Raw genomic sequence first — 72,089 nt, forward strand, 5'->3', positions numbered from 1 at the left:
CTCAGAAACATTTTGGACGCACCCGATGGTACTCCTACGTGACGAGGCTCAAGTGGAAGCTCGATTCGGCCCGTTTGGTCCTGACGCTAGCTTGGTGCATGTTTTGCGCAGAACGTACCATAGGCTTGGATGTTATTTTGGACGCACCCAATGGAACTCCTGGGCGACGTGGGCCATGTGGAATCTCCTTTCTGTCTGTTTGGAGACGGTGTTAGTGTTGGTGCAAGATAGGTGCACGGTTTGCGCCAAACGTAACATAGGCTTAGATATCATTTTGGACGCACCCGATGGTACTGTAGCTGACGTGGGTCATGTGGAAGCTCGATTTGGTCCGTTTGGAGATAGTGCTAATCTTGATGCAAGATAGTTGCTTGGTTTGCGTCGGCCGTACCATAGGGTCGCAAATCGTTTTGGACGCACCGAATGGATCTCCTAGGTGACGTGGGTCATGTGGAATCTCGTTTTAGTCCATTTGGAGACAGTGTTAGTGTCGGTGCAAGATAGGTGCACGGTTTGCACCAAATGTACCATAGGCTCAGAAATCATTTTGGACACACCCGATGGTACTCCTTGGTGACGACGCTCAAGTGCGAACTCGATTCAGTCCGTTTGGAAATTTTGCTAATCCTGACGCAAGATAGGTGCACGTTTTGTGCAGAACGTACAATAGGCTCGGATGTCATTTTGGACACACCCGATGGAACTCCTAGGTGACGTGGGCCATGTGGAATCTCATTTCAGTCCGTTTGGAGGCTGTGTTAGTGTCGGTGCAAGATAGGAGCACGGTTTGTGCCAAACGTACATAGGCTTAGAAATTGTTTTGGACGCACCCGATGGTACTACAGGTGACGGGGCTCAAGTGGAAGCTCGATTTGGTCCATTTTGAGATATTGCTAATCTTGACGCAAGATAGGTGCATGGTTTGTCCAGAACGTACAATAGGCTCGGATGTTGTTTTGGACACACCCGATGGAACTCCTAGGTTACATGGGCCATGTGGAATCTTATTTCAGTCCATTTGGAGACGGTGTTAGTGTTGGTGCAAGATAGGTGCATGGTTTGAGCCAAACATACCATAAGCTCAGAATTCATTTTGGATGCACCCGATGGTACACCATGGTGACGAGGCTCAAGTGGAAGCTTGATTCGATCTGCTTGGAGATAGTGCTAATCTTGGGGCAAGATAGATGCATGGTTTGTGCTGAACGTACCATAGGCTTGGAAATCGTTTTGGACGCACCCAATGGAACTCCTAGGTGATGTGGGTCATGTGGAGTCTCATTTCGGTCCGGTTGGGGATAGTGTTAGTGTCAGTGCAAGACAGGTGCACTATTGGCGCCAAACGTACCATAGGCTTAGAAATTGTTTTCGACGCTACCAATGGTACTCCTAGGTGACGGGGCTCAAGTGGAATCTCGATTTGGTCTGTTTGGAGATAGTGCTAATCTTGATGCAAGATAGGTGCACGGTTTGCGTCGAACGTACCATAGGGTCGCAAATCGTTTTGGATACACCGGATGGATCTCCTAGGTGACGTGGGTCATGTGGAATCTCGTTTCATTCTAGTTGGAGGCAATGTTAGTGTCGGTGCAATGTCACCGAGCACCGAACATACCATATGCTTGGAAGTCGTTTTGGGCACACCCGATAGAACTCCTCGGTGATGTGGGTTATGTGGAATCTCACTTTGGTCTGTTTGGAGACAGTATTAGTGTTGATGTATGATAGGTGCTCGGTTTTGTGTCAAATGTACCATAGGCTTAGAAATCGTATTGGACGCACCCGATGGTACTCCTAGGTGACAAGGCTCAAGTGGATGCTCATTTTAGTCTGTTTCGAGATAGTGCTAATTTTGACGCAAGATAGGTGCACGGTTTGCGCCGAACATACCACAGGCTCGAAAATCATTTTGGACTCACCCGATAGAACTCCTAGGTGACGTGGGTCATGTGGAATCTGATTTCGGTCCGTTTGGAGACTAGGTCAGATAGGTGCACGGTTTGCGCCAAACATACCATAGGCTCAGAAAATCGCCTTGGACGCACCCGATGGTACTCCTAGGTGACGAGGCTCAAGTGGAAGCTCGATTCGGTCCGTTTGGAGAGAGTGCTAATCTTGACGCAAGATAGGTGTACCGTTTGCGTTGAATGTACCATAGGCATGGAAATCATTTTGGACACACCCGATGGATCTCCTAGGTGACGTTGGTCATGTGGAATCTCATTTCAGTCCGTTTGGAGATAGTGTTAGTGTCGATGCAAGATAGGTGCTTGGTTTCACGTCAAACGTACCATAGGCTCAGAAATTGTTTTAGACACACCCGATGGTACTCCTAGGTGACGATGCTCAAGTGGAAGCTCGATTTGGTCCATTTGGAGATAGTGCTAGTCCTAATGCAAGATACGCCGAACGTACCATATGCTTGGAGGTCATTTTGGACACACCCGAAAGAACTCCTAGGTGACGTGGGTCATGTGGCATCTCACTTTGGTCCGTTTGGAAACAATTTTAGTGTCGATGCAAGATAGGCGCACGGTTTGCACCAAACGTACCATTAGCTCAGGAATCATTTTGGACACACCTGATGGTACTCCTAGGTGATGAGGCTCAAGTGGATGCTTGTTTTAGTCTGTTTGGCGATAGTGCTAATGTTGACGCAAGATAGGTGCACGGTTTGCGCCGAACATACCACATGCTCAAAAATTGTTTTGGACTCACCCGATAGAACTCCTAGGTGACATGGATCATATTGAATCTCATTCGGTCTGTTTGGAGACAATGTTAGATAGGTGTACGGTTTGCGCCAAACATACCATAGTCTCAGAAATCATCTTGGACGCAACCGATGGTACTCCTAGGCGATGAGGCTCAAGTGAAAGCTCGATTCGGTCCATTTGGAGAGAGTGCTAATCTTGACACAAGATAGGTGCACCATTTGCGTTGAATGTACCATAGGCTTGGAAATCGTTTTGGACGCACCTGATGGATCTCCAACGTGACGTTGGTCATGTGAAATCTCTTTTCTGTCCATTTGGAGACAGTGTTAGTGTCGAATGCAAGATAGGTCCTTAGTTTCGCGTCAAATGTACCATAGGCTCAGCAATGGATTTAAATGCACCCGATGGTACTCCTAGGTAACGAGGCTCAGGTGGAAGCTCGATTTGGTCCATTTGGAGATAGTGCTAATCCTGACGCAAGATAGGTGCATGGTGTACGCCGAACCTACCATATGCTTGGAAGTCATTTTGGACACACCCAAGACGTGGGTCATGTGGAATCTCATTTCGGTCCGTTTGGAGACAGGGTTAGATAGGTGCACAGTTTGCGCCAAACATACCATAGGCTTAGAAAATCATCTTGGACGCACCCGATGGTACTCCTAGGTGATGAGGCTCAAGGGGAAGCTCGATTTGGTCCATTTTGAGAGAGTACTAATCTTGACGCAAGATAGGTGCACAGTTTGCGTTGAATGTACCATAGGCTTGGAAATCATTTTGGATGCACCCGATGGATGTCCTAGGTGACGTTGGTCATGTGGAATATTATTTCAGTCCATTTGGAGACAGTGTTAGTGTCGATGCAAGATCGGTGATCGGTTTCGCGTCAAACGTACCATAGGCTAAGAAATCGTTTTAGACACACCCGATGGTACACCTAGGTGATGATGCTCAAGTGGAAGCTCGATTTGGTCCATTTGAAGATAGTGCTAATCCTGACGCAAGACAGGTGCTCGGTTTACACCGAACGTACCATATGCTTGGAAGTCGTTTTGGACACACCCGATAGAACTCCTAGGTGACGTGGGTCATGTGGAATCTCACTTTGGTCTGTTTGGAGACAGTATTAGTGTTGATGTATGATAGGTGCTCGGTTTTGCGTCAAACGTACCATAGGCTTAGAAATCGTATTGGACGCACCCGATGGTACTCCTAGGTGACAAGGCTCAAGTGGATGCTCGTTTCAGTCTGTTTCGAGATAGTGCTAATTTTGACGTAAGATAGGTGCACGGTTTGCGCCGAACATACCACAGGCTCGAAAATCGTTTTGGACTCACCCGATAGAACTCCTAGGTGACATGGGTCATGTGGAATCTGATTTCGGTCCGTTTGGAGACTGGGTCAGATAGGTGCACGGTTTGCGCCAAACATACCATAGGCTCAGAAAATCGTCTTGGACGCACCCGATGGTACTCCTAGGTGACGAGGCTCAAGTGGAAGCTCGATTCGGTCCGTTTGGAGAGAGTGCTAATCTTGATGCAAGATAGGTGTACCGTTTGCGTTGAATGTACCATAGGCATGGAAATCATTTTGGACGCACCCGATGGATCTCCTAGGTGACGTTGGTTATGTGGAATCTCATTTTAGTCCGTTTGGAGACAGTGTTAGTGTCGATGCAAGATAGGTGCTTGGTTTCACGTCAAACGTACCATAGGCTCAAAAAATTGTTTTAGACACACCCGATGGTACTCCTAGGTGACGATGCTCAAGTGGAAGCTCGATTTGGTACTTTTGGAGATAGTGCTAATCTTGACGCAAGATAGGTGCATGGTTTGCGTCGAGCATACCTTAGGGTCGCAAATCATTTTGGACGCACCGAATGGATCTCCTAGGTGATGTGGGTCATGTGGAATCTCGTTTCAGTCTAGTTGGAGGCAGTGTTAGTGTCGATGCAAGATTGGTGCACGGTTTACGCCAAATGTACCATAGGCTCATAAACGTTTTGGACGCACCCGATGGTACTCCTACGTGACGAGGCTCAAGTGGAAGCTCGATTCGGTCTGTTTGGAGATATAGCTAATCCTAACGCTAGCTAGGTGCACGGTTTGCGTAGAACGTACCATAGGCTCGGTTGTCGTTCTGGACACACCCAATGGAACTCCTAGGTGACGTGGGCCATGTGGAATCTCCTTTCTATCTGTTTGGAGACGATGTTAGTGTCGGTGCAAGAGAGGTGCACGGTTTGCACCAAACATACCATAAGCTCAGAATTCATTTTGGACGCACTCGATGGTACTCCTAGGTGACGAGGCTCAAATGGAAGCTCCTTTCGGTCTGCTTGGTGATAGTGCTAATCTTGGGGCAAGATAGGTGCATGGTTGGCGCCAAACGTACCATAGGCATGGAAATCATTTTGGATGCACCCAATGGAACTCCTAGGTGACCTGGGTAATGTGGAATCTCGTTTTGGTCCATTTGGAGACAGTGTTAGTGTCGGTGCAAGATAGGTGCACGGTTTGCGCCAAACGTACCATAGGCTCATAAAATCATTTTGGACGCACCCGATGGTACTCCTATGTGACAGGGCTCAAGTGGAAGCTCGATTTGGTCTGTTTGGAGATAGTGCTAATCTTGACGTAACATAGGTGCATGGTTTGCATCGAACATACCAAAGGGTCACAAAATCATTTTGGACACACCCGATGGAACTCCTAGGTGAGGTGGGCCATGTGGAATCTCGTTTCAGTCCATTTGGAGGTAGTGTTAGTGTCGGAGAAACATAGGTGCACGGTTTGCGCCTAACGTACCATAGGCTCAGAAATGTTTTGAACGCACCTGATGGTACTCCTTGGTGACGAGGCTCAAGTGGAAGCTTGATTCGGTCTGTTTGGAGATATTGCTAATCCTGACGCAAGATAGGTGTACGGTTTGCGCAGAATGTACAATAGGCTCGGATGTCATTTTGGAGACACCCGATGGAACTCCAAGGTGATGTGGGCCATGTGGAATCTCATTTCAATCCGTTTGGAGACGGTCTTAGTTTCGGTGCAAGATAGGTGCACGGTTTGCGCCAAACGTACCACAAGCTCAGAATTCATTTTGGATGCACCCGATGGTACTCTTAGGTGACGAGGCTCAATTGGAAGCTTGATTCGGTCTGCTTGGAGATAGTGCTAATCTTGGGGCAAGATAGATGCATGGTTTGCGCTGAACATACCATAGGCTTGGAAATCGTTTTGGACGCAGCTAATAGAACTCCTAGGTGATGTGGGTCATGTGGAGTCTCGTTTCGGTCTGGTTGTAGACAATGTTAGTGTCGGTGCAAGGCTGGTGCACTATTGGCGCCAAATGTACCACGGGCTCAGAAATCATTTTGGACGCACCCGATGGTACTCCTAGGTGACGGGGCTCAAGTGGAAGCTCGATTTGGTCCTTTTGGAGATAGTGCTAATCTTGACGCAAGATAGGTGCACGGTTTGCGTCGAACGTACCTTAGGGTCGCAAATCATTTTGGACGCACCGAATGGATCTCCTAGGTGATGTGGGTCATGTGGAATCTCGTTTCAGTCTAGTTGGAGGCAGTGTTAGTGTCGTTGCAAGATTGGTGCACGGTTTACGCCAAATGTACCATAGGCTCAGAAATGTTTTGGACACAACCGATGGTACTCCTACGTGACGAGGCTCAAGTGGAAGCTCGATTCGGTCTGTTTGGAGATATTGCTAATCCTAATGCTAGCTAGGTGCACGGTTTGCGTAGAACGTACCATAGGCTCGGTTGTCGTTCTGGACACACCCAATGGAACTCCTAGGTGACGTGGGCCATGTGGAATCTCCTTTCTATCCGTTTGGAGACGGTGTTAGTGTCGGTGCAAGATAGGTGCACGGTTTGCACCAAACGTACCATAAGCTCAGAATTCATTTTGGACGCACCCGATGGTACTCCTAGGTGATGAGGCTCAAGTGGAAGCTCCATTCGGTCTGCTTGGTGATAGTGCTAATCTTGGGGCAAGATAGGTGCACGGTTGGCGCCAAACGTACCATAGGCATGGAAATCATTTTGGATGCACCCAATGGAACTCCTAGGTGACCTGGGTAATGTGGAATCTCGTTTTGGTCCATTTGGAGATAGTGTTAGTGTCGGTGCAAGATAGGTGCACGGTTTGCGCCAAACGTACCATAGGCTCATAAAATCATTTTGGACGCACCCAATGGTTCTCCTATGTGACAGGGCTCAAGTGGAAGCTTGATTTGGTCTGTTTGGAGATAGTGCTAATCTTGACGTAACATAGGTGCATGGTTTGCATCGAACATACCAAAGGGTCACAAAATCGTTTTGGACACACCCGATGGAACTCCTAGGTGAGGTGGGCCATGTGGAATCTCGTTTCAGTCCATTTGGAGGTAGTGTTAGTGTCGGAGCAACATAGGTGCACGGTTTGCGCCTAACGTACCATAGGCTCAGAAATGTTTTGAACGCACCTGATGGTACTCCTTGGTGACGAGGCTCAAGTGGAAGCTTGATTCGGTCTGTTTGGAGATATTGCTAATCCTGACGCAAGATAGGTGTACGGTTTGCGTAGAATGTACAATAGGCTCGGATGTCGTTTTGGAGACACCCGATGGAACTCCAAGGTGATGTGGGCCATGTGGAATCTCATTTCAATCCGTTTGGAGACGGTCTTAGTTTCAGTGCAAGATAGGTGCACGGTTTGCGCCAAACGTACCATAAGCTCAGAATTCATTTTGGATGCACCTGATGGTACTCCTAGGTGACGAGGCTCAATTGGAAGATTGATTCGGTCTGCTTGGAGATAGTGCTAATCTTGGGGCAAGATAGATGCATGGTTTGCGCTGAACATACCATAGGCTTGGAAATCATTTTGGACGCAGCTAATAGAACTCCTAGGTGACTGTGGGTCATGTGGAGTCTCATTTCGGTCTGGTTGTAGACAATGTTAGTGTCGGTGCAAGGCTGGTGCACTATTGGCGCCAAATGTACCACGGGCTCAGAAATCATTTTGGACGCACCCGATGGTACTCCTAGGTGACGGGGCTCAAGTGGAAGCTCGATTTGGTCCTTTTGGAGATAGTGCTAATCTTGACGCAAGATAGGTGCACGGTTTGCGTCGAACGTACCTTAGGGTCGCAAATCATTTTGGACGCACCGAATGGATCTCCTAGGTGATGTGGGTCATGTGGAATCTCGTTTCAGTCTAGTTGGAGGCAGTGTTAGTGTCGTTGCAAGATTGGTGCACGGTTTACGCCAAATGTACCATAGGCTCAGAAATGTTTTGGACACAACCGATGGTACTCCTACGTGACGAGGCTCAAGTGGAAGCTCGACTCGGTCTGTTTGGAGATATTGCTAATCCTAATGCTAGCTAGGTGCACGGTTTGCGTAGAACGTACCATAGGCTCGGTTGTCGTTCTGGACACACCCAATGGAACTGCTAGGTGACGTGGGCCATGTGGAATCTCCTTTCTATCCGTTTAGAGACGGTGTTAGTGTCGGTGCAAGATAGGTGCACTGGTTTGCACCAAACGTACCATAAGCTCAGAATTCATTTTGGACGCACCCGATGGTACTCCTAGGTGATGAGGCTCAAGTGGAAGCTCCATTCGGTCTGCTTGGTGATAGTGCTAATCTTGGCGCAAGATAGGTGCACGGTTGGCGCCAAACGTACCATAGGCATGGAAATCATTTTGGATGCACCCAATGGAACTCCTAGGTGACCTGGGTAATGTGGAATCTCGTTTTGGTCCATTTGGATACAGTGTTAGTGTCGGTGCAAGATAGGTGCACGGTTTGTGCCAAACGTACCATAGGCCCAGAAAATCATTTTGGACGCACGCGATGGTACTCCTATGTGACAGGGCTCAAGTGGAAACTCGATTTGCTCTGTTTGGAGATAGTGCTAATCTTGACGCAAGATAGGTGCACGGTTTGCATCGAACGTACTAGAGGGTCACAAAATTGTTTTGGACGCACCCGATGGAACTCCTAGGTGACGTGGGCCATGTGGAATCTCGTTTCAGTCCATTTGGAGGCAGTGTTAGTGTCGGAGCAACATAGGTGCACGGTTTGTGCCTAACGTACCATAGGCTCAGAAACGTTTTGAACGCTCCCAATGGTACTCCTTGGTGACGAGGCTCAAGTGGAAGCTTGATTCGGTCCGTTTGGAGATATTGCTAATCCTGACGCAAGATAGGTGCACGGTTTGCGCAGAACGTACAATAGGCTCGGATGTCATTTTGGACACACCCGATGGAACTCCTAGGTGATGTGGGCCATGTGGAATCTCATTTCAATCCATTTGGAAACAGTCTTAGTGTCGGTGCAAGAAAGGTGCACGGTTTGCACCAAACGTACCACAAGCTCAGAATTCATTTTGGATGCACCCGATGGTACTCTTAGGTGACGAGGCTCAATTGGAAGCTTGATTCGGTCTGCTTGGAGATAGTGCTAATCTTGGGGCAAGATAGATGCATGGTTTGCGCTGAACATACCATAGGCTTGGAAATCGTTTTGGACACAGCTAATAGAACTCCTAGGTGATGTGGGTCATGTGGAGTCTCATTTCGGTCTGGTTGTAGACAATGTTAGTGTCGGTGCAAGGCTGGTGCACTATTGGCGCCAAATGTACCACGGGCTCAGAAATCATTTTGGACGCACCCGATGGTACTCCTAGGTGACGGGGCTCAAGTGGAAGCTCGATTTGGTCCTTTTGGAGATAGTGCTAATCTTGACGCAAGATAGGTGCACGGTTTGCGTCGAACGTACCTTAGGGTCGCAAATCATTTTGGACGCACCGAATGGATCTCCTAGGTGATGTGGGTCATGTGGAATCTCGTTTCAGTCTAGTTGGAGGCAGTGTTAGTGTCGTTGCAAGATTGGTGCACTGGTTTACGCCAAATGTACCATAGGCTCAGAAATGTTTTGGACACAACCGATGGTACTCCTACGTGACGAGGCTCAAGTGGAAGCTCGACTTCGGTCTGTTTGGAGATATTGCTAATCCTAATGCTAGCTAGGTGCACGGTTTGCATAGAACGTACCATAGGCTCGGTTGTCGTTCTGGACACACCCAATGGAACTCCTAGGTGACGTGGGCCATGTGGAATCTCCTTTCTATCCGTTTAGAGACGGTGTTAGTGTCGGTGCAAGATAGGTGCACGGTTTGCACCAAACGTACCATAAGCTCAGAATTCATTTTGGACGCACCCGATGGTACTCCTAGGTGATGAGGCTCAAGTGGAAGCTCCATTCGGTCTGCTTGGTGATAGTGCTAATGCTTGGCGCAAGATAGGTGCACGGTTGGCGCCAAACGTACCATAGGCATGGAAATCATTTTGGATGCACCCAATGGAACTCCTAGGTGACCTGGGTAATGTGGAATCTCGTTTTGGTCCATTTGGATACAGTGTTAGTGTCGGTGCAAGATAGGTGCACGGTTTGTGCCAAACGTACCATAGGCCTCAGAAAATCATTTTGGACTGCACGCGATGGTACTCCTATGTGACAGGGCTCAAGTGGAAACTCGATTTGCTCTGTTTGGAGATAGTGCTAATCTTGACGCAAGATAGGTGCACGGTTTGCATCGAACGTACTAGAGGGTCACAAAATTGTTTTGGACGCACCCGATGGAACTCCTAGGTGACGTGGGCCATGTGGAATCTCGTTTCAGTCCATTTGGAGGCAGTGTTAGTGTCGGAGCAACATAGGTGCACGATTTGTGCCTAACGTACCATAGGCTCAGAAACGTTTTGAACGCTCCCAATGGTACTCCTTGGTGACGAGGCTCAAGTGGAAGCTTGATTCGGTCCGTTTGGAGATATTGCTAATCCTGACGCAAGATAGGTGCACGGTTTGCGCAGAACATACAATAGGCTCGGATGTCGTTTTGGACACACCCGATGGAACTCCTAGGTGATGTGGGCCATGTGGAATCTCATTTCAATCCATTTGGAAACGGTCTTAGTGTCGGTGCAAGAAAGGTGCACGGTTTGCACCAAACGTACCACAAGCTCAGAATTCATTTTGGATGCACCCGATGGTACTCTTAGGTGACGAGGCTCAATTGGAAGCTTGATTTGGTCTGCTTGGAGATAGTGCTAATCTTGGGGCAAGATAGATGCATGGTTTGCGCTGAACATACCATAGGCTTGGAAATCGTTTTGGACGCAGCTAATAGAACTCCTAGGTGATGTGGGTCATGTGGAGTCTCATTTCGGTCTGGTTGTAGACAATGTTAGTGTCGGTGCAAGGCTGGTGCACTATTGGCGCCAAATGTACCACGGGCTCAGAAATCATTTTGGACGCACCCGATGGTACTCCTAGGTGACGGGGCTCAAGTGGAAGCTCGATTTGGTCCTTTTGGAGATAGTGCTAATCTTGACGCAAGATAGGTGCACGGTTTGCGTCGAACGTACCTTAGGGTCGCAAATCATTTTGGATGCACCGGATGGATCTCCTAGGTGACGTGGGTCATGTGGAATCTCGTTTCATTCCAGTTGGAGGCAGTGTTAGTTTTGGTGCAAGATAGGTGCACGGTTTGCGCCAAACGTACCATAGGCTCAGGAATGTTTTGGACGCACCCGATGGTACTCCTACGTGACGAGGCTCAAGTGGAAGCTCGATTCGATCCGTTTGGAGATATTGCTAATCCTGACGCTAGCTAGGTGCACGGTTTACGCAGAATGTACCATAGGCTCGGATGTCGTTTTGGACGCACCCAATGGAACTCCTAGGTGACGTGGGCCATGTGGAATCTCCTTTCTGTCCGTTTGGAGACGGTATTAGTGTCGGTGCAAGATAGGTGCACGGTTTGCGCCAAACATATCATAAGCTCATAATTCATTTTGGACGCACCCGATGGTACTCCTAGGTGACGAGGCTCAAGTGGAAGCTCGATTCGGTCTGCTTGGTGATAGTGCTAATCTTGGGGCAAGATAGGTGCACGGTTTGCGCTGAACGTAACATAGGCTTGGAAATCATTTTGGATGCACCCAATGGAACTCCTCGGTGACCTGGGTCATGTGGAATCTCGTTTTGGTCTGTTTGGAGACAGTGTTTGTGTTGGTGCAAGATAGGTGCACAGTTTGCGCCAAATGTACCATAGGCTCAGAAACGTTTTGGGCGCACCCGATGGAACTCCTACGTAACGAGGCTCAAGTGGAAGCTCGATTCGGCCTGTTTGGAGATATTGCTAATCCTGACGCTAGCTAGGTGCTCGGTTTGCGCAGAACATACCATAGGCTCGGATGTCGTTCTGGACGACATGGGCATGGGAATCTCTTTTCTATCCAAAGGAGACGGTGTTAGTGTCGGTTGCAAGATAGGTGCCGGTTGCGCCAAACGAAAACCCCCCCCCCCCCCCATACCAAGGCTCAGAATTCCTTTTGACGCACCCGATGGTACTCCTAGGTGACGAGGCTCAAGTGGAAGCTCCATTCGGTCTTCTTGGTGATAGTTGCTAATCTTGGGCAAGATAGCGTGCCACGGTTTGCCGCCGAACGTTACCATAGGATTGGAATCATTTTGGATGCACCCAATGAAACTCCTAGGTGACTAGGTCATTTGGAATCTCGTTTTGGTCCGTTTGGAGATAGTGTTAGTGTCGGTGCAAGATAGGTGCACAGTTTGCACCAAACGTACCATAGGCTCATAAATCGTTTTGGTCGCACCCGCTAGGACTCCTAGGTGACGGGGCTCAAGGGGAAGCTCGATTTGGTCCATTTGGAGATATTGCTAATCCAAACGCAAGATAGGTGCACGGTTTGCGTAGAACGTACCATAGGCTCGGATGTTGTTTTGGACGCACCCGATGGAACTCCTAGGCGTCGTAGGCCATGTGGAATCTTGTTTCAGTCCATTTGAAGGCTGTGTTAGTGTCGGTGCAAGATAGGAGCGTGGTTTGCGCTAAACGTACCATAGGCTCAGAAATCGTTTTGGACGCACCTGATGGTACAGTAGCTGACGGGGCTCAAGTGGAAGCTCAATTTGGTCCAATTGAAGATATGGTAATCCAAATGCAAGATAGGTGCACGGTTTGCGCAGAACGTACCATAGGCTTGGAAACTATTTGGACACACCCAATGGAACTCCTAGGTGACCTGGGCCAAACGTACCATATGCTCAAAAATCATTTGGGACACACCCGATGGTACTCCTTTGTGACGGGGCTCAAGTGGAAGCTAGATTTTGTCCGTTTGGAGATTGTGCTAATCTTGACGCAAGATAGGTGCACGGTTTGCATCGAACGTACCAAAGGGTCGTAAATCATTTTGAACGCACCCTATGGAACTCCTAGGTGACGTGGGCCATGTGGAACTTCATTTCAGTCTGTTTGGAGGAAGTGTTAGTGTCGGAGCAAGATAGGTCCACGGTTTGCGCCAAACGTACCATAGGCTCAGAAACGTTTTGGACGCACCCGATGGTAGTCCTTGGTGACGAGGCTCAAGTGCAAACTCGATTCGGTCCATTTAGAGATATTGCTAATCCTGACGCAAGATAGGTGCACAGTTTGCGCAGAATGTACAATAGGCTCGGATGTCGTTTTGGACACACCCGATGGAACTCCTAGGTGACGTGGGCCATGTGGAATCTCATTTCAGTCCATTTGGAGACGGTGTTAGTGTCGGTGCAAGATAGGTGCATGGTTTGCACCAAACGCACCAAAAGTTCAGAATTCATTTTGGACGCACCCAATGGTACTCCTAGGTGATGAGGCTCATGTGGAAGCATGATTCGGTCTGCTTGGAGATAGTGCTAATCTTGGGGCAAGATAGATGCATGGTTTGCGTTGAACGTACCATAGGCTTGGAAATCATTGTGGACGCACTCGATGGAACTCCTAGGTGACATGGGCCATGTGGAGTCTTGTTTAGGTCTGCTTGGAGACAGTGTTAGTGTCAGTGCAAGACAGGTGGCACTATTGGCGCCAAACGTACCATAGGCTCTGAAATCGTTTTGGACGCACCCGATGATACTCCTAGGTGACGGGGCTCAAGTCGAAGCTCGATTTGGTCCCTTTGGAGATAGTACTAATCTTGACGCAAGATAGGGGCACGGTTTTCCGTCGAACGTACCATAGGGTCGAAAATCGTTTTGGATGCACCGGATGGATCTCCTAGGTGACATGGGTCATGTGGAATCTCGTTTCAGTCCAGTTGGAGTAGTGTTAGTGTCGGTGCAAGATAGGTGCACGGTTTGCGCCAAACGTACCATAGGCTCAGAAACATTTTGGACGCACCCGATGGTACTCCTACGTGACGAGGCTCAAGTGGAAGCTCGATTCGGTCCGTTTGGTCCTGACGCTAGCTTGGTGCATGTTTTGCGCAGAACGTACCATAGGCTCGGATGTTATTTTGGACGCACCCAATGGAACTCCTGGGCGACGTGGGCCATGTGGAATCTCCTTTCTGTCTGTTTGGAGACGGTGTTAGTGTCGGTGCAAGATAGGTGCACGGTTTGCGCCAAACGTAACATAGGCTCAAATATCATTTTGGACGCACCTGATGTTACTGTAGCTGACGTGGGTCATGTGGAAGCTCGATTTGGTCCGTTTGGAGATAGTGCTAATCTTGATGCCAGATAGGTGCTTGGTTTGCGTCGGCCGTACCATAGGGTCGCAAATCATTTTGGACACACCGGATGGATCTCCTAGGTGACGTGGGTCATGTGGAATCTCGTTTTAGTCCATTTGGAGACAGTGTTAGTGTCGGTGCAAGATAGGTGCACGGTTTGCACCAAACGTACCATAGGCTCAGAAATCATTTTGGACACACCCGATGGTACTCCTTGGTGACGACGCTCAAGTGCGAACTCGATTCAGTCCGTTTGGAAATTTTGCTAATCCTGACGCAAGATAGGTGCACAGTTTGTGCAGAACGTACAATAGGCTCGGATGTCATTTTGGACACACCCGATGGAACTCCTAGGTGACGTGGGCCATGTGGAATCTCATTTCAGTCCGTTTGGAGGCTGTGTTAGTGTCGGTGCAAGATAGGAGCACGGTTTGCGCCAAACGTACATAGGCTTAGAAATTGTTTTGGACGCACCCGATGGTACTACAGGTGACGGGGCTCAAGTGGAAGCTCGATTTGGTCCATTTTGAGATATTGCTAATCCTGACGCAAGATAGGTGCATGGTTTGTCCAGAACGTACAATAGGCTCAGATGTCGTTTTGGACACACCCGATGGAACTCCTAGGTTACATGGGCCATGTGGAATCTTATTTCAGTCTATTTGGAGATGGTGTTAGTGTCGGTGCAAGATAGGTGCATGGTTTGAGCCAAACGTACCATAAGCTCAGAATTCATTTTGGATGCACCCGATGGTACACCATGGTGACGAGGCTCAAGTGGAAGCTTGATTCGATCTGCTTGGAGATAGTGCTAATCTTGGGGCAAGATAGATGCATGGTTTGTGCTGAACGTACCATAGGCTTGGAAATCGTTTTGGACGCACCCAATGGAACTCCTAGGTGACGTGGGTCATGTGGAGTCTCATTTCGGTCCGGTTGGGGATAGTGTTAGTGTCAGTGCAAGACAGGTGCACTGTTGGCGCCAAACGTACCATAGGCTTAGAAATTGTTTTGGACGCAACCAATGGTACTCCTAGGTGACGGGGCTCAAGTGGAATCTCGATTTGGTCTGTTTGGAGATAGTGCTAATCTTGACGCAAGATAGGTGCACGGTTTGCGTCGAACGTACCATAGGGTCGCAAATCATTTTGGATACACCGGATGGATCTCCTAGGTGACGTGGGTCATGTGGAATCTCGTTTCATTCCAGCTGGAGGCAATGTTAGTGTCGGTGCAAGATAGGTGCACGGTTTGCGCCAAACGTACCAAGGGCTCAGAAACATTTTGGAGGCACCCGATGGTACTCCTACGTGACGAGGCTCAAGTGGAAGCTCGATTCGGTCCGTTTGGAGATATTGCTAATCCTGATGCTAGCTAGGTGCATGGTTTACGTAGAATGTACCATAGGCTCAGATGTCATTTTGGACGCACCCAATGGAACTCCTAGGTGATGTGGGCCATGTGGAATCTCACTTTGGTCTGTTTGGAGACAGTATTAATGTTGGCACAAGATAGGTGCACCGTTTGCGCTGAACATACCATAGGCTCGAAAATCACTTTGAATTCACCCAATAGAACTCCTAGGTGATGTGGGTCATGTTGAATCTCATTTTGGTCTGTTTGGAGAGAGTGCTAATCTTGACGCAAGATAGGTGCCATAGGCTTGGAAATCATTTTGGACGATCTCCAAAGGATCTCCAACGTGACGTTGGTCATGTGAAATCTCGTTTCTATCCATTTGGATACAGTGTTAGTGTCGAATGCAAGATAGGTGCTCGGTTTCACGTCAAACGTACCATAGGCTCAGCAATGGATTTAAACGCACCCGAAGGTACTCCTAGGTGACGACGCTCAGGTGGAAGCTCGATTTGGTCGATTTGGAGATAGTGCTAATCCTGACGTAAGATAGGTGCATGGTTTACACCGAACCTACCATATGCTTGGAAGTCATTTTGGACACACCCGATAGAACTCCTAGGTGACGTGGGTCTTGTGGAATCTCATTTTGGTCCGTTTGGAGACTGGGTCAAATAGGTGCACGGTTTGCGCCAAACATACCATAGGCTTAGAAAATCGTCTTGGACGCACTCGATGGTACTCCTAGGTGACGAGGCTCAAGTGGAAGCTCGATTCGGTCCATTTGGAGAGAGTGCTAATCTTGTCGCAAGATAGGTGTACCGTTTGCGTTGAATGTACCATAGCCTTGGAAATCGTTTTGGAAGCACCCGATGGATCTCCAACGTGACGTTGGTCTTGTGGAATCTCATTTCAGTCCATTTGGAGACAGTGTTAGTGTCGATGCAAGATAGGTGATCGGTTTCGCGTCAAACGTACCATAGTCTAAGAAATCATTTTAGACACACCCGATGGTACACCTAGGTGACGATGCTCAAGTGGAAGCTTGATTTGGTCCATTTGGAGATAGTGCTAATCCTGACGCAAGATAGGTGCTTGGTTTACACCGAACATACCATATGCTTGGAAGTCGTTTTGGACACACCCGATAGAACTCCTAGGTGACGTGGGTCATGTGGAATCTCACATTGGTCTGTTTGGAGACAGTATTAGTGTTGATGTATGATAGGTGCTCGGTTTTGTGTCAAACGTACCATAGGCTTAGAAATCGTATTGGACGCACCCGATGGTACTCCTAGGTGACAAGGCTCAAGTGGATGCTCGTTTCAGTCTGTTTCGAGATAGTGCTAATTTTGACCCAAGATAGGTGCACGGTTTGCGCCGAACATACCACAGGCTCGAAAATCGTTTTGGACTCACCCGATAGAACTCCTAGGTGACGTGGGTCATGTGGAATCTGATTCCGGTCCATTTGGAGACTGGGTCAGATAGGTGCACGGTTTGCGCCAAACATACCATAGGCTCAGAAAATCGTCTTGGACGCACCCGATGGTACTCCTAGGTGACAAGGCTCAAGTGGAAGCTCGATTCGGTCCGTTTGGAGAGAGTGCTAATCTTGACGCAAGATAGGTGTACCGTTTGCGTTGAATGTACCATAGGCATGGAAATGATTTTGGACGCACCCGATGGATCTCCTAGGTGAAGTTGGTTATGTGGAATCTCATTTCAGTCCGTTTGGAGATAGTGTTAGTGTCGATGCAAGATAGGTGCTTGATTTCACGTCAAACGTACCATAGGCTCAAAAAATTGTTTTAGACACACCCGATGGTACTCCTAGGTGACGATGCTCAAGTGGAAGCTCGATTTGGTCCTTTTGGAGATAGTGCTAATCTTGACGCAAGATAGGTGCATAGTTTGCGTCGAGCATACCTTAGGGTCGCAAATCATTTTGGACGCACCGAATGCATCTCCTAGGTGATGTGGGTCATGTGGAATCTCGTTTCAGTCTAGTTGGAGGCAGTGTTAGTGTCGATGCAAGATTGGTGCACGGTTTACGCCAAATGTACCATAGGCTCAGAAATGTTTTGGATGCACCCGATGGTACTCCTACGTGACGAGGCTCAAGTGGAAGCTCGATTTGGTCTGTTTGGAGATATTGCTAATCCTAACGCTAGCTAGGTGCACGGTTTGCGTAGAACGTACCATAGGCTCGGTTGTCGGTCTGGACACACCCAATGGAACTCCTAGGTGACGTGGGCCATGTGGAATCTCCTTTCTATCTGTTTGGAGACGATGTTAGTGTCGGTGCAAGAGAGGTGCACGGTTTGCACCAAACGTACCATAAGCTCAGAATTCATTTTGGACGCACCCGATGGTACTCCTAGGTGACGAGGCTCAAGTGGAAGCTCCATTCAGTCTACTTGGTGATAGTGCTAATCTTGGGGCAAGATAGGTGCACGGTTGGCGCCAAACGTACCATAGGCATGGAAATAATTTTGGATGCACCCAATGGAACTCCTAGGTGACCTGGGTAATGTGGAATCTCGTTTTGGTCCATTTGGAGACAGTGTTAGTGTCGGTGCAAGATAGGTGCACGGTTTGCGCCAAACGTACCATAGGCTCATAAAATCATTTTGGACGCACCCGATGGTACTCCTATGTGACAGGGCTCAAGTGGAAGCTCGATTTGGTCTGTTTGGAGATAGTGCTAATCTTGACGCAACATAGGTGCACGGTTTGCATCGAACATACCAAAGGGTCACAAAATCATTTTGTACACACCCGATGGAACTCCTAGGTGACGTGGGCCATGTGGAATCTCGTTTCAGTCCATTTGGAGGTAGTGTTAGTGTCGGAGCAACGTAGGTGCACGGTTTGCGCCTATCGTACCATAGGCTCATAAATGTTTTGAACGCACCTGATGGTACTCCTTGGTGACGAGGCTCAAGTGGAAGCTTGATTCGGTCTATTTGGAGATATTGCTAATCCTGACGCAAGATAGGTGCATGGTTTGCGCAGAATGTACAATAGGCTCGGATGTCGTTTTGGACACACACGATGGAACTCCAAGGTGATGTGGGCCATGTGGAATCTCATTTCAATCCGTTTGGAGACGGTCTTAGTGTCGGTGCAAGATAGGTGCACGGTTTGCGCCAAACGTACCATAAGCTCAGAATTCATTTTGGATGCACCCGATGGTACTCCTAGGTGACGAGGCTCAATTGGAAGATTGATTCGGTCTGCTTGGAGATAGTGCTAATCTTGGGGCAAGATAGATGCATGGTTTGCGCTGAACATACCATAGGCTTGGAAATCATTTTGGATGCAGCTAATAGAACTCCTAGGTGACGTGGGTCATGTGGAGTCTCGTTTTGGTCTGGTTGTTGACAATGTTAGTGTCGGTGCAAGGCAGGTGCACTATTGGCGCCAAACGTACCATGGGCTCAGAAATCATTTTGGACGCACCCGATGGTACTCCTAGGTGACGGGGCTCAAGTGGAAGCTCGATTTGGTCCTTTTGGAGATAGTGCTAATCTTGACGCAAGATAGGTGCACGGTTTGCGTCGAACGTACCTTAGGGTCGCAAATCATTTTGGACGCACCGAATGGATCTCCTAGGTGATGTGGGTCATGTGGAATCTCGTTTCAGTCTAGTTGGAGGCAGTGTTAGTGTCGATGCAAGATTGGTGCACGGTTTACGCCAAATGTACCATAGGCTCAGAAATGTTTTGGATGCACCCGATGGTACTCCTACGTGACGAGGCTCAAGTGGAAGCTCGATTTGGTCTGTTTGGAGATATTGCTAATCCTAACGCTAGCTAGGTGCACGGTTTGCGTAGAACGTACCATAGGCTCGGTTGTCGTTCTGGACACACCCAATGGAACTCCTAGGTGACGTGGGCCATGTGGAATCTCCTTTCTATCTGTTTGGAGACGATGTTAGTGTCGGTGCAAGAGAGGTGCACGGTTTGCACCAAACGTACCATAAGCTCAGAATTCATTTTGGACGCACCCGATGGTACTCCTAGGTGACGAGGCTCAAGTGGAAGCTCCATTCAGTCTACTTGGTGATAGTGCTAATCTTGGGGCAAGATAGGTGCACGGTTGGCGCCAAACGTACCATAGGCATGGAAATAATTTTGGATGCACCCAATGGAACTCCTAGGTGACCTGGGTAATGTGGAATCTCGTTTTGGTCCATTTGGAGACAGTGTTAGTGTCGGTGCAAGATAGGTGCACGGTTTGCGCCAAACGTACCATAGGCTCATAAAATCATTTTGGACGCACCCGATGGTACTCCTATGTGACAGGGCTCAAGTGGAAGCTCGATTTGGTCTGTTTGGAGATAGTGCTAATCTTGACGCAACATAGGTGCACGGTTTGCATCGAACATACCAAAGGGTCACAAAATCATTTTGTACACACCCGATGGAACTCCTAGGTGACGTGGGCCATGTGGAATCTCATTTCAGTCCATTTGGAGGTAGTGTTAGTGTCGGAGCAACATAGGTGCACGGTTTGCGCCTAACGTACCATAGGCTCATAAATGTTTTGAACGCACCTGATGGTACTCCTTGGTGACGAGGCTCAAGTGGAAGCTTGATTCGGTCTATTTGGAGATATTGCTAATCCTGACGCAAGATAGGTGCATGGTTTGCGCAGAATGTAAAATAGGCTCGGATGTCGTTTTGGACACACACGATGGAACTCCAAGGTGATGTGGGCCATGTGGAATCTCATTTCAATCCGTTTGGAGACGGTCTTAGTGTCGGTGCAAGATAGGTGCACGGTTTGCGCCAAACGTACCATAAGCTCAGAATTCATTTTGGATGCACCCGATGGTACTCCTAGGTGACGAGGCTCAATTGGAAGATTGATTCGGTCTGCTTGGAGATAGTGCTAATCTTGGGGCAAGATAGATGCATGGTTTGCGCTGAACATACCATAGGCTTGGAAATCATTTTGGATGCAGCTAATAGAACTCCTAGGTGACGTGGGTCATGTGGAGTCTCGTTTTGGTCTGGTTGTTGACAATGTTAGTGTCGGTGCAAGGCAGGTGCACTATTGGCGCCAAACGTACCATGGGCTCAGAAATCATTTTGGACGCACCCGATGGTACTCCTAGGTGACGGGGCTCAAGTGGAAGCTCGATTTGGTCCTTTTGGAGATAGTGCTAATCTTGACGCAAGATAGGTGCACGGTTTGCGTCGAACGTACCTTAGGGTCGCAAATCATTTTGGACGCACCGAATGGATCTCCTAGGTGATGTGGGTCATGTGGAATCTCGTTTCAGTCTAGTTGGAGGCAGTGTTAGTGTCGTTGCAAGATTGGTGCACGGTTTACGCCAAATGTACCATAGGCTCAGAAACGTTTTGGACGCACCCGATGGTACTCCTACGTGACGAGGCTCAAGTGGAAGCTTGATTCGGTCTGTTTGGAGATATTGCTAATCCTAACGCTAGCTAGGTGCACGGTTTGCGTAGAACGTACCATAGGCTCGGTTGTCATTCTGGACACACCCAATGGAACTCCTAGGTGACGTGGGCAATGTGGAATCTCCTTTCTATCCGTTTAGAGACAGTGTTAGTGTCGGTGCAAGATAGGTGCACGGTTTGCACCAAACGTACCATAAGCTCAGAATTCATTTTGGACGCACCCGATGGTACTCCTAGGTGATGAGGCTCAAGTGGAAGCTCCATTCGGTCTGCTTGGTGATAGTGCTAATCTTGGCGCAAGATAGGTGCACGGTTGGTGCCGAACGTACCATAGGCATGAAAATCATTTTGGATGCACCCAATGGAACTCCTAGGTGACCTGGGTAATGTGGAATCTCGTTTTGGTCCATTTGGAGACAGTGTTAGTATCAGTGCAAGATAGGTGCACGGTTTGTGCCAAACGTACCATAGGCTCAGAAAATCATTTTGGACGCACCCGATGGTACTCCTATGTGACAGGGCTCAAGTGGAAGCTCGATTTGGTCCGTTTGGAGATAGTGCTATTCTTGACGCAAGATAGGTGCACGGTTTGCATCGAACGTACCAAAGGGTCACAAAATTGTTTTGGACGCACCCGATGGAACTCCTAGGTGACGTGGGTCATGTGGAATCTCGTTTCAGTCCATTTGGAGGTCGTGTTAGTGTCGGAGCAACATAGGTGCACGGTTTGCGCCTAACGTACCATAGGCTCAGAAACGTTTTGAACGCCCCCGATGGTACTCATTGGTGACGAGGCTCAAGTGGAAGCTTGATTCGGTCCGTTTAGAGATATTGCTAATCCTGACGCAAGATAGGTGCACGGTTTGCGCAGAACGTACAATAGGCTCGGATGTCATTTTGGACACACTCGATGGAACTCCTAGGTGATGTGGGCCATGTGGAATCTCATTTCAATCCGTTTGGAAATGGTCTTAGTGTCGGTGAAAGATAGGTGTATGGTTTGCGCCAAACGTACCATAAGCTCAGAATTCATTTTGGATGCACCCGATGGTACTCCTAGGTGACGAGGCTCAATTGGAAGCTTGATTCGGTCTGCTTGGAGATAGTGCTAATCTTGGGGCAAGATAGATGCATGGTTTGCGCTAAACATACCATAGGGTTGTAAATCGTTTTGGACGCAGCTAATGGAACTCCTAGGTGATGTGGGTCATGTGGAGTCTCGTTTCGGTCTGGTTGTAGACAATGTTAGTGTCAGTGCAAGGCTGGTGCACTATTGGCGCCAAATGTACCACGGGCTCAGAAATCATTATGGACGCACCCGATGGTACTCCTAGGTGACGGGGCTCAAGTGGAAGCTCGATTTGGTCCTTTTGGAGATAGTGCTAATCTTGACGCAAGATAGGTGCACGGTTTGCGTCAAACGTACCTTAGGGTCGCAAATCATTTTCGATGCACCGGATGGATCTCCTAGGTGACGTGGGTCATGTGGAATCTCGTTTCATTCCAGTAGGAGGCAGTGTTAGTTTCGGTGCAAGATAGGTGCACGGTTTGCGCCAAACGTACCATAGGCTCAGGAATGTTTTGGACGCACCCGATGGTACACCTACGTGACGAGGCTCAAGTGGAAGCTTGATTCGGTCCGTTTGGAGATATTGCAAATCCTGACGCTAGCTAGGTGCACGGTTTACGCAGAATGTACCATAGGCTCGGATGTCATTTTGGACGCACCCAATGGAACTCCTAGGTGATGTGGGCCATGTGGAATCTCCTTTCTGTCCGTTTGGAGATGGTATTAGTGTCGATGCAAGATAGGTGCACGGTTTGCGCAAAACATACCATAAGCTCATAATTCATTTTTGACGCACCCGATGGTACTCCTAGGTGACGATGCTCAAGTGGAAGCTCGATTCGGTCTGCTTGGTGATAGCGCTAATCTTGGGGCAAGATAGGTGCAAGGTTTGCGCTGAACGTAACATAGGCTTGGAAATCATTTTGGATGCACCCAATGGAACTCCTAGGTGACCTGGGTCATGTGGAATCTCGTTTTGGTCTGTTTGGAGACAGTGTTAGTGTTGGTGCAAGATAGGTGCACAGTTTGCGCCAAATGTACCATAGGCTCAGAAACGTTTTGGGCGCACCCGATGGTACTCCTACGTAACGAGGCTCAAGTGGAAGCTCAATTCGGTCTGTTTGGAGATATTGCTAATCCTGACGCTAGCTAGGTGCTCGGTTTGCGCAGAACGTACTATAGGCTTAGATGTCGTTCTGGACGCACCCAATGGAACTCCTAGGTGACGTGGGCCATTTGGAATCTCTTTTCTGTCCATTTGGAGACAGTGTTAGTGTCGGTGCAAGATAGGTGCACGGTTTGCGCCAAACGTACCATAAGCTCAGAATTCATTTTGGACGCACCCGATGGTACTCCTAGGTGACGAGGCTCAAGTGGAAGCTCCATTCGGTCTTCTTGGTGATAGTGCTAATCTTGGGGCAAGATAGGTGCACGGTTTGCGCCGAACGTACCATAGGATTGGAAATCATTTTGGATGCACTCAATGAAACTCCTAGGTGACCTGGGTCATTTGGAATCTCGTTTTGGTCCGTTTGGAGATAGTGTTAGTGTCGGTGCAAGATAGGTGCACGGTTTGCGCCAAACGAACCATAGGCTCATAAATCGTTTTGGTCGCACCCGTTGGGACTCCTAGGTGACGGGGCTCAAGTGGAAGCTCGATTTGGTCCATTTGGAGATATTGCTAATCCAAATGCAAGATAGGTGCACGGTTTGCGTAGAACGTACCATAGGCTCGGATGTTGTTTTGGATGCACCCGATGGAACTCCTAGGCGACGTAGGCCATGTGGAATCTTGTTTCAGTCCATTTGAAGGCTGTGTTAGTGTCGGTGCAAGATAGGAGCATGGTTTGCGCCAAACGTACCATAGGCTCAGAAATCGTTTTGGACGCACCCGATGGTATAGTAGCTGACGGGGCTCAAGTGGAAGCTCGATTTGGTCCAATTGAAGATATTGGTAATACAAATGCAAGATAGGTGCACGGTTTGCGCAGAACGTACCATAGGCTTAGAAACTATTTTGGACACACCCAATGGAACTACTAGGTGACCTGGGCCAAACGTACCATATGCTCAAAAATCATTTGGGACACACCCGATGGTACTTCTTTGTGACGGGGCTCAAGTGGAAGCTAGATTTTGTCCGTTTGGAGATTGTGCTAATCTTGACGCAAGATAGGTGCACGGTTTGCATCGAACGTACCAAAGGGTCGTAAATCATTTTGGACGCACCCTATGGAACTCCTAGGTGACGTGGGCCATGTGGAACTTCGTTTCAGTCTATTTGGAGGAAGTGTTAGTGTCGGAGCAAGATAGGTGCATGGTTTGAGCCAAACGTACCATAAGCTCAGAATTCATTTTGGATGCACCCAATGGTACTCCATGGTGACGAGGCTCAAGTGGAAGCTTGATTCGATCTGCTTGGAGATAGTGCTAATCTTGGGGCAAGATAGATGCATGGTTTGTGCTGAACGTACCACAGGCTTGGAAATCGTTTTGGACGCACCCAATGGAACTCCTAGGTGACGTGGGTCATGTGGAGTCTCATTTCGGTCCGGTTGGGGACAGTGTTAGTGTCAGTGCAAGACAGGTGCACTATTGGCACCAAACGTACCATAGGCTCAGAAATTGTTTTAGACGCAACCAATGGTACTCCTAGGTGATGGGGCTCAAGTGGAATCTCGATTTGGTCTGTTTGGAGATAGTGCTAATCTTGATGCAAGATAGGTGCACGGTTTGCGTCGAACGTACCATAGGGTCGTAAATCGTTTTGGATACACCGGATGGATCTCCTAGGTGACGTGGGTCATGTGGAATCACGTTTCATTCCAGTTGGAGGCAATGTTAGTGTCGGTGCAAGATAGGTGCACGGTTTGCGCCAAACGTACCAAAGGCTCAGAAAAGTTTTGGAAGCACCCGATGGTACTCCTACGTGACGAGGCTCAAGTGGAAGCTCGATTCGGTCCATTTGGAGATATTGCTAATCCTAACGTTAGCTAGGTGCATGGTTTACGTAGAATGTTCCATAGGCTCAGATGTCATTTTGGACGCACCCATTGGAACTCCCAGGTGACGTGGGCCATGTGGAATCTCACTTTGGTCTGTTTGGAGACAGTATTAATGTTGACGCAAGATAGGTGCACCGTTTGCGCCGAACATACCATAGGCTCGAAAATCATTTTGGATTCACCCAATAGAACTCCTAGGTGACGTGGGTCATGTTGAATCTCATTTTGGTCTGTTTGGAGAGAGTGCTAATCTTGACGCAAGATAGGTGCCATAGGCTTGGAAATCATTTTGGACGATCTCCAAAGGATCTCCAACATGACGTTGGTCATGTGAAATCTCGTTTCTATCCATTTGGATACAGTGTTAGTGTCGAATGCAAGATAGGTGCTCGGTTTCACGTCAAACGTACCATAGGCTCAGCAATGGATTTAAACGCACCCGAAGGTAGTCCTAGGTGACGAGGCTCAGGTGGAAGCTCGATTTGGTCGATTTAGAGATAGTGCTAATCCTGACGTAAGATAGGTGCATGGTTTACGCCAAACCTACCATATGCTTGGAAGTCATTTTGGACACACTCGATAGAACTCCTAGGTGACGTGGGTCATGTGGAATCTCATTTTGGTCCGTTTGGAGACTGGGTCAAATAGGTGCACGGTTTGCGCCAAACATACCATAGGCTTAGAAAATTGTCTTGAATGCATCCGATGGTACTCCTAGGTGACGAGGCTCAAGTGGAAGCTCGATTCGGTCCATTTGGAGATATTGCTAATCCAAATGCAAGATAGGTGCACGGTTTGCGTAGAACGTACCATAGGCTCGGATGTTGTTTTGGATGCACCCGATGGAACTCCTAGGCGACGTAGGCCATGTGGAATCTTGTTTCAGTCCATTTGAAGGCTGTGTTAGTGTCGGTGCAAGATAGGAGCATGGTTTGCGCCAAACGTACCATAGGCTCAGAAATCGTTTTGGACGCACCCGATGGTATAGTAGCTGACGGGGCTCAAGTGGAAGCTTGATTTGGTCCAATTGAAGATATTGGTAATACAAATGCAAGATAGGTGCACGGTTTGCGCAGAACGTACCATAGGCTTAGAAACTATTTTGGACACACCCAATGGAACTACTAGGTGACCTGGGCCAAACGTACCATATGCTCAAAAATCATTTGGGACACACCTGATGGTACTTCTTTGTGACGGGGCTCAAGTGGAAGCTAGATTTTGTCCGTTTGGAGATTGTGCTAATCTTGACGCAAGATAGGTGCACGGTTTGCATCGAACGTACCAAAGGGTCGTAAATCATTTTGGACGCACCCTATGGAACTCCTAGGTGACGTGGGCCATGTGGAACTTCGTTTCAGTCTATTTGGAGGAAGTGTTAGTGTCGGAGCAAGATAGGTGCATGGTTTGAGCCAAACGTACCATAAGCTCAGAATTCATTTTGGATGCACCCAATGGTACTCCATGGTGACGAGGCTCAAGTGGAAGCTTGATTCGATCTACTTGGAGATAGTGCTAATCTTGGGGCAAGATAGATGCATGGTTTGTGCTGAACGTACCACAGGCTTGGAAATCGTTTTGGACGCACCCAATGGAACTCCTAGGTGACGTGGGTCATGTGGAGTCTCATTTCGGTCCGGTTGGGGACAGTGTTAGTGTCAGTGCAAGACAGGTGCACTATTGGCACCAAACGTACCATAGGCTCAGAAATTGTTTTAGACGCAACCAATGGTACTCCTAGGTGATGGGGCTCAAGTGGAATCTCGATTTGGTCTGTTTGGAGATAGTGCTAATCTTGACGCAAGATAGGTGCACGGTTTGCGTCGAACGTACCATAGGGTCGTAAATCGTTTTGGATACACCGGATGGATCTCCTAGGTGACGTGGGTCATGTGGAATCACGTTTCATTCCAGTTGGAGGCAATGTTAGTGTCGGTGCAAGATAGGTGCACGGTTTGCGCCAAACGTACCAAAGGCTCAGAAAAGTTTTGGACGCACCCGATGGTACTCCTACGTGACGAGGCTCAAGTGGAAGCTCGATTCGGTCCATTTGGAGATATTGCTAATCCTAACGTTAGTTAGGTGCATGGTTTACGTAGAATGTTCCATAGGCTCAGATGTCATTTTGGACGCACCCATTGGAACTCCCAGGTGACGTGGGCCATGTGGAATCTCACTTTGGTCTGTTTGGAGATAGTATTAATGTTGACGCAAGATAGGTGCACCGTTTGCGCCGAACATACCATAGGCTCGAAAATCGTTTTGGATTCACCCAATAGAACTCCTAGGTGACGTGGGTCATGTTGAATCTCATTTTGGTCTGTTTGGAGAGAGTGCTAATCTTGACGCAAGATAGGTGCCATAGGCTTGGAAATCATTTTGGACGATCTCCAAAGGATCTCCAACATGACGTTGGTCATGTGAAATCTCGTTTCTATCCATTTGGATACAGTGTTAGTGTCGAATGCAAGATAGGTGCTCGGTTTCACGTCAAACGTACCATAGGCTCAGCAATGGATTTAAACGCACCCGAAGGTATTCCTAGGTGACGAGGCTCAGGTGGAAGCTCCATTTGGTCGATTTAGAGATAGTGCTAATCCTGACGTAAGATAGGTGCATGGTTTACGCCAAACCTACCATATGCTTGGAAGTCATTTTGGACACACCCGATAGAACTCCTAGGTGACGTGGGTCATGTGGAATCTCATTTTGGTCCGTTTGGAGACTGGGTCAAATAGGTGCACGGTTTGCGCCAAACATACCATAGGCTTAGAAAATTGTCTTGAATGCATCCGATGGTACTCCTAGGTGACGAGGCTCAAGTGGAAGCTCGATTCGGTCCATTTGGAGAGAGTGCTAATCTTGTCGCAAGATAGGTGTACCGTTTGCGTTGAATGTACCATAGCCTTGGAAATCCTTTTGGAAGCACCCGATGGATCTCCAACGTGATGTTGGTCTTGTGGAATCTCATTTCAGTCCATTTGGAGACAGTGTTAGTGTCGATGCAACATAGGTGATCGGTTTCGTGTCAAACGTACCATAGGCTAAGAAATCATTTTAGACACACCCGATGGTACACCTAGTTGACGATGCTCAAGTGGAAGCTCGATTTGGTCCATTTGGAGATAGTGCTAATCCTGACGCAAGATAGGTGCTTGGTTTACACCGAACGTACATATGCTTGGAAGTCATTTTGGACACACCCGATAGAACTCCTAGGTGACGTGGGTCATGTGGAATCTCACTTTGGTCTGTTTGGAGACAGTATTAGTGTTGATGTATGATAGGTGCTCGGTTTTGCGTCAAACGTACCATAGGCTTAGAAATTGTATTGCACGCACCCGATGGTACTCCTAGGTGATAAGGCTCAAGTGGATGCTCATTTTCAGTCTGTTTCGAGATAGTGCTAATTTTGACGCAAGATAGGTGCACGGTTTGCGCCGAACATAACACAGGCTTGAAAATCGTTATGGACTCACCCGATAGAATCCTAGGTGACGTGGGTCATGTTGAATCTCGTTTCGGTCCGTTTGGAGACTGGGTCAGATAGGTGCACGGTTTGCCCAAACATACCATAGGCTCAGAAAATCGTCTTGGACGCACCCGATGGTACTCCTAGGTGACGAGGCTCAAGTGGAAGCTCGATTCGGTCCATTTGGAGAGAGTGCTAATCTTGACGCAAGATAGGTGCACCATTTGCGTTGAATGTACCATAGGCATGGAAATCATTTTGGACACACCCGATGGATCTCCTCGGTGACATTGGTCATGTGGAATCTCATTTCAGTCTGTTTGGAGACAGTGTTAGTATCGGTGCAAGATAGGTGCTTGGTTTCACGTCAAACGTACCATAGGCTCAGAAATTGTTTTAGAAAAACCCGATGGTACTCCTAGGTGACGATGCTCAAGTGGAAGCTCAATTTGGTCCATTTGGAGATAGTGCTAGTCCTGATGCAAGATATGCCGAACGTACCATATGCTTGGAGGTCATTTTGGACACACCCGAAAGAACTCCTAGGTGATGTGGGTCTTGTGGAATCTCACTTTGGTCCGTTTGGAAATAGTTTTAGTGTCGATGCAAGATAGGCACACGGTTTGGCCCAAACGTACCATTAGCTCAGGAATCATTTTGGACACACCTGATGGTACTCCTAGGTGACAAGGCTCAAGTGGATGCTTGTTTTAGTCTGTTTGGTGATAGTGCTAATGTTGACGCAAGATAGGTGCACGGTTTGTGCCGAACATACCATAGGCTCAAAAATTGTTTTGGACTCACCCGATAGAACTCCTAGGTGACGTGGGTCATGTTGAATCTCATTTGGTCTGTTTGGAGACAGTGTTAGATAGGTGCATGGTTTGCGCCAAACATACCATAGGCTCAGAAATCATCTTGGACACAACCGATGGTACTCCTAGGTGACGAGGCTCAAGTGAAAGCTCGATTCGGTCCATTTGGAGAGAGTGCTAATCTTGACACAAGATAGGTGCCCCGCTTGCGTTGAATGTACCATAGGCTTGGAAATCGTTTTGGACGCACCTGATGGATCTCCAACGTGACGTTGGTCATGTGAAATCTCTTTTCTGTCCATTTGGAGACAGTGTTAGTGTCGAATACAAGATAGGTCCTCGGTTTCGCGTCAAATGTACCATAGGCTCAGCAATGGATTTAAATGCACCCGATGGTACTCCTAGGTAACGAGGCTCAGGTGGAAGCTCGATTTGGTCCATTTGGAGATAGTGCTAATCCTAACGCAAGATAGGTGCAAGGTGTACGCCAAACTTACCATTTGCTTGGAAGTCATTTTGGACACACCCAAGACGTCATGTGGAATCTCATTTCGGTCCATTTGGAGACAGGGTTAGATAGGTGCACAGTTTGCGCCGAACATACCATAGGCTTAGAAAATCATCTTGGACGCACCCGATGGTACTCCTAGGTGATGAGGCTCAAGTGGAAGCTCGATTCGGTCCATTTTGAGAGAGTGCTAATCTTGACGCAAGATAGGTGCACGGTTTGCGCTGAATGTACCATAGGCTTGGAAATCATTTTGGATGCACCCGATGGATGTCCTAGGTGACGTTGGTCATGTGGAATCTTATTTCAGTCCGTTTGGAGATAGTGTTAGAGTCGATGCAAGATAGGTGATCGGTTTTGCGTCAAACGTACCATAGGCTAAGAAATCGTGTTAGACACACCCGATGGTACACCTAGGTGACGATGCTCAAGTGGAAGCTCGATTTGGTCCATTTGGAGATAGTGCTAATTCTGACGCAAGACTGGTGCTTGGTTTACACCGAACGTACCATATGCTTGGAAGTCGTTTTGGACACACCCGATAGAACTCCTAGGTGACGTGGGTCATGTGGAATCTCTCTTTGGTCTGTTTGGAGACAATATTAGTGTTGATGTATGATAGGTGCTCGGTTTTGCGTCAAATGTACCATCGGCTTAGAAATTGTATTGCACGCACCCGATGGTACTCCTAGGTGACAAGGCTCAAGTGGATGCTTGTTTCAGTCTGTTTCGAGATAGTGCTAATTTTGACGCAAGATAGGTGCACGGTTTGCGCCGAACATACCACAGGCTCGACAATCATTTTGGACTCACCCGATAGAACTCCTAGGTGACGTGGGTCATGTGGAATCTAATTTCGGTCCGTTTGGAGACTGGGTCAGATAGGTGCACGGTTTGCGCCAAACATACCATAGGCTCAGAAAATCGTCTTGGACGCACCCGATGGTACTCCTAGGTGACGAGGCTCAAGTGGAAGCTCGATTCGGTTCGTTTGGAGAGAGTGCTAATCTTGACGCAAGATAGGTGTACCGTTTGCGTTGAATGTACCATAGGCATGGAAATCATTTTGGACGCACCCGATGGATCTCCTAGGTGACGTTGGTTATGTGGAATCTCATTTCAGTCCGTTTGGAGACAGTGTTAGTGTCGATGCAAGATAGGTGCTTGGTTTCACGTCAAACGTACCATAGGCTCAAAAAATTGTTTTAGACACACCCGATGGTACTCCTAGGTGACGATGCTCAAGTGGAAGCTCGATTTGGTACTTTTGGAGATAGTGCTAGTCCTGATGCAAGATAGGTGCATGGTTTACGTCGAATGTACCATGTGCTTGGAGGTCATTTTGGACACACCCGAAAGAACTCCTAGGTGACGTGGGTCATGTGGAATCTCACTTTGGTCCGTTTGGAAACAGTTTTAGTGTCGATGCAAGATAGGCGCACGGTTTGCACCAAACGTACCATTAGCTCAGGAATCATTTTGGACACACCTGATGGTACTCCTAGGTGACGAGGCTCAAGTGGATGCTTGTTTTAGTCTGTTTGGTGATAGTGCTAATGTTGACGCAAGATAGGTGCACGGTTTGCGCCGAACATACCACAGGCTCGAAAATTGTTTTGGACTCACCCGATAGAACTCCTAGGTGACGTGGGTCATGTTGAATCTCATTCGGTCTGTTTGGAGACAGTGTTAGATAGGTGCACGGTTTGCGCCAAACATACTATAGGCTCAAAAATCATCTTGGACGCAACCGATGGTACTCCTAGGTGACGAGGCTCAAGTGAAAGCTCGATTTGGTCCATTTGGAGAGAGTGCTAATCTTGACACAAGATAGGTGCACCATTTGCGTTGAATGTACCATAGGCTTGGAAATCGTTTTGGACGTACCTGATGGATCTCCAACGTGACGTTGGTCATGTGAAATCTCTTTTCTGTCCATTTGGAGACAGTGTTAGTGTTGAATGCAAGATAGGTCCTCGGTTTCGCGTCAAATGTACCATAGGCTCAGCAATGGATTTAAATGCACCCGATGGTACTCCTAGGTAACGAGGCTCAGGTGGAAGCTCGATTTGGTCCATTTGGAGATAGTGCTAATCCTGACGCAAGATAGGTGCATGGTGTACGCCGAACCTACCATATGCTTGGAAGTCATTTTGGACACACCCGAGACGTGGGTCATGTGGAATCTCATTTCGATCCGTTTGGAGACAGGGTTAGATAGGTGCACAGTTTGCGCCAAACATACCATAGGCTTAGAAAATCGTCTTAGACGCACCCGATGGTACTCCTAGGTGATGAGGCTCAAGTGGAAGCTTGATTCGGTCCATTTTGAGAGAGTGCTAATCTTGACGCAAGATAGGTGCATGGTTTGCGTTGAATGTACCATAGGCTTGGAAATCATTTTGGATGCACCCGATGGATGTCCTAGGTGACGTTGGTCATGTGGAATCTTATTTCAGTCCGTTTGGAGATAGTGTTAGTGTCGATGCAAGATAGGTGATCGGTTTCGCGTCAAACGTACCATAGGCTAAGAAATCGTTTTAGACACACCCGATGGTAGATGCTCAAGTGGAAGCTCTATTTGGTCCATTTGGAGATAGTGCTAATCCTAACGCAAGTTAGGTGCTTGGTTTACACCGAATGTACCATATGCTTGGAAGTCGTTTTGGACACACCCGATAGAACTCATAGGTGACGTGGGTCATGTGGAATCTCACTTTGGTCTGTTTGGAGATAGTATTAGATAGGTGCACGGTTTGCCCAAACATACCATAGCCTCAGAAATCATCTTGGATGCACCCGATGGTACTCCTAGGTGACGAGGCTCAAGTGGAAGCTCGATTCGGTCCATTTGGAGAGAGTTCTAATCTTAACGCAAGATAGGTGCACCGTTTGCGTTGAATGTACCATAGGCATGGAAATCATTTTGGACACACCCGATGGATCTCCTAGGTGACGTTGGTCATGTGGAATCTCATTTCAGTCCGTTTGGAGATAGTGTTAGTGTCGGTGCAAGATAGGTGCATGGTTTGCGCCAAACGCACCATAAGTTCAGAATTCATTTTGGACACACCCGATGCTACTCCTAGGTGACGAGGCTCAAGTGGAAGCTTGATTTGGTCTGCTTGGACATATTGCTAATCTTGGGGCAAGATAGGTGCACGGTTTGCGCCAAACGTACCATAGGCTTAGAAATCATTTTGGACGAACTCGATGGTACTCCTATGTGACGTGGCTCAAGTGGAAGCTCGTTTTGGTCCGTTTGGAGATAGTGCTAATCTTGACGCAAGATAGATGCACGGTTTGCATCGAACGTACCAAAGGGTCACAAATCATTTTGGACGCACCCGATGGAACTCCAAGGTGACGTGGGCCATGTGGAATCTCATTTCAGTCCGTTTGGTGGCAGTGTTAGTGTCGGAGCATGATAGGTGCACGGTTTGCGCCAAACGTACCATAGGCTCAGTAACATTTTGGACGCACCCAATGGTACTCCCAGGTGATGAGGCTCAAGTGGAAGCTCGATCGATCCATTTGGAGGTATTGCTAATCCTGACGCAAGATTGGTGCATGGTTTGCGCAGAACGTACCATAGGCTCGGATGTCATTTTGGACACACCAGATGGAACTCCTAGGTGACATGGGCCATGTGGAATCTCGTTTCAGGTCGTTTGGAGATGGTGTTAGTGCCGGTGCAAGATAGGTGCACCGTATGCACCAAACATACCATAAGCTCAGAATTCATTTTGGACGCACCCGATAGTACTCATAGGTGATGAAGCTCAAGTGGAAGCTAGATTCAGTCTGCTTGGAGATAGTGCTAATCTTGGAGAAAGATAGATGCACGGTTTACGCTCAACGTACCATAGGCTTGGAAATCATTTTGGACGCACCCAATGGAATTCTTAGGCGTCCTAGGTAATCTAGAATCTCGTTACGGTCCATTTGGATACAGTGTTAGTGTCGGTGCAAGATAGGTGCACGGTTTGCGCCAAACGTACCATAGGCTCAGAAACATTTTGGACGCACCTAATGGTACTCCTAGGTGATGAGGCTCAAGTGGAAGGACAATTCGATCTGTTTGGAGATATTGCTAATCCTGACACAAGCTAGGTGCACGGTTTGCGCAGAACGTACCATAGGCTCGGATGTTGTTTTGGACACACCCGATGGAACTCCTAGGTGACGTGGGCCACGTGGAATCTTGTTTCAGTCCATTTGGAGGCTGTGTTTGTGTCGGTGCATGATAGGAGCACAGGTTGCGCCAAATGTATATAGGCTCAGAAATCATTTTGGATGCACCCGATGGTACTATAGGTGACATGGCTCAAGTCGAAGCTCGATTTGGTCCATTTAGAGATATTGCTAATCCAAACGCAAGACAGGTGCACGGTTTACACAGAACGTACCATAGGCTTGGAAACTGTTTTGGACACACCCAATGGAACTCCCAGGTGACCTGGGTCATGTGGAATCTCGTTTTGGTCCATTTTGAGATAGTGTTAGTGTCGGTGCAAGATAGGTGTACGGTTTGCGCCAAACGCACCATAGGCTCAGAAATCATTTTGGACGCACCCGATGGTACTCCTATGTGACGGCACTCAAGTGGAAGCTCGATTTGGTTCGTTTGGAGATAGTGCTAATCTTGACGCAAGACAGGTGCATGGTTTGCATCGAACGTACCATAGGGTCACAAATCATTTTGGACGCACCGGATGGAACTCCTAGGTGACGTGGACCATGTGGAATCTCGTTTCAGTCCATTTGGAGGTTGTGTTAGTGTCGGAGCAAGATAGTTGCACGGTTTGCGTCAAACGTACCATAGGCTCAAAAACGTTTTGGTCGCACCCGATGGTAGTCCTTGGTGACGAGGCTCAAGTGGAAGCTCGATTTGGTCCGTTTGGAGATACTGCTAATCCTAACGCAAGATAGGTGCACGGTTTGCGCAGAACGTCAATAGGCTCGGATGTCATTTTGGACACACGCGATGGAACTCCTAGGTGATGTGGGCCATGTGGAATCTGATTTTAGTCCGTTTGGGGACGGTGTTAGTGTCGGTGCAAGATAGGTGCATGGTTTGCGCCAAATGTACCATAAGCTTAGAATTCATTTTGGACGCACCCGATGGTACTCCTAGGTGACGAGGCTCAAGTGGAAGCTTGATTCGGTCTGCTTGGAGATAGTGCTAATCTTGGGGCAAGGTAGATGCACGATTTGCGCTGAACGTACCATAGGCTTGGAAATCGTTTTGGACACACCCAATGGAACTCCTAGGTAACGTGTGTCATGTGGAGTCTCATTTCGGTCCGATTGCAGATAGTGTTGGTGTCGGTGCAAGATAGGTGCACTATTGGCACCAAACGTACCATAGGCTCAGAAATCATTTTGGACGCACCCGATGGTACTCCTAGGTGACGGGGCTCAAGTGGAAGCTCGATTTGGTCCGTTTGGAGATAGTGCTAATCTTGACGCAAGATAGGTGCAAGGTTTGCGTCGAACGTACCATAGGCTCAGTGACGTTTTGGAGGAACCCGATTGTACTCCCAGGTGACGAGGCTCAAGTGTAAGCTCGATTCGATCTGTTTGGAGACATTGCTAATCCTAATGCAAGATTGGTGCATGGTTTGCGAAGAACGTACCATAGGCTCGGATGTCGTTTTGGACGCACCAGATGGAACTCCTTGGTGACGTGGGCCATGTGGAATCTCGTTTCAGGTCGTTTGGAGATGGTGTTAGTGTCGGTGCAAGATAGGTGCATGGTATGCGCCAAACGTACCATAAGCTCATAATTCATTTTGGACGCATACGATAGTACTCATAGGTGACAAAGCTCAAGTAGAAGCTTGATTCGGTCTGCTTGGAGATTGTGCTAATCTTGGAGAAAGATAGATGCACGTTTTACGCTCAACGTACAATAGGCTTGGGAATCGTTTTGGACGCACCCAATGGAACTCCTAGGCAACCTAGGTAATCTGGAATCTTGTTTTTGTCCCGTTTGGAGACAGTGTTAGTGTCGGTGCAAGATAGGTGCACGGTTTGTGCCAAACGTACCTTAGGCCCATAAATTGTTTTAGACACACCCGATAGTACTCCTAGGTGACAAGGCTCAACTAGATGCTCGTTTTAGTCAGTTTGGAGATAGTGCTAATCTTGACGCATGATAAGTGCACGGTTTGCGCCGAACATACCACAGACTCCGAAATCGTTTTGGACGCACTTGATGGAACACCTAGGTGGCGTGGGTCATGTGGAGTGTCATTTTGATCCGATTGGATGCAGGGTTAGTGTCGGTGCAAGATAGGTGCTCGGTTTGCGTCCAACATACCTAGGCTCAGAAACATTTTGGATGCACCCGATGGTACACCTAGGTGACGAGGGTCAAGTGCAAGTTTGATTCGGTCCATTTGTAGATATTGCTAATCCTGACGCAAGATAGGTGCACAGTTTGTGCAGAATTTACTATATGCTCGGATGTCGTTTTGGACACACCCGGTGGAACTCCTAGGTGACGTGGGCCATGTGGAATCTCGTTTTAGTCTCTTTGGAGACGGTGTTAGTGTCGGTGCAAGATAGGTGCACGGTTTGCGCCAAAAGTACCATAAGCTCATAATTCATTTTGGACGCACCCGATGGTACTCATAGGTGACGAAGCACAAGTGGAAGCTTGATTCGGTGTGCTTGGAGATAGTGCTAATCTTGGAGAAAGATAGATGCACGGTTTACGCTCAACGTACCATAGGCTTGGAAACTATTTTGGACGCACCCAATGGAACTTCTAGGTGATCTGGGTAATGTGGAATCTCGTTTTGGCCCATTTGGAGACAGTGTTAGTGTCGGTGCAAGATAGGTGCACGGTTTGCGCCAAACGTGCCATAGGCTCAAAAATCATTTTGGACGCACCTGATGGTACTCCTATGTGACGGGGCTCAAGTGGAAGCTCGATTTCGTCCTTTGGAGATAGTGCTAATCTTGACGCAAGATAGGTGCACGGTTTGCATCGAACGTACCAAAGGGTCACAAATCGTTTTGGACGCACCCGATGGAACTCCTAGGTGACGTGGGCCATGTGGAATCTCATTTTAGTCCATTTGGAGGCAGTGTTAGTGTCTGAGCAACATAGGTGCACGGTTTGCGCCAAACATACCATGGGCCCAGAAATGTTTTGAATGCACCCAATGGTACTCCTTGGTGACGAGGCTCAAGTGGAAGCTTAATTCGGTCCGTTTGGAGATATTGCTAATCCTAACGCAAGATAGGTGCATGGTTTGTGCCAAACATACCATAGGCTCAGTAATGTTTTGGACGCACCCGATGGTTCTCCTCGGTGACGCGACTCAAGTGGAAGCTCGATTCGTTCTGTTTCGAGATATTGCTAATCCTGACGCAAGATTGGTGCATGGTTTGCGCAAAACGTACCATAGGCTCGGATATTGTTTTGGACGCACTAGATGGAACTCCTAGGTGACCTGAGCCATGTGGAATCTCATTTTAGGTCATTTGGAGATGGTGTTAGTGTCGGTGCAAGATAGGTGCATGGTATGCGCCAAACGTACCATAAGCTTAGAATTCATTTTGGACGCACCCGATAGTACTCATAGGTGACGAAGCTCAAGTGGAAGCTTGATTCGGTCTGTTTGGAGATAGAGCTAATCTTGGAGAAAGATAGATGCACGGTTTACGCTCAACGTACCATAGGCTTGGAAATCGTTTTGGACGCACCTAAGGAACTCCTAGGCGACCTAAGGAATCAAGAATCCCATTTCGGTCCCGTTTGGAGACAGTGTTAGTGTCGGTGCAAGATAGGTGCACAGTTTGCGCCAAACGTACCATAGGCTCAGGAACGTTTTGGACGCACCCGATGGTACTCCCAGGAGACGAGGCACAAGTGCAAGCTCAATTCAGTCTATTTGGAGATATTGCTAATCCTGATGAAAGATTGGTGCATGGTTTGCACAGAACGTACCATAGGCTCGGATGTCATTTCGGACGCACCAGATGGAACTCCTAGGTGACGTGGGCCATGTGGAATCTCATTCCAGGTCGTTTGGAGATGGTGTTAGTGTCGGTGCAAGATAGGTACACGGTATGCGCCAAACGTACCATAAGCTCATAATTCATTTTGGACGCACCCGATAGTACTCATAGGTGACGAAGCTAAGTGGAAGCTTGATTCGGTCTGCTTGGAGATAGTGCTCATCTTAGAGAAAGATAGATGCACGGTTTACGCTCAACGTACCATAGGCTTGGAAATCGTTTTGGATGCACCCAAGGAACTCCTAGGCGACCTAAGGAATCAGGAATCCCATTTCGGTCCCATTTGGAGATAGTGTTAGTGTCGGTGCAAGATAGGTGCACGGTTTGCGCCAAACATACCATAGGCCCATAAATCGTTTTGGACACACCCGATAGTACTCCTAGTTGATGAGGCTCAACTGGATGCTCGTTTCTGTCAGTTTGGAGATAGTGCTAATCTTGACGCAAGATAAGTGCACGGTTTGCGTCGAACATACCACAGACTCGGAAATCATTTTGGATGCACTCGATGGAACACCTAGGTGACGTGGGTCATGTGGAGTCTCATTTCGATCTGATTGGATGCATTGTTAGTGTCAGTTCAAGATAGGTGCTCGATTTGCGTCCAACATACCTAGGCTCAGAAACATTTTGGACGCACCCGATGGTACTCCTAGGTGACGAGGCTCAAGTGGAAGCTTGATTCGGTCTGTTTGGAGATATTGCTAATCTTGACACAAGATAGGTGCACGGTTTGCGCAGAACGTACAATAGGCTCGGATGTCGTTTTGGACACACCCGATGGAACTCCTAGGTGACGTGGGCCATGTGGAATCTCATTTTAGTCCGTTTGGAGACGGTGTTAGTGTCGGTGCAAGATAGGTGCACGGTTTGCGCCAAAAGTACCATAAGCTCAGAATTCATTTTGGACGCGCTCGATGGTACTCGTAGGTGACGAAGCTCAAGTGGAAGCTTGATTCGGTCTGCTTGGAGATAGTGCTATTCTTGGGGAAAGATAGATGCACGGTTTACGCTCAACGTACCATAGGCATGGAAACTGTTTTCGACGCACCTAATGGAACTTCTAGGTGACCTGGGTAATGTGGAATCTCGTTTTGGTCCATTTGGAGACAGTGTTAGTGTCGGTGCAAGATAGGTGCACGGTTTGCGCCAAATGTGCCATAGGCTCAAAAATCATTTTGGACGCACCTGATGGTACTCCTATGTGACGGGGCTCAAGTGGAAGCTCGATTTGGTCCTTTGGAGATAGTGCTAATCTTGACGCAAGATAGGTGCACGGTTTGCGTCGAACGTACCATAGGGTCACAAATCATTTTGGACACACCGAATGGATCTCCTAGGTGACGTGGGTCATGTGGAATCTCGTTTCAGTCCAGTTGGAGGCAGTGTTAGTGTCGATGCAAGATTGGTGCACGGTTTACGCCAAATGTACCATAGGCTCAGAAACGTTTTGGACGCACCCGATGGTACTCCTACGTGACGAGGCTCAAGTGGAAGATCGATTCGGTCTGTTTGGAGATATTGCTAATCCTAACGCTAGCTAGGTGCACGGTTTGCGTAGAACATACCATAGGCTCGGTTGTCGTTCTGGACACATCCAATGGAACTCCTAGGTGACATGGGCCATGTGGAATCTCCTTTCTATCTGTTTGGAGACGGTGTTAGTGTCGGTGCAAGAGAGGTGCACGGTTTGCACCAAACATGCCAAAAGCTCAGAATTCATTTTGGACGCACCCGATGGTACTCCTAGGTGACGAGGCTCAAGTGGAAGCTCCATTCATTCTGCTTGGTGATAGTGCTAATCTTGGGGCAAGATAGGTGCACGGTTGGCGCCAAACGTACCATAGGCATGGAAATCATTTTGGATGCACCCAATGGAACTCCTAGGTGACCTGGGTAATGTGGAATCTCGTTTTGGTCCATTATGAGACAGTGTTAGTGTCGGTGCAAGATAGGTGCACGGTTTGCGCCAAACGTACCATAGGCTCAGAAAATCATTTTGGACACACCCGATGGTACTCCTATGTGATAGGGCTCAAGTGGAAGCTCGATTTGGTCCGTTTGGAGATAGTGCTAATCTTAACGCAACACGATTTGGTCCGTTTGGAGATAGTGCTAATCTTGACGCAACATAGGTGCACGGTTTGCATCGAACGTACCAAAGGGTCACAAAATTGTTTTGGATGCACCCGATGGAACTCCTAGGTGACGTGGGCATTGTGGAATCTCATTTCAGTCCATTTGGAGGTAGTGTTAGTGTCGGAGCAACATAGGTGCACGGTTTGCGCCTAATGTACCATAGGCTCAGAAACGTTTTGAACGCACCTGATGGTACTCCGTGGTGACGAGGCTCAAGTGGAAGCTTGATTCGGTCCGGTTGGAGATATTGCTAATCCTGACGCAAGATAGGTGCACGATTTGCGCAGAATGTACAATAGGCTCGGATGTCGTTTTGGACACACCCGATGGAACTCCTAGGTGATGTGGGCCATGTGGAATCTCATTTCAACCCGTTTGGAGACGGTCTTAGTGTCGGTGCAAGATAGGTGCACGGTTTGCGCAAAACGTACCATAAGCTCAGAATTCATTTTGGATGCACCCGATGGTACTCCTAGGTGACGAGGCTCAATTGGAAGCTTGATTCGGTCTGCTTGGAGATAGTGCTAATCTTGGGGCAAGATAGATGCATGGTTTGCGCTGAACATACCATAGGCTTGGAAATCGTTTTGGATGTAGCTAATGGAACTCCTAGGTGACGTGGGTCATGTGGAGTCTTGTTTCGGTCTGGTTGTTGACAATGTTAGTGTCGGTGCAAGCAAGGTGCACTATTGGCGCCAAACGTACCACGGGCTCAGAAATCATTTTGGACGCACTCGATGGTACTCCTAGGTGACGGGGCTCAAGTGGAAGCTCGATTTGGTCCTTTTGGAGATAGTGCTAATCTTGACGCAAGATAGGTGCACGGTTTGCGTCGAACGTACATTAGGGTCGCAAATCATTTTGGACGCACCGAATGGATCTCCTAGGTGACGTGGGTCATGTGGAATCTCGTTTCAGTCCAGTTGGAGGCAGTGTTAGTGTCGATGCAAGATTGGTGCACGGTTTACGCCAAATGTACTATATGCTCAGAAATGTTTTGGACGCACCCGATGGTACTCCTACGTGACGAGGCTCAAGTGGAAGCTCGATTCGGTCTGTTTGGAGATATTGCTAATCCTAACGCTAGCTAGGTGCACGGTTTGCATAGAACGTACCATAGGCTTGGTTGTCGTTCTGGACACACCCAATGGAACTCCTAGGTGACGTGGGCCATGTGGAATCTCCTTTCTATCTGTTTGGAGACGGTGTTAGTGTCGGTGCAAGAGAGGTGCACGGTTTGCACCAAACGTACCAAAAGCTCAGAATTCATTTTGGACGCACCCGATGGTACTCCTTGGTGACGAGGCTCAAGTGGAAGCTCCATTCGGTCTGCTTGGTGATAGTGCTAATCTTGGGGCAAGATAGGTGCATGGTTGGCGCCAAACGTACCAATGGCATGGAAATCATTTTGGATGCACCCAATGGAACTCCTAGGTGACCTGGGTAATGTGGAATCTCGTTTTGGTCCATTATGAGACAGTGTTAGTGTCGGTGCAAGATAGGTGCACGGTTTGCGCCAAACGTACCATAGGATAAGAAAATCATTTTGGACGCACCAGATGGTACTCCTATGTGATAGGGCTCAAGTGGAAGCTCGATTTGGTCCGTTTGGAGATAGTGCTAATCTTGACGCAACATAGGTGCATGGTTTGCATCAAACGTACCAAAGGGTCACAAAATTGTTTTGGACGCACCCGATGGAACTCCTAGGTGACGTGGGCATTGTGGAATCTCATTTCAGTCCATTTGGAGGTAGTGTTAGTGTCGGAGCAACATAGGTGCACGGTTTGCGCCTAACGTACCATAGGCTCAGAAACGTTTTGAACGCACCCGATGGTACGCCTTGGTGACGAGGCTCAAGTGGAAGCTTGATTCGGTCCGTTTGGAGATATTGCTAATCCTGACGCAAGATAGGTGCACGGTTTGCGCACAATGTACAATAGGCTCGGATGTCGTTTTGGACACACCCGATGGAACTCCTAGGTGATGTGGGCCATGTGGAATCTCATTTCAATCTGTTTGGAGACGGTCTTAGTGTCGGTGCAAGATAGGTGCACGGTTTGCGCGAAATGTACCATAAGCTCATAATTCATTTTGGATGCACCCGATGGTACTCCTAGGTGATGAGGCTCAATTGGAAGCTTGATTCAGTCTGCTTGGAGATAGTGCTAATCTTGGGGCAAGATAGATACATGGTTTGCGCTGAACATACCATAGGCTTGGAAATCGTTTTGGACGCAGCTAATGGAACTCCTAGGTGACGTGGGTCATGTGGAGTCTTGTTTTGGTCTGGTTGTTGACAATGTTAGTGTCGGTGCAAGGAAGGTGCACTATTGGCGCCAAACGTACCACGGGCTCAGAAATCATTTTGGACGCACCCGATGGTACTCCTAGGTGACGGGGCTCAAGTGGAAGCTCGATTTGGTCCTTTTGGAGATAGTGCTAATCTTGACGCAAGATAGGTGCACGGTTTGCATCGAACGTACCTTAGGGTCGCAAATCATTTTGGACGCACCGAATGGATCTCCTAGGTGACGTGGCTCATGTGGAATCTCATTTCAGTCCAGTTGGAGGCAGTGTTAGTGTCGATGCAAGATTGGTGCACGGTTTACGCCAAATGTACCATAGGCTCAGAAACGTTTTGGACGCACCCGATGGTACTCCTACGTGACGAGGCTCAAGTGGAAGCTCAATTCGGTCTGTTTGGAGATATTGCTAATCCTAACGCTAGCTAGGTGCACGGTTTGCGTAGAACGTACCATAGGCTCGGTTGTCGTTCTGGACACACCCAATGGAACTCCTAGGTGACGTGGGCCATGTGGAATCTCCTTTCTATCTGTTTGGAGACGGTGTTAGTGTCGGTGCAAGAGAGGTGCACGGTTTGCACCAAACGTACCAAAAGCTCATAATTCATTTTGGACGCACCCGATGGTACTCCTAGGTGACGAGGCTCAAGTGGAAGCTCCATTCGGTCTGCTTGGTGATAGTGCTAATCTTGGGGCAAGATAGGTGCACGGTTGGCGCCAAACGTACCATAGGCATGGAAATCATTTTGGATGCACCCAATGGAACTCCTAGGTGACCTGGGTAATGTGGAATCTCGTTTTGGTCCATTATGAGATAGTGTTAGTGTCGGTGCAAGATAGGTGCACGATTTGCGCCAAACGTACCATAGGCTCAGAAAATCATTTTGGACGCACCCGATGGTACTCCTATGTGATAGGGCTCAAGTGGAAGCTCGATTTGGTCCGTTTGGCGATAGTGCTAATCTTGACGCAACATAGGTGCACGGTTTGCATCGAACGTACCAAAGGGTCACAAAATTGTTTTGGACGCACCCGATGGAACTCCTAGGTGACGTGGGCATTGTGGAATCTCATTTCAGTCCATTTGGAGGTAGTGTTAGTGTCGGAGCAACATAGGTGCACGGTTTGCGCCTAACGTACCATAGGCTCAGAAACATTTTGAACGCACCCGATGGTACTCCTTGGTGATGAGGCTCAAGTGGAAGCTTGATTCGGTCCGTTTGGAGATATTGCTAATCCTGACGCAAGATAGGTGCACGGTTTGCGCAGAATGTACAATAGGCTCGGATGTCGTTTTGGACACACTCGATGGAACTCCTAGGTGATGTGGGCCTTGTGGAATCTCATTTCAATCCGTTTGGAGACGGTCTTAGTGTCGGTGCAAGATAGGTGCACGGTTTGCGCGAAACGTACCATAAGCTCAGAATTCATTTTGGATGCACCCGATGGTACTCCTAGGTGACAAGGCTCAATTGGAAGCTTGATTCGGTCTGCTTAGTGCTAATCTTGGGGAAAGATAGATGCATGGCTTGCGCTGAACATACCATAGGCTTGGAAATCATTTTGGACGCAGCTAATTGAACTCCTAGGTGACGTGGGTCATGTGGAGTCTTGTTTCGGTCTGGTTGTTGACAATGTTAGTGTCGGAGCAAGGAAGGTGCACTATTGGCGCCAAACGTACCACGGGCTCAGAAATCATTTTGGACGCACCCGATGGTACTCCTAGGTGACGGGGCTCAAGTGGAAGCTCGATTTGGTCCTTTTGGAGATAGTGCTAATCTTGACGCAAGATAGGTGCACGGTTTGCGTCGAACGTACCTTAGGGTTGCAAATCATTTTGGACGCACCGAATGGATCTCCTAGGTGACGTGGGTCATGTGGAATCTCGTTTCAGTCCAGTTGGAGGCAGTGTTAGTGTCGATGCAAGATTGGTGCACGGTTTACGCCAAATGTACCAAAGGCTCAGAAATGTTTTGGACGCACCTGATGGTACTCCTACGTGACGAGGCTTAAGTGGAAGCTCGATTCAGTCTATTTGGAGATATTGCTAATCCTAACGCTAGCTAGGTGCACGGTTTGCGTAGAACATACCATAGGCTCGGTTGTCGTTCTGGACACACCTAATGGAACTCCTAGGTGACGTGGGCCATGTGGAATCTCCTTTCTATCTGTTTGGAGACAGTGTTAGTGTCGGTGCAAGAGAGGTGCACGGTTTGCACCAAACGTACCAAAAGCTCATAATTCATTTAGGACGCACTCGATGGTACTCCTAGGTGACGAGGCTCAAGTGGAAGCTCCATTTGGTCTGCTTGGTGATAGTGCTAATCTTGGGGCAAGATAGGTGCACGGTTGGCGCCAAACGTACCATAGGCATGGAAATCATTTTGGATGCACCCAATGGAACTCCTAGGTGACCTGGGTAATGTGGAATCTCGTTTTGGTCCATTATGAGACAGTGTTAGTGTCGGTGCAAGATAGGTGCACGGTTTGCGCCAAACGTACCATAGGCTCAGAAAATCATTTTGGACGCACCCGATGGTACTCCTATGTGATAGGGCTCAAGTGGAAGCTCGATTTAGTCCGTTTGGAGATAGTGCTAATCTTGACGCAACATAGGTGCACGGTTTGCATCGAACGTACCAAAGGGTCACAAAATTGTTTTGGACGCACCCGATGGAACTCCTAGGTGACGTGGGCATTGTGGAATCACATTTCAGTCCATTTGGAGGTAGTGTTAGTGTCGGAGCAACATAGGTGCACGGTTTGCGCCTAACGTACCATAGGCTCAGAAACGTTTTGAACACACCCGATGGTACTCGTTGGTGACGAGGCTCAAGTGGAAGCTTGATTTGGTCCGTTTGGAGATAATCCTGACGCAAGATAGGTGCACGGTTTGCGTAGAATGTACAATAGGCTCGGATGTCGTTTTGGACACACCCGATGGAACTCCTAGGTGATGTGGGCCATGTGGAATCTCATTTCAATCTGTTTGGAGACAGTCTTAGTGTCGGTGCAAGATAGGTGCACGGTTTGCACGAAACGTACCATAAGCTCAGAATTCATTTTGGAGGCACCCGATGGTACTCCTAGGTGATGAGGCTCAATTGGAAGCTTGATTCGGTCTGCTTGGAGATAGTGCTAATCTTGGGGCAAGATAGATGCATGGTTTGCGCTGAACATACCATAGGCTTGGAAATCGTTTTGGACGCAGCTAATGGAACTCCTAGGTGACGTGAGTCATGTGGAGTCTTGTTTTGGTCTGGTTGTTGACAATGTTAGTGTTGGTGCAAGGAAGGTGCACTATTGGCGCCAAACGTACCACGGTCTCAGAAATCATTTTGGACGCACCCGATGGTACTCCTAGGTGACGGAGCTCAAGTGGAAGCTCGATTTGGTCCTTTTGGAGATAGTGCTAATCTTGACGCAAGATAGGTGCACGGTTTGCGTCGAACGTACCTTAGGGTCGCAAATCATTTTGGACGCACCGAATGGATCTCCTAGGTGACGTGGGTCATGTGGAATCTCGTTTCAGTCCAGTTGGAGGCAGTGTTAGTGTCGATGCAAGATTGGTGCACGGTTTACGCCAAATGTACCAAAGGCTCAGAAACGTTTTGGACGCACCTGATGGTACTCCTACGTGACGAGTCTTAAGTGGAAGCTCGATTCAGTCTATTTGGAGATATTGCTAATCCTAACGCTAGCTAGGTGCACGGTTTGCGTAGAACATACCATAGGCTCGGTTGTCGTTCTGGACACACCCAATGGAACTCCTAGGTGACGTGGGCCATGTGGAATCTCCTTTCTATCTGTTTGGAGACAGTGTTAGTGTCGGTGCAAGAGAGGTGCACGGTTTGCACCAAACGTACCAAAAGCTCATAATTCATTTTGGACGCACCTGATGGTACTCCTAGGTGACGAGGCTCAAGTGGAAGCTCCATTTGGTCTGCTTGGTGATAGTGCTAATCTTGGGGCAAGATAGGTGCACGGTTGGCGCCAAACGTACCATAGGCATGGAAATCATTTTGGATGCACCCAATGGAACTCCTAGGTGACCTGGGTAATGTGGAATCTCGTTTTGGTCCATTATGAGACAGTGTTAGTGTCGGTGCTAGATAGGTGCACGGTTTGCGCCAAACGTACCATAGGCTCAGAAAATCATTTTGGACGCACCCGATGGTACTCCTATGTGATAGGGCTCAAGTGGAAGCTCGATTTAGTCCGTTTGGAGATAGTGCTAATCTTGACGCAACATAGGTGCACAGTTTGCATCGAACGTACCAAAGGGTCACAAAATTGTTTTGGATGCACCCGATGGAACTCCTAGGTGACGTGGGCATTGTGGAATCTCATTTCAGTCCATTTGGAGGTAGTGTTAGTGTCGGAGCAACATAGGTGCACGGTTTGCACCTAACGTACCATAGGCTCAGAAACGTTTTGAACACACCCGATGGTACTCCTTGGTGACGAGGCTCAAGTGGAAGCTTGATTTGGTCCGTTTGGAGATAATCCTGACGCAAGATAGGTGCACGGTTTGTGTAGAATGTACAATAGGCTCGGATGTCGTTTTGGACACACCCGATGGAACTCCTAGGTGATGTGGGCCATGTGGAATCTCATTTCAATCCGTTTGGAGACAGTCTTAGTGTCGGTGCAAGATAGGTGCACGGTTTGCGCGAAACGTACCATAAGCTCAGAATTCATTTTGGAGGCACCCGATGGTACTCCTAGGTGACGAGGCTCAATTGGAAGCTTGATTCGGTCTGCTTGGAGATAGTGCTAATCTTGGGGCAAGATAGATGCATGGTTTGCGCTGAACATACCATAGGCTTGGAAATCATTTTGGACGCAGCTAATGGAACTCCTAGGTGACGTGAGTCATGTGGAGTCTTGTTTCGGTCTGGTTGTTGACAATGTTAGTGTTGGTGCAAGGAAGGTGCACTATTGGCGCCAAACGTACCACGGGCTTAGAAATCATTTTGGACGCACCCGATGGTACTCCTAGGTGACAGGGCTCAAGTGGAAGCTCGATTTGGTCCTTTTGGAGATAGTGCTAATCTTGACGCAAGATAGGTGCACGGTTTGCGTCGAACGTACCTTAGGGTCGCAAATCATTTTGGACGCACCGAATGGATCTCCTAGGTGACGTGGGTCATGTGGAATCTCGTTTCAGTCCAGTTGGAGGCAGTGTTAGTGTCGATGCAAGATTGGTGCACGGTTTACGCCAAATGTACCATAGGCTCAGAAACGTTTTGGACGCACCCGATGGTACTCCTACGTGACGAGGCTCAAGTGGAAGCTCGATTCGGTCTGTTTGGAGATATAGCTAATCCTAATGCTAGCTAGGTGCACGGTTTGCGTAGAACGTACCATAGGCTCGGTTGTCGTTCTGGACACACCCAATGGAACTCCTAGGTGACATGGGCCACGTGGAATCTCCTTTCTATCTATTTGGAGACGGTGTTAGTGTCGGTGCAAGAGAGGTGCACGGTTTGCACCAAACGTACCAAAAGCTCAGAATTCATTTTGGACGCACCCGATGGTACTCCTAGGTGACGAGGCTCAAGTGGAAGCTCCATTCGGTCTGCTTGGTGATAGTGCTAATCTTGGGGCAAGATAGGTGCACGGTTGGCGCCAAACGTACCATAGGCATGGAAATCATTTTGGATGCACCCAATGGAACTCCTAGGTGACCTGGGTAATGTGGAATCTCATTTTGGTCCATTATGAGACAGTGTTAGTGTCGGTGCAAGATAGGTGCACGGTTTGCGCCAAACGTACCATAGGCTCAGAAAATCATTTTGGACGCACCCGATGGTACTCCTATGTGATAGGGCTCAAGTGGAAGCTCGATTTGGTCCGTTTGGAGATAGTGCTAATCTTGACGCAACATAGGTGCACGGTTTGAATCGAACGTACAAAAGGGTCACAAAATTGTTTTGGACGCACCCGATGGAACTCCTAGGTGACGTGGGCATTGTGGAATCTCATTTCAGTCCATTTGGAGGTAGTGTTAGTGTCGGAGCAACATAGGTGCACGGTTTGCGCCTAACGTACCATAGGCTCAGAAACATTTTGAACGCACCCGATGGTACTCCTTGGTGATGAGGCTCAAGTGGAAGCTTGATTCGGTCCGTTTGGAGATATTGCTAATCCTGACGCAAGATAGGTGCACGGTTTGCGCAGAATGTACAATAGGCTCGGATGTCATTTTGGACACACTCGATGGAAACTCCTTGGTGATGTGGGCCATGTGGAATCTCATTTCAATCCGTTTGGAGACGGTCTTAGTGTCGGTGCAAGATAGGTGCACGGTTTGCGCGAAACGTACCATAAGCTCAGAATTCATTTTAGATGCACCCGATGGTACTCCTAGGTGACGAGGCTCAATTGGAAGCTTGATTCGGTCTGCTTGGAGATAGTGCTAATCTTGGGGCAAGATAGATGCATGGTTTGCGCTGAACATACCATAGGCTTGGAAATCATTTTGGACGCAGCTAATGGAACTCCTAGGTGACGTGGGTCATGTGGAGTCTTGTTTCGGTCTGGTTGTTGACAATGTTAGTGTCGGTGCAAGGAAGGTGCACTATTGGCGCCAAACGTACCACGGGCTCAGAAATCATTTTGGACGCACCCGATGGTACTCCTAGGTGACGGGGCTCAAGTGGAAGCTCGATTTGGTCCTTTTGGAGATAGTGCTAATCTTGACGCAAGATAGGTGCACGGTTTGCGTCGAACGTACCTTAGGGTCGCAAATCATTTTGGACGCACCGAATGGATCTCCTAGGTGACGTGGGTCATGTGGAATCTCGTTTCATTCCAGTTGGAGGCAGTGTTAGTTTCGGTGCAAGATAGGTGCACGGTTTGCGCCAAACGTACCATAGGCTCAGGAATGTTTTGGACGCACCCGATGGTACTCCTACGTGACGAGGCTCAAGTGGAAGCTCGATTCGGTCCGTTTGGAGATATTGCTAATCCTGACGCTAGCTAGGTGCACGGTTTACGCAGAATGTACCATAGGCTTGGATATCGTTTTGGACGCACCCAATGGAACTCCTAGGTGACGTGGGCCATGTGGAATCTCCTTTCTGTCCGTTTGGAGACGGTATTTGTGTCGGTGCAAGATAGGTGCACGGTTTGCGCCAAACATACCATAAAGCTCATAATTCATTTTGGACGCACCCGATGGTACTCCTAGGTGACGAGGCTCAAGTGGAAGCTCCATTCGATCTTCTTGGTGATAGTGTTAATCTTGGGGCAAGATAGGTGCATGGTTTGCGCTGAACGTAATATAGGCTTGGAAATCATTTTGGATGCACCCAATGGAACTCCTAGGTGACCTGGGTCATGTGGAATCTCGTTTTGGTCCATTTGGAGATAGTGTTTGTGTCGGTGCAAGATAGGTGCATGGTTTGCGCCAAATGTACCATAGGCTCAGAAATGTTTTGGGCGCACCCGATGGTACTCCTTCGTAATGAGGCTCAAGTGGAAGCTCGATTCGGTCCGTTTGGAGATATTGCTAATCCTGACGCTAGGTAGGTGCTCAGTTTGCGCAGAACGTACCATAGGCTCGGATGTCGTTCTGGACGCACCCAATGGAACTCCTAGGTGACGTGGGCCATGTGGAATCTCTTTTCTGTCCATTTGGAGACGGTGTTAGTGTCGGTGCAAGATAGGTGCACGGTTTGCGCCAAACGTACGATAAGCTCAGAATTCATTTTGGACGCACCCGATGGTACTCCTAGGTGACGAGGCTCAAGTGGAAGCTCCATTCGATCTTCTTGGTGATAGTGTTAATCTTGGGGCAAGATAGGTGCACGGTTTGCGCCGAACGTACCATAGGATTGGAAATAATTTTGGATGCACCCAATGAAACTCCTAGGTGACCTGGGTCATTTGGAATCTCATTTTGGTCTGTTTGGAGATAGTGTTAGTGTCGGTGCAAGATAGGTGCACGGTTTGCGCTAAACGTACCATAGGCTCATAAATCGTTTTGGTCGCACCCGCTGGGACTCCTAGGTGACGGGGCTCAAGTGGAAGCCTGATTTGTTCCATTTGGAGATATTGCTAATCTAAACGCAAGATAGATGCATGGTTTGCGTAGAACGTACCATAGGCTCGGATGTTGTTTTGGACGCACCCGATGGAACTCCTAGGCGACGTAGGCCATGTGGAATCTTGTTTCAGTCCATTTGAAGGCTGTGTTAGTGTCGGTACAAGATAGGAGCGTGGTTTATACCAAACGTACCATAGGCTCAAAAATTGTTTTGGACGCACCCGATGGTACAGTAGCTGACGGGGCTCAAGTGGAAGCTTGATTTGGTCCAATTGGAGATATTGGTAATCCAAACGCAAGATAGGTGCACGGTTTGCGCAGAACGTACCATAGTCCTGGAAACTGTTTTGGACACACCCAATGGAACTCCTAGGTGACCTGGGCCAAACGTACCATATGTTCAAAAATCATTTGGGACACACCCGATGGTACTCATTTGTGACGGGGCTCAAGTGGAAGCTAGATTTTGTCCGTTTGGAGATTGTGCTAATCTTGACGCAAGATAGGTGCACGGTTTGCATCTAACGTACCAAAGGGTTGGAAATTGTTTTGGACGCACCCTATGGACCTCCTAGGTGACGTGGGCCATGTGGAACATTGTTTCAGTCTGTTTGGAGGAAGTGTTAGTGTCAGAGCAAGATAGGTCCACGGTTTGCGCCAAACGTACCATAGGCTCAGAAACGTTTTGGACGCACCCGATGGTACTTCTTGGTGACGAGGCTCAAGTGCAAACTCGATTCAGTCCATTTGGAGATATTGCTAATCCTGACGCAAGATAGGTGCACAGTTTGCGCAGAACGTACAATAGGCTCGGATGTCGTTTTGGACACACCCGATGGAACTCCTAGGTGACGTGGGCCATGTGGAATTCATTTCAGTCCGTTTGAAGACGGTGTTAGTGTCGGTGCAAGATAGGTGCATGGTTTGCACCAAACGCACCATAAGTTCATAATTCATTTTGGACGCACCCGATGGTACTCCTAGGTGATGAGGCTCAAGTGGAAGCATGATTCGGTCTGCTTGGAGATAGTGCTAATCTTGGGGCAAGATAGATGCATGGTTTGCGCTGAACGTACCATAGGCTTGGAAATCGTTTTGGACACAGCTAATGGAACTCCTAGGTGACGTGGGTCATGTGGAGTCTTGTTTCGGTCTGGTTGTTGACAATGTTAGTGTCGGTGCAAGGAAGGTGCACTATTGGCGCCAAACGTACCACGGGCTCAGAAATCATTTTGGACGCACCCGATGGTACTCCTAGGTGACGGGGCTCAAGTGGAAGCTCGATTTGGTCCCTTTGGAGATAGTACTAATCTTGACGCAAGATAGGGGCATGGTTTTCCGTCGAACGTACCATAGGGTCGCAAATCGTTTTGGACGCACCAGATGGATCTCCTAGGTGACGTGGGTCATGTGGAATCTCGTTTCAGTCTAGTTGGAGTAGTGTTAGTGTTGGTGCAAGATAGGTGCACGGTTTGTGCCAAACATACCATGGGCTCAGAAACATTTTGGACGCACCCGATGGTACTCCTACGTGACGAGGCTCAAGTGGAAGCTCGATTCGGTCCGTTTGGAGATATTGCTAATCCTGACGCTAGCTTGGTGCATGTTTTGCGTAGGACGTACCATAGGCTCGGATGTCGTTTTGGACACACCCAATGGAACTCCTGGGCGACGTGGGCCATGTGGAATCTCCTTTCTGTCTGTTTGGATACGGTGTTAGTGTCGGTGCAAGATAGGTGCACGGTTTGCGCCAAACGTAACATAGGCTCAGATATCATTTTGGATGCACCCGATGGCACTGTAGCTGACGTGGGTCATGTGGAAGCTCGATTTGGTCCGTTTGGAGATAGTGCTAATCTTGATGCCAGATAGGTGCATGGTTTGCGTCGACCGTACCATAGGGTCGCAAATCAATTTGGACGCACCGGATGGATCTCCTAGGTGACGTGGGTCATGTGGAATCTCGTTTCAGTCCATTTGGAGACAGTGTTAGTGTCGGTGCAAGATAGGTGCACGGTTTGCGCCAAACGTACCATAGGCTCAGAAATCGTTTTGGACACACCCGATGGTACTCCTTGGTGACGACGCTCAAGTGCGAACTCGATTCAGTCTGTTTGGAAATTTTGCTAATCCTAACCCAAGATAGGTGCACGGTTTGTGCAGAACATACAATAGGCTCGGATGTCATTTTGGACACACCTGATGGAACTCCTAGGTGACGTGGGCCATGTGGAATCTCATTTTAGTCCGTTTGGAGACAGTGTTAGTGTCGGTGCAAGATAGGTGCACGGTTTGCGCCAAACGTACCATAAGCTCAGAATTCATTTTGGACACACCCGATGGTACTCCTAGGTGACGAGGCTCAATTGGAAGCTTGATTCGGTCTGCTTGGAGATAGCGCTAATCTTGGGGCAAGATAGATGCATTGTTTGCGCTGAACGTACTATAGGCTTGGAACTCACTTTGGACGCACCCAATGGAACTCCTAGGTGATGTGGGTTATGTGGAGTTTCTTTCGGTCCGGTTGGAGACAGTGTTAGTGTCGGTGCAAGACAGGTGCACTATTGGCGCCAAACGTACCACAGGATCAGAAATCCTTTTGGACGCACCCGATGGTACTCCTAGGTGACGGGGCTCAAGTGGAAGCTCGATTTGCTCCGTTTGGAGATAGTGCTAATCTTGACGCCAGATAGGTGTATGGTTTGCGTTGACCGTACCATAGGCTCACAAATCGTCTTGACGCACCGGATGGATCTCCTAGGTGACGTGGGTCATGTGGAGTTTCTTTCGGTCCGGTTGGAGATAGTGTTAGTGTCGGTGCAAGACAGGTGCACTATTGGCGCCAAACGTACCACAGGCTCAGAAATCCTTTTGGACGCACCCGATGGTACTCCTAGGTGACGGGCTCAAGTGGAAGCTCGATTTGCTCCGTTTGGAGATGGAGCTAATCTTGACGCTAGATAGGTGCATGGTTTGCGTTGACCGTACCATAGGCTCGCAAATCGTTCTGGACGCACCAGATGGATCTCCTTGGTGACGTGGGTCATGTGGAATCTCGTTTCAGTCCAGTTGGAGGCAGCGTTAGTGTTGGTGCATGGTTTGCGCCAAACGTACCATAGGCTCAGAAACATTTTGGACGCACCCGATGGTACTCCTACATGACGAGGCTCAAGTGGAAGCTCGATTCGGTCCGTTTGGAGATATTGCTAATCCTGACGCTAGCTAGGTGCACGGTTTACGCAGAATGTACCATAGGCTCAGATGTCGTTTTGGACGCACCCAATGGAACTCCTAGGTGATGTGGGCCATGTGGAATCTCCTTTCTGTCCGTTTGGAGACGGTATTAGTGTTGGTGCAAGATAGGTGCACGGTTTGCGCCAAACATACCATAAGCTCATAATTCGTTTTGGACGCACCCGATGCTACTCCTAGGTGACGAGGCTCAAGTGGAAGCTCGATTCGGTCTGCTTGGCGATAGTGTTAATATTGGGGCAAGATAAGTGCACGGTTTGCGCTGAACGTAACATAGGCTTGGAAATCATTTTGGATGCACCCAATGGAACTCCTAGGTGACCTGGGTCATGTGGAATCTCGTTTTGGTCCGTTTGAGACAGTGTTAGTGTCGGTGCAAGATAGGTGCATGGTTTGCGCCAAATGTACCATAGGCTCATTAATCGTCTTGGTCGCACCCGATGGTACTCCTAGGTGACGGGGCTCAAGTGGAAGCTCGATTTGGCCCATTTGGAGATATTGCTAATCCAAACGCAAGATTGCTGCATGGTTTGCGCAGAACGTACCATAGGCTCGGATGTTGTTTTGGATGCTCCCGATGGAACTTCTAGGTGACGTGGGCCATGTGGAATCTCGTTTCCGTCTCTTTGGAGGCTGTGTTAGTGTCGGTGCAAGATAGGAGCACGGTTTGCGCCAAACGTACATAGGCTTAGAAATTGTTTTGGACGCACCCGATGGTACTATAGGTGACGGGGCTCAAGTGGAAGCTCGATTTGGTCCATTTTGAGATATTGCTAATCCTGACGCAAGAAAGGTGCATGGTTTGTGCAGAACGTGCAATAGGCTCGGATGTCGTTTTGGACACACCCGATGGAACTCCAAGGTTACATGGGCCATGTGGAATCTTATTTCAGTCCATTTGGAGACGGTGTTAGTGTCGGTGCAAGATAGGTGCATGGTTTGAGCCAAACGTACCATAAGCTCAGAATTCATTTTGGATGCACCCGATGGTACTCCATGGTGACGAGGCTCAAGTGGAAGCTTGATTCGATCTGCTTGGAGATAGTGCTAATCTTGGGGCAAGATAGATGCATGGTTTGTGCTAAACGTACCATAGGCTTGGAAATCGTTTTGGATGCACCCAATGGAACTCCTAGGTGACATGGGTCATGTGGAGTCTCATTTTGGTCTGGTTGGGGACAGTGTTAGTGTCAGTGCAAGACAGGTGCACTATTGGCGCCAAACCATAGGCTTAGAAATCATTTTGGACGCAACCAATGGTACTCCTAGGTGACGAGGATCAAGTGGAATCTTGATTTGGTCTGTTTGGAGATAGTGCTAATCTTGACGCAAGATAGGTGCACGGTTTGCGTCGAACGTACCATAGGGTCGCAAATCGTTTTGGATACACCGGATGGATCTCCTAGGTGACGTGGGTCATGTGGAATCTCGTTTCATTCCAGTTGGAGGCAATGTTAGTGTCGGTGCAAGATAGGTGCACGGTTTGCGCCAAACGTACCATAGGCTCAGAAATGTTTTGGACGCACCTGATGGTACTCCTACGTGACGAGGCTCAAGTGGAAGCTCGATTCGGTCCGTTTGGAGATATTGCTAATCCTGACGCTAGCTAGGTGCACGATTTACGCATAATGTACCATAGGCTCGGATGTCGTTTTGGACGCACCCAATGGAACTCCTGGGTGACGTGGGCCATGTGGAATCTCCTTTCTGTCCGTTTGGAGATGGTATTAGTGTCGGTGCAAGATAGGTGCACGGTTTGCGCCAAACATATCATAAGCTCATAATTCATTTTGGACGCACCCGATGGTACTCCTAGGTGACGAGGCTCAAGTGGAAGCACGATTCGGTCTGCTTGGTGACAGTGCTAATCTTGGGGCAAGATAGGTGCACGGTTTGCGCTGAACGTAACATAGGCTTGGAAATCATTTTGGATGCACCCAAGGAACTCCTAGGTGACCTGGGTCATGTGGAATCTTGTTTTGATCCGTTTGGAGACAGTGTTAGTGTCGGTGCAAGATAGGTGCACGGTTTGCGCCAAATGTACCATAGGCTCAGAAACATTTTGGGCGCACCCGATGGTACTCCTACGTAACGAGGCTGTTTGGAGAGAATTAGTCTGTTTGGAGAGAATGCTAATCTTGACACAAGATAGTTGCACGGTTTTGCGTTAAATGTACCATAGGCTTGGAAATCATTTTGGACACTCCCGATAGAAACTCCTAGGTCACGTGGGTCATGTGGAATCTCACTTCGGTTCATTTGGATGCTGTGTTAGTGTTGGTGCAAGATAGGCACATGGTTTGCGCCAAACGTACCATAGGCTCAGAAATGTTTTGGACGCACCCGATGGTACTCCTACGTGACGAGGCTCAAGTGGAAGCTCGATTAGGTCCGTTTGGAGATATTGCTAATCCTGACGCTAGCTAGTTGCTTGGTTTGCGCAGAACGTACCATAGGCTCGAATGTCGTTCTAGACGCACCCAATGGAAGTCCTAGGTGACGTGGGCCATGTGGAATCTCTTTTCTGTCCGTTTGGAGACGGTGTTAGTGTTGGTGCAAGATAGATGCACGGTTTGCGCCAAACGTACCATAAGCTCAGAATTCATTTTGGACGCACCCGATGGTACTCCTAGGTGACGAGGCTCAAGTGGAAGCTCCATTCGGTCTTCTTGGTGATAGTGCTAATCTTGGGGCAAGATAGGTGCACGGTTTGCGCCGAATGTACCATAGGATTGGAAATTATTTTGGATGCACCCAATGAAACTCCTAGGTGACCTGGGTCATTTGGAATCTTGTTTTGGTCCGTTTGGAGATAGTGTTAGTGTCGGTGCAAGATAGGTGCACGGTTTGCGCCTAACGTACCATAGGCTCATAAATCGTTTTGGTCGCACCCGCTGGGACTCCTAGGTGACGGGGCTCAAGTGGAAGTTCGATTTGGTCCATTTGGAGATATTGCTAATCCAAACGCAAGATAGGTGCACGGTTTGCGTAGAACGTACCATAGGCTCAGATGTTGTTTTGGACGCACCCGATGGAACTCCTAGGCGACGTTGGCCATGTGGAATCTTGTTTCAGTCCATTTGAAGGCTGTGTTAGTGTCGGTGCAAGATAGGAGCGTGGTTTGCGCCAAACGTACCATAGGCTCAGAAATCGTTTTGGACACCCCCGATGGTACAGTAGCTGACGGGGCTCAAGTGGAAGCTCGATTTGGTCCAATTGGAGATATTGGTAATCCAAACGCAAGATAGGTGCACGGTTTGCGCATAACGTAGCATAGGCTTGGAAACTGTTTTGGACACACCCAATGGAACTCCTAGGTGACCTGGGTCATGTGGAATCTCCTTTTGGTCCATTTGGAGGCAGTGTTAGTGTCGGTGCAAGATATGTGCACGGTTTGCGCCAAACGTACCATAGGCTCATAAATCATTTTGGACGCACCCGATGGTTGTCCTATGTGATGGGGCTCAAGTGGAACCTCGATTTGGTTCGTTTGGACATAGTGCTAATCTTGACGCAAGATAGGGGCACGGTTTTCATCAAATGTACCAAAGGGTCGCAAATCGTTTTGGACACACCCGATGGAAATCCTAGGTGGCGTGGGCCATGTGGAATCTTGTTTCAGTTCGTTTGGAGGCAGTGTTAGTGTCGGAGCAAGATAGGTGCACGGTTTGCGCCAAACGTACCATAGGCTCAGAAATGTTTTGGACGCACCCGATGGTACTCTTTGGTGACGAGGCTCAAGTGGAAGCTCGATTCGGTCTATTTGGAGATATTGCTAATCCTGACGCAAGATAGGTGCACGGTTTGCACAGAACATACAATAGGCTCAGATGTCATTTTGGACACACCCGATGGAACTCCTAGGTGACATGGACCATGTGGAATCTCATTTCAGTCCATTTGGAGACGGTGTTAGTGTCGGTGCAAGATAGGTGCATGGTTTGCGCCAAACGTACCATAAGCTCGTAATTCATTTTGGATGCACCAGATGGTACTCCTAGGTGACGAAGCTCAATTGGAAGCTTGATTCAGTTTGCTTGGAGATAGTGCTAATCTTGGGGCAAGATAGATGCATGGTTTGCGCTGAACATACCATAGGCTTGGAAATCATTTTGGACGCACCCAATCGAACTCCTAGGTGACGTTGATGAGGACATCGTTGGCTCAAATATGACCATGCCAACCACTTCTATACCAAAGGTGCAACCATTCTATATGAGGCTTATCATTGATGCATTTGATGAATTGGTGCTCCACCATAAAATGTGTTCATTCTCATTTTCAGAATTACTTACATGGATCAAGGGAAGGCTTGATTGCATATGGAAAGCATGGAAGGTTAATGAAGTTGATTGGGGATCAAATCCAAGTATTCCTAACGTCCTCTGCTAGGCCACCACGTCACTTTGGTTCTAAGGACAGAAAGAGTCCAAGTCCAACACGTTTTGGAAGTTGAATTCGGACTGCAAAATAGTCCCAAATTGCGACGGTCGCCACGACTTCATACGGACTCCGATTGGGACGTTCTAGCACTTTTTGGAAAGCTTATCAAGTCTATTTTCCAACGGATCTGGACTCATGGCTATATCTTATCTGATGCTTCCGCAATCGTCGTTTCAACGCCGGGACCTTTTCTGCCTTTGGTGCTGCGTCACCCTATTTTGGGCCGATGGTCCATGTATCAAGTTGGGTCCATTAAGGACGTGTCCTAGGGTTGGAGAACGACCCCAACACCCCCCTGGTTGTTCCCCTAGGTATTAATAAGGATTAGAGCCACCACAAATAGATTGGGTTTTGTTTTGTTGAAAGTTTAGCCATTGCTACTTCCTTGTAGACGCGTGTGTCGACTAAACCATCCGTTCTACTCGATTCAGAACCCCAACTTTATGATTTCAGATTGGTTTTCATCTCCATATTTGCAATTGAGTTGCTTGTTCTACTTGTTCTTGCTTGTTCCTCGATTGCTTGCAGGAATTACCCTAGTGGTTTGGTTGATCGTGTTCCACAAGATCGCGACGGCTGTTGGAGGTGGTGTATCGGTTGCTAAGGCGCAGCATCCTTGGATGGTTGTAGTCGGGCCGTGAACGTCATCTCCATCCCCAAATCGAGTTATCCACCTTCTCTCATCGAAAGATCAGGATTCACCCTAGCGGGTTCATATCAGACGTGGGTCGTGTGGAGTCTCATTTTGGTTCGGTAGGAGACAGTGTTAGTGTCGGTGCAAGATAGGTGCACTATTGGCGCCAAACGTACCACAGGCTCAGAAATCATATTGGACGCACCCGATGGTACTCCTAGGTGACGGGGCTCAAGTGGAAGCTCGATTTGGTCCTTTTGGAGATAGTGCTAATCTTGACGCAAGATAGGTGCACGGTTTGCATCGAACTTACCATAGGGTCACAAATCGTTTTGGACGCACCGGATGGATCTCCAAGGTGACATGGGTCATGTGGAATCTCGTTTCAGTCTAGTTGGAGGCAGTGTTAGTGTCGTTGCAAGATTGGTGCATAGTTTGTGCCAAACGTACCATAGGCTTAGAAACATTTTGAATGCACCCGATGGTACTCCTACGTGATGAGGCTCAAGTGGAAGCTTGATTCGGTCCATTTGGAGATATTGCTAATCCTAACGCTAGCTAGGTGCACGGTTTGCGCAGAACATACCATAGGCTCGGATGTCGTTTTGGACGCACCCAATGGAACTCCTAGGTGACATGGGCCATGTGGAATCTCCTTTCTGTCCGTTTGGAGACGGTGTTAGTGTCGGTGCAAGATAGGTGCACGGTTTACGCCAAACGTACCATAAGCACAGCATTCATTTTGGACTCACCCGATGGTACTCCTAGGTGACGAGGCTCAAGTGGAAGCTCGATGCGGTCTGCTTGGTGATAGTGCTAATCTTGGGGCAAGATTGGTGCACGGTTTGCGCCGAACGTACCATAGGCTTTCAAATCATTTTGGATGCATCCAATGGAACTCCTAGGTGACCTGGGTCATGTGGAATCTCGTTTTGGTCCGTTTGGAGACAGTGTTAGTGTCGGTGCAAGATAGGTGCACGGTTTGGGCCAAACGTACCATAGGCTCAAAATCGTTTTGGTCACGCCCGATGGTACTCCAGGTGACAAGGCTCAAGTGCGAACTCGATTCAGTCTGTTTGGAAATTTTGCTAATCCAAACGCAAGATAGGTGCACGGTTTGTGCAAAACATACAATAGGCTCGGATGTTGTTTTGGACGTACCCGATGGAACTCCTAGGCGACGTGGGCCATGTGGAATCTCATTTCAGTACGTTTGGAGGCTGTGTTGGTGTCGGTGCAAGATAGGAGCACGGTTTCCGCCAAACGTACCATACGCTCAGAAATCATTTTGGATGCACCCGATGGTACTCCTAGGTGACGAGGCTCAATTGGAAGCTTGATTCGGTCTGCTTGGAGACAGTGCTAATCTTGGGGCAAGATAGATGCATTGTTTGCGCTGAACGTACTATAGGCTTGGAACTTGTTTTGGACGCACCCAATGGAACTCCTAGGTGACGTGGGTCATGTGGAGTTTCTTTCGGTCCGGTTGGAGACAGTGTTAGTGTCGGTGCAAGATAGGTGCACTATTGGCGCCAAACGTACCACAGGCTCAGAAATCCTTTTGGACGCACTCGATGGTACTCCTAGGTGACGGGGCTCAAGTGGAAGCTCGATTTGCTAGGTTTGGAGATAGTGCTAATCTTGACGCCAGATAGGTGCATGGTTTGCGTTGACCGTACCATAGGGTCGCAAATCATTCTGGACGCACCGGATGGATCTCCTAGGTGACGTGGGTCTTGTGGAATCTCGTTTCAGTCCAGTTGGAGGCAGTGTTAGTGTTGGTGCAAGATAGGTGCACGGTTTGCGCCAAACGTACCACAGGCTCAGAAACGTCTTGGACGCACCCGATGGTACTCCTACGTGACAAGGCTCAAGTGGAAGCTCGATTCAGTCCGTTTGGAGATATTGCTAATCCTGACGCTAGCTAGGTGCACGGTTTACGCAGAATGTACCATAGGCTTGGATGTCATTTTGGACGCACCTAATGGAACTCCTAGGTGACGTGGGCCATGTGGAATCTCCTTTCTATCCGTTTGGAGATGGTATTAGTGTCGGTGCAAGATAGGTGCATGGTTTGCGCCAAACATACCATAAGCTCATAATTCATTTTGGACGCACCCGATGGTACTCCTAGGTGACGAGGCTCAAGTGGAAGCTCAATTCAGTCTGCTTGGTGATAGTGCTAATCTTGGGGCAAGATAGGTGCACGGTTTGTGCTGAACGTAACATAGGCTGGGAAGTCATTTTGGATGCACCCAATGGAACTCCTAGGTGACCTAGGTCATGTGGAATCTCGTTTTGGCCCATTTGGAGACAGTGTTAGTGTCGGTGCAAGATAGGTGCATGGTTTGCGCCAAACATACCATAGGCTCATAAATCGTTTTGGTCGCACTCGATGGTACTCCTAGGTGATGGGGCTTAAGTGGAAGCTCGATTTGGTCCATTTGGAGATATTGCTAATCCAAACGCAAGATTGGTGCATGGTTTGCACAGAACGTACCTTAGGCTCGGATGTTGTTTTGGATGCTCCCGATGGAACTTCTAGGTGACGTGGGCCATGTGGAATCTCGTTTCCGTCTCTTTGGAGGCTGTGTTAGTGTCGGTGCAAGATAGGAGCACGGTTTGCGCCAAACGTACAGAGGCTTAGAAATTGTTTTGGACGCACCCGATGGTACTATAGGTGACAGGGCTCAAGTGGAAGCTCGATTTGGTCCATTTGGAGATATTGCTAATCCTAACGCAAGATAGGTGCATGGTTTGTGCAGAACGTACAATAGGCTCGGATGTCGTTTTGGACACACCCGATGGAACTCCTAGGTTACATGGGCCATGTGGAATCTCATTTTGGTCCATTTGGAGACGGTGTTAGTGTCGGTGCAAGATAGGTGCATGGTTTGCGCCAAACGCACCATAAGTTCAGAATTCATTTTGGACGCACCCGATGGTACTTCTAGGTGACGAGGCTCAAGTGGAAGCATGATTCGGTCTGCTTGGATATAATGCTAATCGTGGGGCAAGATAGATGCATGGTTTGCGCTGAACGTACCATAGGCTTGGAAATCATTGTGGACACACTCGATGGAACTGCTAGGTGACATGGGCCATGTGGAGTCTCGTTTAGGTCTGCTTGGAGACAGTGTTAGTGTCGGTGCAAGACAGGTGCACTATTGGCGCCAAACGTACCATAGGCTCAGAAATCGTTTTGGACACACCCGATGGTACTCCTAGGTGACGGGGCTCAAGTGGAAGCTCGATTTGGTCCCTTTGGAGATAGTGCTAATCTTGATGCAAGATAGGTGCTCGGTTTTGCGTCGAATGTACCATAGGGTCGCAAATCGTTTTGGACACACCGGATGGATCTCCTAGGTGACGTGGGTCATGTGGAATCTCGTTTCAGTCCAGCTGAAGGTAGTGTTAGTGTCAGTGCAAGATAGGTGCACGGTTTGCGCTAAACATACCATAGGCTCAAAAATGTTTTGGACGCACCTGATGGTACTCCTACGTGACAAGGCTCAAGTGGAAGCTCGATTCGGTCCGTTTGGAGATATTGCTAATCCTGATGCTAGCTTGGTGCATGTTTTGCGCAGAACGTACCATAGGCTCGGATGTCGTTTTGGACGTGATGAGGACATCATTGGCTCAAATATGACCATGCCAACCACTTCTATACCAAAGGTGCAACCATTCTATAAGAGGCTTATCATTGATGCATTTGATGAATTGATGCTGCACCGTGATGTGTGTTCATTCTCATTTTCAGAATTACTTACATGGATCAAGGGAAGGTTTGATTGCATATGGAAAGCATGGAAGGTTAACGAAGTTGATTGGGGACCAAATCCAAGTATTCCTAACATCCTCCGCTAGGCCACCACGTCACTTTGGTTCCAAGGACAGAAAGAGTCCAAGTCCAACACGTTTTGGAAGTTGAATTCGGGAACCAACTGATTTGAACCCGCTAGGGTGAATCCCGATCTTTCGATGAGAGAAGGTGGATAACTTGATTTGGGGATGGAGATGACGTTCACAGCCCGACTACAGCCTTCCAAGCCGCGCCTTAGCAACCAATACACCACCTCCAACAGCCGTTGCGGACTTTGGTTCCTGAATTCAACTTCCAAAACGTGTTGGACTTGGACTCTTTCTGTCCTTGGAACCAAAGTGACGTGGTGGCCTTGCGGAGGATGTTAGGAATACTTGGATTTGGTCCCCAATCAACTTCATTAACCTTCCATGCTTTCCATATGCAATCAAACCTTCCCTTGATCCATGTAAGTAATTCTGAAAATGAGAATGAACACACATCATGGTGCAGCATCAATTCATCAAATGCATCAATGATAAGCCTCATATAGAATGGTTGCACCTTTGGTATAGAAGTGGTTGGCATGGTCATATTTGAGCCAATGATGTCCTCATCATTCTCCCCTTCTTGACAGCAAACCGTCCTCGGTTTGACCTTTGTTGGATGATGTGTTGTAGGTAAAAGTGAACCGTGCTCCCCTTCTTGATATTTATCCTGTTGCATATGGGAAAAACTAGGAAAACTTTGCAAGACATCATTAGTGTTAGTGCAGCCCTCAATTTGATCATGGTATTGTGGCCCAAAAGGATATTTCAGATTAGAGCAAATATAAACTTTATGCACCAAATATTCTCCTTTGCTGTCATATTTGCCAATTGCATGAAGCGAACAATGATTAAAACTCGGCAAACCAGAATCAAATTTAAGTTTCTCTTTTAGACAATTTAGATTACATAGAATATCAAATTCAATATAACCCAAAGTATTTAAAGAGGACAGCAAATTCAGTTCATCTTGTGCACATGTAATAGGATGAAAAAGCTTATCTTCAGCACATTTGTATGGTTCCAAACCAAAAGTATCACACTTATTCGCTACTTGTGGCATAGGAGTAAAAGAATCATCAGCACACAACTCCTCTTTATCACAAGGAACAGCGAGTAATTCATTTTGTGACAAAGGAAAATCAGTAGTGGGTTCCACTATTTGTTGATCTTCATTAGCATGCAGAGTGGACAAATTTTGGACATTATGGGTCACATCATTCTGGCAAGTATTCACAGATAATAGAATCTCTTTTTCAGCATTGAGAGCCAGACAAAACAATTGACCAATATGGCAATATGATTTGCTAATTAACAAGGTTCGAATTTCAGAATTGAGCCCTCTCATGAATCTACTCATAACATCTTCCATGCATTCATCCAATCCACCAAATATGATACAAATCTTAAAATTATGGTAGTATTGTTTCACAGTCTTACTACCCTGCTTCAACTTGTCTAATTTTGCAAGCAAATAATCAACATAATATGCAGGAACGAATGCATCTCTAAAAAGAAATTTGAAGTCTTTACAAGATTCTGGAACTTTGTTGTGCCTACAAATGTGTTTCCATTCTAGCAAAGCATATTCAATCAAAATATTAGAGGCAATACAAATCTTTTGTTTCTCGGACAGGTCATGCTCATCAAATTCATTGTCTACTTTTAACTCCCAATCAATGTAAGCTTGAGGATCAAACTTACCATCATATAACAGCAAGTGTTGAATGACATCTTGAATATGAGGGTCTAGTTTCAACAGCTCAAAAATCTCCATATCACCTGCCATGATTAGTAGAAAACAAGAAACACAAAAATAATATGTATCCTCCTATCAACTACTAGGATGTGTCGGATGTAATTCTCTCAAACTCAACTTGTTAAAACAAGCCCTTACAAGTTCTTACCAAGCCAAACAGGAGGTGACGGCAACCAACAAGTCTACAACCGTGGAGTGAAGTGTATCGGTGCCGCAACAACAACACCTGTCAAGCTGTAGTCGAAATATGTGGAGCTATAGGTGGGCTAAAGCAAGGAAGTACTAGCACCACGTTAGTCATAAAAGCAAGCTGAATAATCGTTCAACGGCGGTACTATACTGGTTCTAGGCTAAACCATGCTAGAGACGTGAGCCTAGGCACAAAGGTAGTCACTGAAAAAGAATAACTAGCACAGCATGAAGAAAACAACAGATTCAACCCCTTCTTTCTTCTCCTTCTCTTGTCTTTTTTTTTCTTCTTTTTCTTTTTTTTGCAGAGGCCTAAATGTTTTATTTGGTACTATGACAACCCAAACAATAAGGCTATTGCACACAGCCCCTTCGATTTCAGATTTAACAACTCTTGTTAATACCGCAGATGCGGAAATCTCTAAGATGATTGTGGAGTGCTCAGATCGAATTTTGCTGCAAGGTCAGATCCGTTGGAAAGAAGACAACTTCAAGTTTCCAGATTGTATTTAAACTCCCAAATCGGACATCATATGGATCCGTGGTGGCAGAAACGCAGCAACGATGTATATGGTTATGGTGGATCTCGTGGTGACTAAAACGTGATAGAACTCAAAACTCTAAAGGAATAGACACTAAGACCAGCAACTCGACACAACCGATGCAACTGAAAACTCAACAAGCCCTAACTAAGCAGTGCTAGCAAAGGCTCAAAGGGTTTATAGGATTGTGGGTAAACCAATCTATTTTTTTGGCTTTTCTGGACTATAGGAAAAATTAAAAAACAGCGAAGGATTCGAAGTCTCTCACCGATAAACCTTGCTCTGATTACCAACTGATTTGAACCTGCTAGGGTGAATCCCGATCTTTCGATGAGAGAAGGTGGATAACTCAATTTGGGGATGGAGATGACGTTCACGGCCTGACTACAGCCTTCCAAGCTGCGCCTTAGCAACCGATACACCACCTCCAACAGCCGTCGTGATCTTGTGGAGCACGATCAACCAAACCACTAGGGTAATTCCTGTAAGCAATCGAGGAACAAGCAAGAACAAGTAGAACAAGCAACTCAATTGCAAATATGGAGATGAAAAACCAATCTGAACTCACAAAGTTGGGGTTCTGAATCAAGTAGAACGGATGGTCTAGTCAACACACGCGTCTACAAGGAAGTAGCAATGGCTAAACTTTCAACAAAACAAACCCCAATCTGTTTGTGGCGGCTTTAATCCTTATTAATACCTAGGGGAACGACCAGGGGGTGTTGGGGTCGTTCTCCAACCCTAGGACGCGTCCCTAATGGACCCAACTTGATACATGGACCATTGGCCCAAAATAGGGTGATGCAGCACCAAAGGCAGAAAAGGTCCTGGCGTTGAAACGACGACTGCGGAAGCATCGGATAAGATATAGCCATGAGTCCAGATCCGTTGGAAAATAGACTTGATAAGCTTTCCAAAAAGTGCTAGAACGTCCCAATCGAAGTTCGTATGAAGTCGTGGCGACCGTCGCAATTTGGGACTATTTTGCAGTCCGAATTCAACTTCCAAAACGTGTTGGACATGGACTCTTTCTATCCTTGGAACCAAAGTGACGTGGTGGCCTAGCGGAGGACGTTAGGAATACTTGGATTTGGTCCCCAATCAACTTCATTAACCTTCCATGCTTTCCATATGCAATCAAACCTTCCCTTGATCCATGTAAATAATTCTAAAAATGAGAATGAACACACATCATGGTGCAGCATCAATTCATCAAATGCATCAATGATAAGCCTCATATAGAATGGTTGCACCTTTGGTATAGAAGTGGTTGGCATGGTCATATTTGAGCCAATGATGTCCTCATCAGGACGCACCCAAGGGAACTCCTAGGTGACGTGGGCCATGTGGAATCTCCTTTCTGTCTGTTTGGAGACGGTGTTAGTGTCGGTGCAAGATAGGTGCACGGTTTGCGCCAAACGTAACATTGGCTCAGATATCATTTTGGACGCACCCGATGGTACTGTAGGTGACGTGGGTCATGTGGAAGCTCGATTTGGTCCGTTTGGAGATAGTGCTAATCTTGACGCCAGATAGGTGCATGGTTTGCGTCGACCGTACCATAGGGTCACAAATCATTTTGGACGCACCGGATGGATCTCCTAGGTGACATGGGTCATGTGGAATCTTGTTTCAGTCCATTTGGAGACAGTGTTAGTATCGGTGCAAGATAGGTGCACGGTTTGTGCCAAACGTACCATAGGCTCAGAAATCGTTTTGGACACACCCGATGGTACTCCTATGTGACGGGGCTCAAGTGGAAGCTTGATTTGGTCAATTTGGAGATAGTGCTAATCTTGACGCAACATAGGTGCACTGTTTGCATCAAACGTACCAAAGGGTCGCAAATTGTTTTCGACGCACCCTATGGAACTCCTAGGTGACGTGGGCCATGAGGAACCTCGTTTTAGTCTGTTTGGAGGCAGTGTTAGTGTCGGAGCAAGATAGGTTCACGGTTTGCACCAAACGTACCATAGGCTCAAAAACGTTTTGGACGCACCCAATGGGACTCCTTGGTGATGAGGCTCAAGTGCGAACTCGATTCAGTTCGTTTGGAAATTTTGCTAATCCTGACGCAAGATAGGTGCACGGTTTGTGCAGAACGTACAATAGGCTCGGATGTCATTTTGGACACACCCGATGGAACTCCTAGGTGACGTGGGCCATGTGGAATCTCATTTCAGTCCGTTTGGAGACGGTGTTAGTGTCGGTGCAAGATAGTTGCACGGTTTGCGCCAAATGCACCATAAGCTCAGAATTCATTTTGGACACACCTGATGGTACTCCTAAGTGATCAGGCTCAATTGGAAGCTTGATTTGGTCTGCTTGGAGATAGTGCTAATCTTGGGGCAAGATAGATGCATTATTTGCACTGAACGTACTATAGGCTTGGAACTCAATTTGGACGCACCCAATGGAACTCCTAGGTGACGTGGGTCTTGTGGAGTTTCTTTCGGTCTGGTTGGAGACAGTGTTAGTGTCGGTGCAAGACAGGTGCACTATTGGTGCCAAACGTACCACAGGCTCAGAAATCCTTTTGAACGCACCCGATGGTACTCCTAGGAGACGGGGCTCAAGTGGAAGCTCGATTTGCTCCGTTTGGAGATAGTGCTAATCTTGACGCCAGATAGGTGCATGGTTTGCGTTGACCGTACCATAGGGTCACAAATCATTCTGGACGCACCGGATGGGTCTCTTAGGTGACGTGGGTCATGTGGATTCTCGTTTCAGTCCAGTTGGATGCAGTGTTAGTGTTGGTGCAAGATAGGTGCACGGTTTGCGCCAAACGTACCACAGGCTCAGAAATGTTTTGGACGCACCCGATGGTACTCCTACGTGACGAGGCTCAAGTGGAAGCTCGATTTGGTCTGTTTGGAGATATTGCTAATCCTGACGCTAGCTAGGTGCACGGTTTACGCAGAATGTACCATAGGCTCAGATGCCGTTTTGGACGCACCCAATGGAACTCCTAGGTGACGTGGGCCATGTGGAATCTCCTTTCTGTCCGTTTGGAGACGGTATTAGTGTCGGCCCAAGATAGGTGCACGGTTTGCGCGAAACATACCATAAGCTCATAATTCATTATGGACGCACCCGATGGTACTCCTAGGTGACGAGGCACAAGTGGAAGCTCGATTCAGTCTGCTTGGTGATAGTGCTAATCTTGGGGCAAGATAGGTGCACGGTTTGCGCTGAACGTAACATAGGCTTGGAAATCATTTTGGATGCACCCAATGGAACTCCTAGGTGACCTGGGTCATGTGGAATCTCGTTTTGGTCCGTTTGGAGATAGTGTTAGTGTCGGTGCAAGATAGGTGCACGGTTTGCGCCAAACATACCATAGGCTCATAAATCGTTTTGGTCGCACCCGATGGTACTCCTAGGTGATGGGGCTCATGTGGAAGCTCGATTTGGTCCATTTGGAGATATTGCTAATCCAAACGCAAGATTGGTGCATGGTTTGCGTAGAACGTACCTTAGGCTCGGATGTTGTTTTGGATGCTCCCAATGGAACTTCTAGGTGACGTGGGCCATGTGGAATCTCGTTTCCGTCTCTTTGGAGGCTGTGTTAGTGTCGGTGCAAGAAAGGAGCACGGTTTGCGCCAAACGTACATAGGCTTAGAAATTGTTTTGGACGCACCCAATGGTACTATAGGTGACGGGGCTCAAGTGGAAGCTCGATTTGGTCCATTTGGAGATATTGCTAATCCTGACGCAAGATAGGTGCATGGTTTGTGCAGAACGTACAATAGGCTCAGATGTCGTTTTGGACACACCCGATGGAACTCCTAGGTTACATGGGCCATGTGTAATCTCATTTCAGTCCATTTGGAGACGGTGTTAGTGTCGGTGCAAGATAGGTGCATGGTTTGCGCCAAACGCACCATAAGTTCAGAATTCATTTTGGACGCACCCGATGGTACTCCTAGGTGACGAGGCTCAAGTGGAAGCATGATTCGGTCCGCTTGGAGATAGTGCTAACCTTAGGGCAAGATAGATGCATGGTTTGCGCTGAACATACCATAGGCTTGGAAATCATTGTGGACACACTCGATGGAACTGCTAGGTGACATGGGCCATGTGGAGTCTTGTTTAGGTCTGCTTGGAGACAGTGTTAGTGTCGGTGCAAGACAGGTGCACTATTGGCGCCAAACGTACCATAGGCTCAGAAATCATTTTGGACACACCCGATGGTACTCCTAGGTGACGGGGCTCAAGTGGAAGCTCGATTTGGTCCCTTTGGAGATAGTGCTAATCTTGATGCAAGATAGGTGCACGGTTTTGCGTCGAACGTACCATAGGGTCGCAAATCATTTTGGACGCACCGGATGGATCTCTTAGGTGATGTGGGTCATGTGGAATCTCGTTTCAGTCTAGTTGAAGGTAGTGTTAGTGTCGGTGCAAGATAGGTGCACGGTTTGCGCCAAACATACCATAGGCTCAGAAATGTTTTGGACACACCCGATGGTACTCCTACGTGACGAGGCTCAAGTGGAAGCTCGATTTGGTCCATTTGGAGATATTGCTAATCCTGATGCTAGCTTGGTGCATGTTTTGCGCAGAACGTACCATAGGCTCAAATGTCGTTTTGGACGCACCCAAGGGAACTCCTAGGCGACATGGGCCATGTGGAATCTCCTTTCTGTCTGTTTGGAGACGGTGTTAGTGTCGGTGCAAGATAGGTGCATGGTTTGCGCCAAACGTAACATTGGCTCAGATATCATTTTGGATGCACCCGATGGTACTGTAGGTGACGTGGGTCATGTGGAAGCTCAATTTGGTCCATTTGGAGATAGTGCTAATCTTGACGCCAGATAGGTGCATGGTTTGCGTCGACCGTACCATAGGGTTGCAAATCATTTTGGACGCACCAGATGGATCTCCTAGGTGACCTGGGTCATGTGGAATCTTGTTTCAGTCCATTTGGAGACAGTGTTAGTGTCGGTGCAAGATAGTTGCACGGTTTGCGTCAAACGTACCATAGGCTCAGAAATCATTTTGGACACACCAGATGGTACTCCTATGTGACGGGGCTCAAGTGGAAGCTTGATTTGGTCAATTTGGTGATAGTGCTAATCTTGACGCAACATAGGTGCACTGTTTGCATCGAATGTACCAAAGGGTCGCAAATTGTTTTTGACGCACCCTATGGAACTCCTAGGTGACGTGGGCCATGAGGAACCTCGTTTTAGTCCGTTTGGAGGCAGTGTTAGTGTCGGAGCAAGATAGGTCCACGGTTTACGCCAAACATACCATAGGCTCAAAAATGTTTTGGACGCACCCAATGGTACTCCTTGGTGACGAGGCTCAAGTGCGAACTCGATTCAGTCCGTTTGGAAATTTTGCTAATCCTGACGCAAAATAGGTGCACGGTTTGTGCAGAACGTACAATAGGCTCGGATGTCATTTTGGACACACCCGATGGAACTCCTAGGTGACGTGGGCCATGTGGAATCTCATTTCAGTCCATTTGGAGATGGTGTTAGTGTCGGTGGAAGATAGTTGCACGGTTTGCGCCAAATGCACCATAAGCTCAGAATTCATTTTGGACACACCTGATGGTACTCCTTGGTGACAAGGCTCAATTGGAAGCTTGATTCGGTCTGCATGGAGATAGTGCTAATCTTGGGGCAAGATAGATGCATTGTTTGCGCTGAACATGCTATAGGCTTGGAACTCGTTTTGGATGCACCCAATGGAACTCCTAGGTGACGTGGGTCATGTGGAGTTTCTTTCGGTCCGGTTAGAGACAGTGTTAGTGTCGGTGCAAGACAGGTGCACTATTGGCGCCAAACGTACCACAGGCTTAGAAATCCTTTTGGACGCACCCGATGGTACTCCTAGGTGACGGGGCTCAAGTGGAAGCTCGATTTGCTCCGTTTGGAGATAGTGCTAATCTTGACGCTAGATAGGTGCATGGTTTGCGTTGACCATACCATAGGGTCACAAATCATTCTGGACGCACCGGATGGATCTCCTAGGTGACGTGGGTCGTGTGGAATCTCGTTTCAGTCCAGTTGGAGGCAGTGTTAGTGTTGGTGCAAGATAGGTGCATGGTTTGCGCCAAACGTACCACAGGCTCAGAAATGTTTTAGACGCACCCGATGGTACATCTACGTGACGAGGCTCAAGTGGAAGATCTATTCGGTCCGTTTGGAGATATTGCTAATCCTGACGCTAGCTAGGTGCACGGTTTACGCAGAATGTACCATAGGCTCGGATATCGTTTTGGATGCACTCAATGGAACTCGTAGGTGACGTGGGCCATGTGGAATCTCCTTTCTGTCCGTTTGGAGATGGTATTAGTATCGGTGCAAGATAGGTGCACGGTTTGCGCCAAACATACCATAAGCTCATAATTCATTTTGGACGCACCCGATGGTACTCCTAGGTGACGAGGCTCAAGTGGAAGCTTGATTCGGTCTGCTTGGTGATAGTGCTAATCTTGGGGCAAGATAGGTGCACGGTTTGCGCTGAACCTAACATAGGCTTGGAAATCATTTTGGATGCACCTAATGGAACTCCTAGGTGACCTGGGTCATGTGGAATCTCATTTTGGTCCGTTTGGAGACAGTGTTAGTGTTGGTGCAAGATAGGTGCACGGTTTGTGCCAAACGTACCATAGGCTCATAAATCATTTTGGTCGCACCCGATGGTACTCCTAGGTGACAGGGCTCAAGTGGAAGCTCGATTTGGTCCATTTGGAGATATTGCTAATCCAAACGCAAGATTGGTGCATGGTTTGCGCAGAACGTACCTTAGGCTCGGATGTTGTTTTGGATGCTCCTGATGGAACTTCTAGGTGACGTGGGCCATGTGGAATCTCGTTTCCGTCTATTTGGAGGCTGTGTTAGTGTCGGTGCAAGATAGGAGCACGGTTTGTGCCAAACGTTTATAGGCTTAGAAATTGTTTTGGATGCACCCGA

The sequence above is a fragment of the Miscanthus floridulus genome, chromosome 1, assembly GCF_019320115.1.
Source record: "Miscanthus floridulus cultivar M001 chromosome 1, ASM1932011v1, whole genome shotgun sequence".
In the NCBI taxonomy this organism is placed as follows: Eukaryota; Viridiplantae; Streptophyta; class Magnoliopsida; order Poales; family Poaceae; genus Miscanthus; species Miscanthus floridulus.